This window comes from Electrophorus electricus, chromosome 10, assembly GCF_041902795.1.
Source record: "Electrophorus electricus isolate QZ-2024a chromosome 10, ASM4190279v1, whole genome shotgun sequence".
NCBI lineage: Eukaryota > Metazoa > Chordata > Actinopteri > Gymnotiformes > Gymnotidae > Electrophorus > Electrophorus electricus.
Genome location: NC_137506.1, coordinates 24,789,718 through 24,850,776, shown reverse-complemented (window position 1 = coordinate 24,850,776; position 61,059 = coordinate 24,789,718). Strand labels below are relative to the sequence as shown.

The following is a 61,059-nucleotide window of genomic DNA, read 5'->3' as shown; positions in this document are numbered from 1 at the left end:
CAATTAATTGCATTCTCTTAAAGAGGCAGGTTGTCTGACAAGAATGCCACACCAATCCCGTTTTTAATGTGGCTGTTTATAGCTCCCAGGTCCTAGGTTAGGAACTACAGGTGCTTGCCAGGTGGTTCTCCTCTTCATTCTTGCTCAGCTCATTCCTGAATTTATAAATGGCCCTGTAATGAAGTATGAGCTCAGAATCATGTTTAATTTATTTAACATCATTTCCACCATCATCACCATGAAGACATTGCATTGAAGATTCTATTTAGTGAGCTGGTTCACAATTTGTGGTCTTTCAGTTGAAAGTTCAAATTGCCAATATCTCACATTAAGGTTATGTGAATCATGGAATTTACCACAGGAGAATCGTTGTCCATTAAATGCATGTTCCTCATATTTACTGTCATTTCCTTCAGGCATAAGTGATGGTGACACGAATTCAGTGAAGTGCCTCATATAGCTGCGCCAGCCTTATTAAAACTTTGTTAAGACCTTGTTGAGCACACGTCACTGTCTATACCTCATGTCAGTATCTCTCTCGTTCTTACTGAAATTTCAATGTCTTCTCCTTTGCTTATGTCTGCCTTTTTTGCCTGTTTGTTTGTTTCTTTCTTTGTTTCTTTCCTCTCGTCATGTTTTTCAATCCCATCGGTCGCAGTCAACGTGAGGGAGCGGGGTAAATACATGGTTTGGATTCTACTCGTATGGCATTGCCGCCCCTCTCTTGCCCCTGTCTTGTCCACCTTCTTTGTCTCTGTCTGTCTGTGCTGAATGCAGTGATCGATTGCTCTGGTCTTCAGGGAAACATGCATGCCTCATAGGACAGACAGTATTGATCTGAAGACTCCTGACTGATGCTACCCCCCTTGTTTCTCTTTCTGTCTCTCTGCCTCTCTTTCCCTCCTTATCTGTCTTTCTCTCTACTTTCTCCTACATTAACAAATGCTTGTTATCTCATCTGTGACTCAACACACTAACATTTTGAAAGAATGACTAACTGGTGACAGGAGTGTCAAGTGCCCTGCTTCACCTGTGTGCCTGACAAGAGCGATTAGTGCAAACAAAGCTTCACAGTGTAGATTGAATCCTTGTCTTCTGGTGTGTTCAATGGTAAGTGGACTATGGTGATGTGTGTGAGAATGTGTCAAAACATCACCTACCCAACAGTGGCTAGGGTAGAGGCCTGCAGGCTAGATGGCAGCTTTGTGGGAACATGAACACAGTGTCTTGCGAGCAGCTCTCTATCTCTTGTGTCACACCAAAGAGATGACAATTGGTATTGTGTTATTTTTCCCCCTCTATGAAGGTTCCAAGGTGCTCCAGAATGATGAGTTCACTAAAGACCTTTTCAGGTTCTTGCAGCTACTCTGCGAGGGCCACAACAATGGTAAGATTTACTAATAAACAGCCAACCTAAGGTCATGATGGTGTGCTGGCCAAGACCAGCAAAATCGAAAGAACAAGCCTAAACATGCCTTTGATTCCTTTATGAAACTACTGTCTTAAGAACAAGGTTTGCAAACTACAGTCACCTAGTCAGTAATACATTTGAAGACATTACCCTGACAAATTGTGTGTCAGTCACATTTATTTCTCTCTCAGACTTCCAGAACTTTCTGAGAACTCAGACTGGAAACACAACTACTGTTAATATTATTATAAGCACAGTGGACTATCTTCTTCGACTACAGGTAATTTAGACACAGTCACACATATAAACACACACTTACTACCTAATTATGTCCTCTGATGTCTTTGGCTTGTCATTGTAGGAGTCCATCAGTGATTTTTACTGGTATTATTCGGGCAAAGATGTCATGGATGAGGCTGGACAGCATAATTTCTCCAAGGCCTTGGCTGTAGCCAAGCAGATCTTTAATTCCCTCACTGAATATATCCAGGTAAATGACAACAGCATTGCTTAACAATAATTTATAATTTACAATAATTAATGCTTTACAATAATTAACATTTTACGAATGCTCTTAGTCCTTTATAACATTTCATGATGGAGCTTACAGGTTGTGGATTCTGTCATTTAAATATAAAAAACACAATTTGCTTCATGTAGAACTATACCAACACAGCAGTGATAGCAATGATAAAAAAATCATTTTATTGAAAAATGGTAGAACCATTTATTGAAGCTTCTTTTTAGAGCATCTAACAATTGTTTGCAATATTTATCAAATTTAATACATTATCAAAAAGTCATTCCATGTTCATTTCCTGTTCATTCCATGATCATTCATGGAATGTGTTCATTCCCAGTAAAAGTAAAATTTCATAGTATAATTCTTATTTTTTTAATGCCTGATTACAATCTATTACCTGCTCACCCACTCTAATAATGCATTGGTTCATTTATATGCAGTGGTGCTTGAAAGTTTGTGAACCCTTTTGAAGTTTCTATATTTCTGCATAAATTTGACCTAAAACATCATCAGAATGTCACAGATGTCCTAAAAGTAGATAAAGAGTGCAAAATCAAACAAATGAGACCAACATATTAGACTCTGTCATTTGTTAATTGAGGAAAATTATCTAATATTGCCTATCTGTGAGTGGCAAAAGTATGAACCTTTGCCTTCAGTGTTTGGTTTGACCCCCTTGTGCAGCACTAACTGTATCCAAACATTTCCAGTAAATGTTGTTTAGTCCTTCACATCGGATTGGAGGATTTTTAGCCCATTCCTCTGTACAAAACAGCTTCAACTATTGGTGGGTTTCCGCCAATTAATTGCTTGCTCCAGGTCCTTCCACATTTCTTTTGGATTAAGGTCAGGAGTTTGACTTGGCCATTGTAAAACCTTAATTCTTCTTTAACCAGTCCTTAGTAGAACAATCTGATGAAGTTTTAGATAAAAATTTTGCAGAAATGTAGAAATGTCTAAAGGGTTCATAAACTTTCAAGCACTTCTTTAGCTGTAGAGTTTATTTAATATTCTTTAAAATTGTGAACTCAAGGTCAGTCAATTCTTCACAAATGAGCAAGGCCGTCTTCAGCTCCCTGCTTCTCTTTCACCTCAGGGTCCATGTGTCGGCAACCAGCAGAGTCTGGCCCACAGCAGGTTATGGGATGCAGTGGTAGGATTTCTGCACGTCTTTGCCAACATGCAGATGAAACTGTCACAGGTAAGTCCAAGAAAGGAATAATTCAAACACACATTAGTGCAAGCTTGGGTTTGTGGGGCATAATGGGTAAGGTTTACGAAGACCTTGCATTATCAGTTTTTCTTTTCTTAAGACAAGTGACTTTTATATGAGACTTAAAAGTCAAAATAGAACTCATGTAGATCAGACTGATCAGTTAATGTTAAAATAATGAAGATTAATATCAACTGCTTTTTGGGAAATGTAAAAGTAAATCCCACATACTTATTCATTTATGAAAAGAAGACTTCTATGGCAGCTTGGAAAGGCCAAAACAGAATGTTCCCGAAAGTAAGCTGTTAAGACCATGTCACTCATGAGGATCTGTATCAAGAGTGTTTCCATATATGAAAAGTTTATCCTAGATAAAAAATGTTATACAGATGTGGTAATTATTCATTACATGTTCATTATTTTTATTGACTGATCTCCCCATTTATACATAATGGAAGCAGTATAGTGTTCTGTGTTCAGAGTTCTCTGTTTATATATTAACCTCATAGTGACCACTAGATGTCTCTCCTGACACATTAGTGTAAATTAAATCCACCAGCTATCCAGGCCCTGTCCTAGAGCAAAGCCTTCAAGCAAAGTATGCCTGTAACGAACAGAAGCTAGGTTGCTAGCTTACCAGGCTAAGAAGGATGGAGAAATGGGAGTCTCAGCCCTGCCAGGTGGAGGTAGGAGTGGGGCGGTGAGGTGTTTGGACAAATAGGCCAATTGGATTTACCTAATCGGAGCTCCATCTTAGAGTATTCACCTACTGTGAGCACACCTGAGCTGGCACTAAAAAATTAGTGAATACTTTGATGCCATCTGCTCCTGATGCAGATGCAATGACATTAGCTACTTTGGTGATAGATAGCGCTGCCCCCATTGGGTTCTTGAAGGGGGTGGCAAAGGCATTGATCTCCCCAGTGGCTATAAATTATATTAGAGATCATCTGCTCACTTACACCCAGAGACGAGAAGCTTGATCTTTGATGCTATGCTTGGAGAGAAAACAGGGAGAGAAGAAATGTCCCTTCATATTGATTATATGTATTGTCTTTCTTCTTTCAGGACTCCAGCCAGATTGAGTTACTGAAGGAGCTGCTGGATCTGCAGAAGGACATGATAGTCATGTTGCTTTCCCTTCTGGAAGGTTCTCTTACACAACCTTGCTTAATAATAAGACAGAATGTGTCACTTGCCTGCTGTTCACTGTAGCTGTTATTTGGGCAATCAGCAAGTCAGATTGCGGGTGATATTTCCTTTTGTATTCGGTATAACTCATCACCATATTTAAAGAGCCATGTGTCAGTTAACAAGCCACTATTCGAGCGCTGGTATAGTTCAGTACAATTCCAAAATAAATTCAGTTGTGTTTGCTTCAGTTGTTCTTGCTTCAGTTGTCCAATCAGTTGACATTGGACTAAAAGAAAAAATGCAGAATAATTTTTTTGTATATTACCATGGTAATGAACAAAGCAACAACCATAGATCTTTTGGAGAAGTTCTTTGAGAGGGTAATAGATAGTAAGGGCAACTGTTCAATGTCAGTGTATGTTTGGTGCACTGTCACAGACAGCACATTGCCTAAACATGGAAAGCCAAGCTTTAAATGTGCATACTGAAATAGCCAATTGGGTTTTGGACATTTAGTACATATATTTATGACTTATTAAAAGATAAATATTGAATCAAATAAAAAGCAGCACAATGTTTTATATAATTTACAGTCACCTCCTAATTCTTTGCACCTAAGCCAACCTTTTAACAAGATAGATCTTGTGTGGTCAGGAAAATAACAGCAAGATGTAGCACTGCGCTTAAGGCTTATCAACCATCTTTGTTCATTCAGGAAAGTAATGCCACAATCAAAAGCACAGTGTTTAAGGTAATTGAATAGTAATCAGACAGTTGCCAGTTCAAGTCCCACCACTGCCAATTTGCCACTGTTGGGCCCCTGAGCAAGGCCCTTAACCCTCAAAAGGTTGTGTTCAATCACAATTGTAAGTTGCTTTGGAGAAAAACATTAGCTAAATATGAAAATGTATTAGTACTTCTACTATATTATAGCATGATTCTAACACTTGTGAAGGCACATTTTATTAATTGACTCTGTGTTTCTCCAGGTAATGTTGTAAATGGAACCATCGGCAAACAGATGGTGGACACCTTGGTGGAGTCCTCCAGCAATGTGGAGATGATCCTCAAATTTTTCGATATGTTTCTCAAACTCAAGGACCTCACCTCTTCTGACAGTTTCAAAGAGCATGACTCTGAAAGCAAGGGAGTCATTTCCAAAAGAGAATTCCAGAAGTCAATGGAAAACCAGAAGCAGTACTCTCAGTCTGAGATTGAGTTCCTGCTTTCTTGTGCTGAAGCAGATGAGAATGACATGTTCAACTATGTGGAGTTTGTGAAGCGTTTCCATGAGCCAGCCAAGGACATTGGTTTCAATGTAGCCGTATTGCTCACCAACCTGTCCGAACACATGCCCCACGATTCCCGTCTGGCCACCTTCCTGAACCTGGCTGAGAGTGTCCTTAATTATTTTGAGTCATTCCTAGGCCGCATTGAGATCATGGGTGGTGCCAAGCGAATTGAGAGGGTCTACTTCGAGATCAGCGAGTCCAGCAGGACCCAGTGGGAGAAGCCACAAGTCAAGGAGTCCAAGCGGCAATTCATATTCGATGTAGTCAATGAAGGCGGTGAGTCAGAGAAGATGGAGCTCTTTGTCAACTTCTGCGAGGACACCATTTTCGAGATGCAGCTGGCCTCACTCATCTCTGAGCCAGACGCCACCGAGCGGGCAGAGGAGGACGAGGATTACTGGCAGAGTGTGGGTGAAGAGCCTGAGGAGGAGGAGGAGGAGTGCACACGGGAGTCCTCCTCAGCATTTGCTGCAGCCTGTGTCTCAGCCAGGAGGAGTCTCTGTGGCCTGCAGAAGCTGCTCACCCTGCGGAGCATGCGAAGGCAATACAAGAAGTTCCGGAAGATGAGCATGAGGGAGACAGTACGTGGGTTCTTCTCCTTTTTCTGGATGATCTTCACGGGGCTGCTCCACTTCCTTCGCAACCTCGTGTGGGGCTTCTTCCACATACTGTGGTCCACCATGTTTGGCGGGGGCCTGGTGGAAGGCGCAAAGAACATGAAGGTGACAGATATCCTCGGCAACATGCCTGACCCCACGCAGTTCGGCATCCATGGGGACGTCCTGGAGACAGAGAAGCTGGAGGCGAGTGAGGCTTCCTTGGTGGCAGAGATCGGCCAAATGGTGCAGGGCGAGCAGGGCGACATGGACCTCATGTCGGAGCTGCTGATCATCCAGCCCAAGAAAGAGGGGGGAAAGCATGGGACTGAGCCTGGCCTGGGAGATGTCTCTGAAGTGGTTGGGGCAGACTCTCCATCCCTAGTTGCTGCTGTGCGGCAGAAAAAGGCCCAGGTGGAGTGCCAGACTACACAGTTCTGGACTGTTATTGCTTTAACTTAAGTTTTAATTATCCAGTTTTAGCTGTATGTGTTTTAAGTTAGTCCTACTGATTAAACTGTATGTTGCTAGTTTAAATATTCTGTATCCTGTTGCTATGGTTAGATCAGCATGAATCACTGTTCCTCTGTGTGCAGGAAGCTGCAAGCAAGAAGGCAGTAGACACTGAATCAAAAACAGAATCTGAAAAAGCAGAGTGAGTGTGCTTTGAGAAAGTAAAGTTCTGAAATTAGAAATTAACCATTGCTTGTTGGGTAATTGTAGCGTTATTTGTAACTGTTAGTTATTTGTTTGTTATTTGAAATTTTTCAAATTTTCTACATGTAAGATATAATGCATCTGATTAGCATGTGTGACTGTATTTTATTATCCTATCAAAAAATGAGCAATCTATTATGGTTGGCCATAGTCTTTGTAGAACTGTGCCAAATTAATCTTGCTTTTAAGAAGAAAAAAATGTTTACTTAATCAGCACAGAGGATGGCGAGAAGAAAGACCAAGACAAAGGCAAGGAAGAGTCTACCATCGAACTCCCATCAGATGAAGAGAAGAGGCCAACTAAGAGGAGACATGGACAGAAGAAGGAACAGCCAGAGGCCTTCATGGCCAGCTTTTTTGCTGGCCTGGACATCTACCAGACCAAGATTTTAGTGAGCAATAAAACAATAAGATACAATAAAACCTTATTGTAAAATCAGGTGCACTACTTTATAAAATATTTTTTATTGTGACATTGAATGACTAATGAAAGCTGTGGCATCTTTGATTGACAACTGTATGCTGTGGCATCTTTGAGTGACTACTAAAAGCTGTGGCATCTTCGAGTGACTACTATAGACTGTGGCATCTTTGACTCTGTTATTGTAATATTTGTAATGTAATATTTGTAAGGCTATAAACTGATTATTGCCAGTCAGTAGGAATAGGCTTCACTCTGAATGTAACAATAATGGCTTCAGAGTTGTTGTCTTTAGAGTGCTATGTTAATCTTACATTTTGAGCTCAAAAAGTCTCAAAACATCTAAATGAACATGAAAAATAACCGTGTATTTGCAGAATTACCTGGCACGAAACTTCTACAACCTACGATTCCTGGCCCTGTTTGTGGCATTTGCCATCAACTTCATCCTGCTTTTCTATAAGGTGACTTTGGTAATGTGTCTTGATAAATATTGTCATTACTTTCTCTATATTTTCTGTCATTTGTGTGCCTTTACAATTAATATAGCTATGATTGTACGTCGTTGTGTTTATCTGAATAATAACATTCAGAACACTTTACCAAAAGCTCCCAAAATAAACAAAACAAGCAAACAAACCGAAGAGCCCAGCTTAGTCTCATAGGGAGCTCTAACTGAGAAACTTTTTAAATTTTGTTTTGTTTTTATTGTGTGCTTTGTTGCCATTTGGCAATCTGGTTACTTTATTGATTAGGAACTAGTACAGTTGCAAACACAATGCTCAAAAAAGGTGTTTTTGTGTGTGTGTGTGTGTGTGTGTGTGTGTTTGCTTGTGCGCACACATGCAGGTCACTGGTGAGGAGTCTGAGGAGGTGGACCCTTGGACCAGGAGAGGTGATGAGGAAGAGGAAGGTGTTGTGGAGTATTTTGTGCTACAGGAGAGCACTGGCTATATGGCACCTACGTTACGCTTTCTAGCTGTACTACACACTATCATCTCCTGCCTCTGTGTGCTGGGGTACTACTATCTGAAGGTGCTTCCCCACATACACATTCCATTTACATATGCAAATTTGATAAGCTGTTTAGAAATTTCAGTTATAAATGCGTGATGAAAATACCATTGTCTGAGTTGCTGTCTGTTGTTAACATGTCAAAAGCAACATTTAGTTTTTCCCCCACAATATATTTTCAAAAGTCACAGTGTTATCACATAAGCCACTGATATTTTAACATTTACTTGTTCTGAGTAGGTGCCCCTGGTGGTATTTAAGCGGGAGAAGGAAATTGCCAGAAAACTTGAATTTGATGGTCTTTATATCACTGAGCAGCCTTCTGATGATGACATCAAAGGGCAATGGGACAGACTTGTGATTAATACGCCGTAAGTTGGACAGGAAATTCTTTCCTTCTTTTGTTGCTTATGTGAGAAAATATCCCCGTGCACACCATGTTATAAAGAGTTAATGAACATACAGTACACTCACTCATTTAACATTGAGTGCATTCTTAGTCAATAATCTTTAGAAAACAAAAACAGGATTATTTATCTGAATTTGTCTGTGGTTTATTTAAATAATGAATGGATTCTTCCCTGCCATTTTGTGCTGTACAGATCCTTCCCAAATAACTACTGGGATAAGTTCATCAAACGCAAGGCAAGTAGAATTTCTAAGGGTTAACATTTATGTATTTTCATCTCTGATGTGATTATATACAGTATCTTTACAATGACTAGTGACTGACTATTAGATGAACTGTGGTCTCAAACACCTGTGTTGCAGTTTGGCTGTAAAACCTGCTGCCGTTTCACTTTAGAAAACTGGTTTGAAAAGAGCCCCAGTGTCTGGCAATCAGCAGTCTTGGAAACCTTTGTCCATGCCTCCATCATTACTCCTAAATCAGGATGGAAGATTTGCAGGGAGAAGGTTGCACAAGATAGCCAGGGAGTGAAACTTGAGACAAGTAATTTCACTTATTTATTGTTTACTGGATTTTTTGCACTTAGGTGATCAATAAATATGGTGACTTGTATGGGGCGGAGCGGATTGCTGAGCTGCTCGGTCTGGACAAGAGTGCTCTGGACTTCAACCCCACTGAGGAGACTGTAAGCAAAGCGGCCTCCTTGGCATCCTGGTGAGGAAAGCAAACAAGAGAATGTTGAATATCATTTATAGGTAAAATTACAGGAAAGTAAATCGATCACAGTGCTACATGCACACCACTTACCTCTACTGGTCCTGTTTGTTTTTGTTTCTACCATAGCTGTCTGTAGCACTTTATGTAATGCTTTGCATTGGCATTCTTGGAGTTTGTCTAATTGTCTGTCTATTACGTGGGCACTCTAGGTTTGTGAAAATACAGTGATCAGCATAAATTTGCATGATCGTACTCCAAATACAGAACATAAAGCTTGGTGTATTTGTTGATTTTCTATATTCCACTAATGCAGTCACATTAGTTTGTATTCTTTAAATAATTATGAATCATATCAAAAATAATTAAATGGAATCATGGAGCAGTTTGAGGTTTCATGAGGCCCAGAATAATTTCCTAAAGAAGTGTAATCAAATTGAATCACTACAAGATCAGAGATCTTAGAGATCTATATTCAGTGTTTTCTGCAATAGGACCAACATTTTGGGGGGAAACAGTAAAGAACTCTCTCTGTCTGTTTCTTTTGTCTAAAAGGTTAAGTTCTATCGACACCAAATATCATATCTGGAAAATGGGCGTGGTGTTCACAGACAATGTGAGTTCACTGTGCAATGTCTGATGGGATTTGTAGTGTAATTTTTATAGGACTCCTTGTTCTTGGGGAGAGCCATACTCATGCACCACCTCTTCTCTCCACCAAGTCTTTCCTGTATTTAGTGTGGTACACCACCATGTCCGTCCTCGGCCACTACAACAACTTCTTCTTTGCTGCTCACCTGCTGGACATCGCCATGGGCTTCAAGACACTGAGGACCATCCTCTCCTCAGTCACCCACAATGGCAAACAGGTTTTCGATCTGACAAAGACCCAAACACCAAGGAGTGCTGTTGGGTTTCAAATGAGTCTACTGATGAATGTTTCATATATATTTGTTTTCTTCTGCTCTCGTAGCTGGTACTAACTGTAGGACTGCTGGCTGTAGTAGTCTATCTTTACACTGTAGTGGCCTTCAACTTCTTCCGAAAGTTCTACAACAAGAGTGAAGACGAGGACGAGCCAGACATGAAATGTGACGATATGATGACCGTACGTTGCAAACACTTGGCTTATTTTGTAGGTCAGGCAGGGACTCACGTAGACCAAACTACGTGATTCACAGAGAGAGAATAAAAAGCTATGGTTTGTTCAGAGAAAAAAACACTAAGCACAGGAACTTCCCATTTTCTTATTGACTTCTTAAACTAACACTAATACTGACACCATTTGTAGAACTTCATAGCATATTTTAATTGTTTGTAATCTGTCTTTGTATGTCTCTTTTTCCTCTATTTTCTGTGCTTTTGTCTATCAGTGTTATCTGTTCCACATGTATGTGGGTGTGCGTGCCGGTGGTGGAATAGGGGATGAGATCGAGGACCCAGCTGGAGACCCCTACGAACTTTACCGCATCCTCTTCGACATCACATTCTTCTTCTTTGTCATCGTCATCCTCCTGGCCATCATACAGGGTACAGTGTGACACAATGGGCACATCTTGCCTTTAAAGCCTCGTTGGACAGCCTCGTGACAGAGTCATGCATGTAGGGTAAAAAGCACCCCAGGACCCAGGATTACATAAAGGTGAAAAAAAATCATGTGGAGAAGTTCACCTCAATCATCACCAGGGTATGGTGACAAGAAACAAATCATTAGTCCAGACCATACAATCACACGCAAGGTAAACTTTCAAATGCATTTCACTGCATATGGGCTCTCCCTTAAAGCTAAGCAAATATTTGGGCATATCACCCCCTGAATCAAGTCAGCGCTTCCTGTGTACAGTATGACCCAAGCAGCTCAAGTGGAGAGGTAAAGGAGGGCTTTGGCTCAGTGGGTTAAAGTCACTCCGACTGTGTGTGTAGAGCTGTGAAGGCTCAGAGTGACACATGCAGGGAGAGGGGATTAGAGTCATGCTGCGTGATGGAGAGCGAGACCGAGAATGAGTGAGAAAGGAAGTGGGGAGGAAAAACGAAGGAACTGTGCACATGCATGCAAGCTCACGGGTCACTCTTGGGTTGCACGTGCTACATCTCGCTAAACAGTGCCTTCATGTTGAGCCATGCTCAGCTAGGAATAGATTTGGAATTTTGAACATTTGTAAATGTTCAGAACTCCTGTGGTTTTAATCATAATATTTAGCAGAGGAATTCAGTTAGAAAAGAGCTGCCTGACCTCTCACAGTTAAAACTAACATGCTGCAAAGAACCAATTAGAAGACAGAAATCTCTCACCATTTATCCTGCAATAACATTGTACTTCCAGTTAAAAACACCTTTTTTAACTAAAAAATGACTTGTTTTAAGAAGAACTTTGCTTGCATAGATGATGAAGGTTCTCTGCCCAAATTGTTAGAACATGTCACATAGCTCTAGATGTGAGAACCAGCTGTCAGCAACACAAAAGAACAGGTTAGAGCTCTAATGGCATTGTTCGCAATGTCTATGCACATGGGCCTATATAATAAAACCACTGTAAACAGAATGGCTGTAAGCAAACACTGTGGCATTAAGCTTTTGCTTGCTCATGCAGAAGACATGTTGTTTATTTATTTACATTATTCAATGTCAAGAGGTGTTACACAATGCTCATCAAAATTCTGTAGATGTCTCAGCAGACCTATAACATCAACTCTGATCAGAGGGGTTTTTCTCATAGTGTCTTTCGGTATGCAGTTCTTATGGGCTAATTAAATGGGCATGTGCCATGTATGGTTATATAAACAGAACAGAAAAAAAACTTATAAGAACAAAATAGTTACCAAAAAATTGCAGGGATAATGTGGTGTCCATGCCGCTGTGTTCGGGTCTGCTGTAGGGTCATTCAGTAATGTGTGTGTGTCGACAGGTTTGATAATTGATGCATTTGGAGAATTGAGAGACCAGCAGGAGCAGGTCAAAGAAGACATGGAGGTGGGTGCAGTAGAGAAGAATAGCACTGTCACTAAATCATGAGGTGTGCGCTACCTTGGCCTTTACTCCAGCATCATAGCTGCTTGATCATAAATGCCTTATTTCAGTCTTACCCTGACATATAGGCTAATGTTCCCCTGACATCTACTCTAATGTTACCCCAACATCGACAGTATTATTGCATGCTATCTAGAAGAGTCTTTTTTATCTCATACTATGTATTATCACTGTCACATATAGACCAAATGCTTCATCTGTGGCATTGGAAATGACTACTTTGACACCACTCCACATGGCTTTGAGACACACACTTTACAAGAGCACAACTTGGCCAACTACCTGTGAGTAGCACATCTCCAGCTCACTCACACACCTGTTTCTATACCTTTTGCAGAAGGAAATTAAATGTTAAGGAATAAAAAAGAGTAAAAGTCCAGTTTTTTCATATGCTGTTAAATGATATGTAAATTCTCTCATGCAGTGTTGATACCCAACTCATTTTTCAGTTAAATTCCTCTATATGGAGTTGGCAGTCTCTTCCCTCAGTACACTACGTGACAAGTCAGTACATTACTGTGTGGTTTCTCTCAAATCATGGCACTGGACCAGAACTGCTTTAGTGCATCTCCATATCAAGCCAAGACAAAGTCAGCATGCCCCCAGCCAAGATGAACCTGCTGTTCTGGTGATGTGCTGACTTGGTGTTTTACTGTTTGCTGTGTTTGATCCCTCAGGTTCTTTCTCATGTATCTCATCAACAAGGATGAGACTGAGCACACAGGCCAGGTAGGTTTGTTCCTACAGCATGTGAATGTGTTGCTTTTTCTACCATTAAAAAACATGAGGTTTCTTTATTCAACTGACTTTTTCTCTCACAGAAAAGGCTCAGAAGCAGCCATTCTGAGATGCTTTGTCTGTTGTAGCTTCTCAGTAATTGCCAGTACAGGATGGGCTTACCTGCAGCTCTAGACTCAGGCCTCCTCACCAGGCCTTATGTGCTTGCCTTCCAAAAGCCCGCTGTGTGTCTTTGCCCCTAGGAGTCCTACGTGTGGAAGATGTACCAGGAGCGGTGCTGGGACTTCTTCCCGGCTGGAGACTGCTTCCGCAAGCAGTACGAAGACCAGCTGGGCTAGAGCCTTCAGCCGTCTCCACCAAGCCAGCAGCCATGCACAAACTGCTCTGCTCGCATTTGGATTCTGACCACTGACACCCCTCCAACCACCTAACAAATTGGCCTTTGCGGTTGCATACCAACTTGTGGGAGGAGCTGAGATGCCAGTATTTGTTTTAGTATGACATAATATGATATGTCGGCATCAGAAGTCCCAGTTGTTACCTCTGTTGACAGTGCCAATGTGAAGGAGACTCGTCTTGTGATTCTCAAACCCTTATCTTGAAATTTGGGAGGGTTTTTTTCCCCTTTTTTTCTTGGAAAGACAAGCAAGTAAAAAATAACATGTTGCCTTTCTTGCGCATAACCCTGGAAACATTGCACAATGTTTTTACGTCTTTTGAGAGCTGCAGGGTTGTGTTGGGTTATTAAACAACATGTGAGTCTGTTTCCTGATATGCACAAGAATACTATTTCAGTTTTTGGAGAGAATGGAGATTAAATAGATGCCAAAAGTGAGGGAGAATTATGTGAAGAGTACATGCATTTATGAGATGTGTTCAGATTTCATTAACCTGCTTGCTTAGATGAGAAAAAAGAAAAAAAAGGTCATGCAGTGAATTGCGTCCTGTAAGTCTGGATGAAGTGCCTTACATTCAAGACAACTGAAGCTATGCAAAGTCAAGCCTTTTTCTTTACTGTATCTTTGTCCTCCAGGTTTTCTGAAATAATCATTAACAGACCCTGAGTTATTTTTCAGTTTGAAGAGAAACAAAATAATTTTAAGTCTTGCCAACAAGTGGTGGCATAACAAGAAACAGAATGCTCACAAAGCAACAAAAATGAAGTCCAGAATTCTAGAGAACAACCTAAATTAAAACAAATATTGAAAATGCTATTGTATGGCTATTTATATGTAGTAGCTTTGCTGAATTGTGCATTTCTTTTAAAGGGAAAATAAAAAAAAGTGATGCAATAAAGTATGTTTAGTTATGTGTGTATTTCTTGACAGTTTGTCAAACTGTCACAATTGGCTAATCAGTTAAAGTAACCCCCATTATTCATATTTTCATTGTGATAATTGTGCATCATAGTTTTGCTTTGTTTGCCTTATCAAATCTCAAAGTATTATAATGAAAGATGCATAACGGGGGCTGACCTGGTTAGGGCCTGGTCTCTGGTCTATGGCTAAATAATGATGTGCTCTATTATTCTCATTTGTCTGATGATAATCTTCTGGACAAAAGAGGAAAAGAAATGCCTCCGCTGCTGATTTAGACATCATGCCCTGGCATTTACATTAGTGGTGAGATACTGTCATGGTTGAACATATCTGAAACCACTCCGTCGCCCTCCATCTGTGACTCTATTCAAAAGCTTTATGGTTCATCTACAGATCAACGCTAAGGGATAGTTTTTTTCCAGGTTGGGATACAAACGTTTGTTTTCTAGAAAGGGCCAAACACGTTTGTTTTCTGACCTCGTGTTGGGCTAGTCACGTGATGGAAGACACACAGACTTGTGGTTGTAATCTCTTAACTCATCTACTCTGTGCTCCACTTCAGGGACCACTATCCTTTCTACCCTTCCGCCATGTTTCCGCCATGTTTCCTGATCAGTGTGGCATGCACAGAGCCCTGGTGCGGGTGCCGAGTGGCCGGTTGCCATTAATCCTTTAGAGCGCGGTGACCTTTTGCCATGCCAGATTTAGCAGTGACAACGTGATTATTATCAGCACAGGGTAGAGAGGTCGTCAGCCAGCAGGAGGAGATGTGTGCTAGCCAGAGAAGAGGTGGTAGCAGGAGAGATTTGAAAGCTTCCTGCCCCATATAGCCCCCCTGCCTTAAGTGAAGTGGGTGTGTGTGGGTGTGTATAGGTGTGCGTGTGTGTGAGAGTGAGAGTAAGATAGAGATTTAGGCTGAGAGCATGTGTTCTTGACCATCCTTTCCTTCTGGTCATTGCTAATTTAGAGTCGGTGGTCAAGAACACCAATAAACATATCAGAGAGTTGAGACATTGTGACAATGCAGGTATCACTCTGTGTGGAAGACACCTTCATAACCATTGAAGGTGGTCACCCATAACCATTTATGTTATTTCATCAAAATAAGGGATTTGTTTGGGATATAAATTTGCTAGATTACCAATAATAGGCAACATACAAATGCCCAATTCACTCAGTACTAACCTGTATGTACTGTATATAACAGTGTTCTACATCTCTCCAGACCTTAATCATATGTCCTCTTTGTATCCCTTCATTTTAAAATGGCTCTATTTTATTTGATCTTGAATTAGTTGATTCCTTGTTCTACATATCTTCACATAATGCATTGTGTCAGTCGATTTGATAATACAGGTGTACTCTTAGGAGCAATATACCTGGAAAATAAACCTGATTTTGATTCTGATTCTACCACCAGTCCTTGAGGCTTTCTAAAGGTGGGGCTCCAGGCTCCACTGAGAGCACATAGCTGTGGGGGTGGGGAAGAAGGCTGTGTCATCATTTACAGCAGGGTGCCCAATAAACAAGCCTGGCATGAGGAGGGATCCCTAATGAGGTCACGTTCCACCCCTCCGCTGTAGGGCAGCCTCACGGCCTCCTGACTCAATGCTCATTCAGACAGCAGGCCAGTTCACAAAAAGGAAAAAATTTAGCAAAACACTTGCTAAATACATACATACATATATACATACAGACCTATATACATACAGATAGATAGATTGATAGATTTTCAAAATTGTAGTGAATAATTGTATATATATAATAATTGCATAATTGTAGTGAAGATTAAAAATACCAACTAGACAAAATAGATTGTAAAATTGTGAAAAGTTAACACCAAACTTGTCCCAGTATTGACAGGGGAACTTGGTGCTGTGACCCCTAAACTGGAGTGGCTCCAACAGATACCAGGAATGAGAACATTCATCTCAGTCATGAAGAGCACAATCCTAGGAACATGTGAAAATGCTGCATCACATCCAACTCCCTGGCCTCTGGTAGAAGGTCAGAATGTGAGGGGAATAAAATATGATCACTGTCAGTTTCCCCAGTCATCATGGTTCCCATGGCACCATGTGGTTTTGTTTGCTTTGGTTTTCATTTTGTCTCTGCCTTGCTTCTTGTTTTAGATATCCCAGCCTTTATTGGTTTTACCTGTGTCTTATTTCTCGTTTTCCTGTCATGATTGTCGATTATTATTGTCATTAACTTCTGTGTTTCATGTTGGTACTTAGTGTTTATATTTAATCCTTAATGTTTCTCTCAGTTCCTCTTTCTCTTGTTCCTCTTGGTTTTTTTTTTTTATTTTAAAACATTTTTTTTAAATATATTTTCAGCAATGCCACTGTAGTGGCATGACTGCCATTGAGGAGGAATGGCAAAATGTGTTTCGTTGTATAAGGATAGGGCTTAATTTCTAAGCAAATCAAAACTAGAGGATTTTGGCAGTCATAACTGTTATGGCCCCATGTTAGACTATAAATGGAATCACTCTGCTTATGTCTCTGTAGTTAAGACCTCTGGCTCTCAAAGGTGCCTAAGCTCTTACCTCTTGAGTGGGTTAATTGAGGCTTAAATCTGGTATTTGTCAATCTGTCACATACACCTCAAGAGAGGTCCTAGGAACTGTTTGATTACATTTCTAGTATAAATGGAAGTTAAACTGATAAAGACTGCCACAATTTAAGATCTTAATTAAGAATTTAATGGCTGTTTCCCTTGTGCGTGTGCCTAAGATCCACACCTGTATGTGATTTAATTCAAAAGAATGATTGTACCACTTGCTAATTATCACAAATCCATGAGGGTACATGGAAAGGATACAATTCATTCAGTATTGACAAAGAGATAACTAAATAATACTTACCTAGATGTATTAATGATTGGGTTTGCTTAATGCACTATATCACTGTATCATTAAATTATTTCAGATGGTATAATCATTTGGGTTCATGATATAACTAAAATAAAGAGTTTGTGTAGCTAAACCCTATTCTTAAACTATTCCTAAAAATGCATCTATGTTATTTTATTCTGTCCTATTTAAATCAAAATAGTGTAAAAAGTAGTGTGCTCTTTTAATAATTATTAAAAATGACAAATGTTAAATACAACATTTAATGCATTATGGGGTTTAGGGCACACATAAACAGATCACCAAAAATTGTTATAAAATTGGAATGATCAAAATCTCTGCATGTAAATGTAGCCAGTGATAGGCAGAGCACATGACATCCGGTTGTGGAACATCTGCTTCCACTGGTTTGGCACATTCTTCTGTGACACCAACTCCTTAGTGAACAGACAGAGTGTGTGTGTGTGTGTGTGTGTGTGTGTGTGTGTGTGTGTGTGTGTGTGTGTTTGTGTGTGTATGTGTGTGTGTGTGTGTGTGAGCGTACGCATGCGTGCATGAGTATGTGTCTCCAAGAAGAAGAAATTAAGACAGATCAAAGAGAAACTATGTACCTATGTACACAGAGACTGAACACATGGTACTGACAGCATAAATGCAAAAAATATTTTTTTTGAATTCCCTCACTGTTATTCCTAATCCCTATTTGCTCGAATCACAGTGCTCTCCGGTCCTTATTCCATGGCCACTGCATTGCAAACACTAGGACAGATGCCATTCGTTGACCTAGAAATTGGAGTAATTATGCAAGAGCTCAGCGGAATTGCACTAATCCCCAAATCCACCGGGATCACTGACCTAGCCCCTGGAGTTGTGCTTGGATTTAGTGCCATCCTTTTTTTCATCGTCCTCTAAATTCATTTTGCACCCCTGAGAGTGGCACATAAAAGGCCTGATCAGTTGTCCTGTCTGATCTCAAGACTTTCTGACCCCACAGAGATCAGTGAAGACCTCCAGTGTCTGTTGCTGCTCACTTAATTCTACAAAAGGCCTGGTTTTGCCGTATGCCTTTGGAGATTGTGGCACTTCAATTATGATAAATTGTCCAGGGAGGTGGGGGGGGTGGTGCATTGCTGGCAAGAGAAGGTGAGTCCTTGGTGGAGGTTATGGCTTTGAAGACAAAGATTAATTTGGTTCACTGGGGTTGATCCTCTGTACAAGAGCATATTAAAGCAATGCTCTACACTACAAATTTAGCATAATTTGTCACTCACCTGGTACAACAGCTGGTGTAATTTACTTTGTCATATATATATAATATCCTAAAACTTCTGTACATTCATATGATACATGAATGAAGAAGGAATGTCCCTTTAAGTAGCTGGCACCCACTCTAATTTTCATACACACTACATTACAAACTCCAGAGCCGGCAGTCGTAGCATCACCAGATATCCTGATAACTTGCTGTCAGTATCTTGCTACGTATTAGTATAATCAGCAGGTGATTCACCATGGGGCAAAACAGCACATCAATAACTGCTAATCTAGGTCCCCTCTGTCCAGCAGCCCTAGCTATGTCTCTCTGGTGTAACCTTGGTAACCTGCCTTTGCAGACAAGAGCAACGGCAGGCAAGAGGGTAGAAGAGGGGAAATAAGCAAGAAAGAATGACAGACAGAAAACAGGCAGTGTGCTGAATGCTGAGTGAAAGGGGTTTGCAGGTTGCTTGGACAGAAGAGTGCAGGGCAGGGCTGAACTGAATGGAGGAATCCCATTCTAGTGGTGTACTATTGCACTGATCTGGCACCTGGCAACTTGCTGCCAGCGATGTCCTGACAGTCAACTGGAGCAATAACAGCAAAGACAGGGGACAGGCTAAGGATGTTGTTGAGCATTGCAATAAAAATCACTGTTGTTAGCATATAAACCCCATGATCGCATATTTAAAACTTTGTTTGGGTTTGAAAGAAGGGCTGGAACAAGGGTGTAGCATTGAAGCAAAGGCATGGGGTTGACAGAAGGGTTGGATTCCTTCAGAGGGTGGGTATGGTGGAAAAATGGTGTGTGAACAACAGTTATGTTGGCTTTAAGGACTGGTTGTGCTAAGATAGCTTGAGTTTGATGCCAAAATCTGGCATCCATGTTAAGAGAAATCCCTCAAGAGTCACTGATGAGATGTGTGAAGACTATTTTAGTGATCCTTTTTTGTACCCTTTTTTTGAAGCACTGACAATAATGAGCATCTGCTCTACAAAGTCAGCTCTGCCACCATTATTGGCAGTTTTAAACTCTATCCATTGTTAAGAAAGAGATGCAGGAAACAGAGCCAAATGCTTGTTCATTGCTGAACAAGCAACACAGCAGTGTCTGTCTTTCAACAAAGAATAGTTATGAATGTCATGGCAATCAAATTGGACAATTGGATAGCACATGTATAACCTCACACATGCACTGCAAACCTTGAACTGAGCTGCAGTTATTACACATCAAACCAATTTCTAAGCAAACATATCTGTCTTTTGATCTTTACCAGCTGATAAAAAGGCTGCAGGAATTCCATTCTGTTTTAGCTGACTGTGAAGAAGCTGAAGCTCTGGAACACTGGCTTCAGCCTCCACAAGGTTAGAAAATTTGTTAGAAAACTCTCATATGTGTTTTCTAATTTGGTGTAAAAAAAATTGGGGCTTGCTTATTTTGAAAAGTGGAACCTTTTTTTGTAGTGAGATTTGCAGTTTCTTTTTGAGTATGTCAAGCATATGGCCACAGTCTAAATTAATATTTAGTAATTTTTCTGAAGTACTTTAATTTTACAAGGACCATTTTAAACAAATACCAGTGCAAACATTCAGCCATGAATGGCTGAATGGTTTCAGTCCAATCTGGAGGGGTGGTCCTATCAGGTAACATGGAGAAAATCCACATCCAGTCCATATAGATTCTCCACTGGTGTTCCCCAGGGCTCAGTATCAGGCTCTCTTCTCTTTGCATACTCATTCTCTTGGTGAGGTAATATATCCTCATGGTTTCTCCTACCACTGCTATGCTGACAACAACCAATTTCTTCTTTCTTTCCCATGCTCTAAAAAGGTTTCCAGATGAAGACCCATCTATTTGTGGAATATTTACATGACCACTGATCCTGCTCCTATATTGACTAACTGAAACTCTAGTACTTTTTGTAGGGTATTGTTTATTGCACTGATTGTTGATGATTGTTATATGTTTTGCACGTCTAGGCATCAGCAATTGGACTCTAACCTTCTGTACTGGCTAGAATGCATTCTATGAGTAAATGACAAAGCGCTTTTGTAAGTTGCTCTGGATAGGAGTGTCTGCTAAATGCTGTAGATGTAAATGTAAATGTACAACTATCACTTGTAAATGCCTGGTGTTTATGTTAATTTTCACGTCTTCCACGTGGACACAGACCAACACAAACTACACTACCCACAAGTCCCTAGTTTGATCCAGATCACCTGTCTACTAACTGCACCTGTGCCTAGTTATCCCTTATGTGTTCTATGTGTTCTAACTATATATATATATATATATATATATATATATATATATATATATATATATATATATATATATATATAAAATCCAGTCTGTCATTGTGAAATTTCATCTGCCTGCCTTACGATTCTGTAGATTTACTCTTTTGCCTGCTCCTTGTTGTATTTGTTTGCTCATTGCCTGTTCTCTGGCTATTACCTCTGCTTTTGTTTTTGACTACACCTTTGGATTGCCTCTCTTCATTAAATCTATTTGCAAGCATTCAACTTCATCTCTGCTCGCAAAACCTGACTATGAGATTCAAAAGTTACATGCAATTGGAAATGCACTTAAAATTACCCTATGACATGATTCAATGCTTTTAAGCTCACTAAAAAATTAGATGGAAACATGCTCAACCTTTGGTTGTTTTGATGGGATAGTTCAAGTCGCATGTTCCTCTCTCTCTCTCTCTCTCTCTCTCTCTCTCTCTCTCTCTATATATATATATATATATATATATATATATATATATATATATATATATATATAGCTAGCTTGAAGAAAGGAGGCTTCTAGCTTTCAGTCTGTGTTCAAGTGATTAGAAATGTAAATATACATTTATTTTTTTGGTTAGTGGTAGTTTAGCTCTTACTGGCAATAGTAACAACATGTAGCTACCTATTATCCCTCATGATCTGTTCTTGATACACGCCTGTTTCAAGCAAATGGTAATATACTTCGTTTATCTTTAAAAATTCATACTGAGCTGACATTTCCAATATCCCTGTAACTGCTACCATTGACTGCATGCACATATTTAACCAAAAAGCATGCCATATTTCAGCCTCCAGATGATGACAATGTTAGAGGACTTTAGAGGACTTTAGGAAGTGACTAAGGAGACTACAGATTTTCAGTATTTCCCTGTAATGAATAATTGGAGGTAAGAATTGAAAACATATTAGAATGACACAGTAAAAAAATTTTTTGAAGCCTTTGCATATTGACCATGAACAAAAGACAGTAAACAAGAGTTTGTAATTCAAGCAAAGGTTCAAACTACACACTTTGTTCAGCAACTTTCCCTCATTTCTAAAAAAAAACAGAAATTGGTCATCAGCATCATTACTTAGCATTTATCTAAAAAAAAAAAATCAATAAAAAAATCAAGAGTAGTCCAATTCCATATAAAATAAATGATTTGTCTTGTGCTTGTAATATCTTTGATGCTAGCATAAACATGAAGTATTCAAAACTGTGCTGAGAGTGGATACAGAAGCAATACTGACATGTTTAAATGGCAGAGAGTGTGCCCAGGGGCTGAAGAATGCTGAGGTTAAATAACAGAAGTGGGTGTTGAAGAGTCTAAAAGATGGGGGGGGGGGGGGGGGGGTATTGGAAATGCTTCTGTGGTATTTGACCTTGGACTGTTTGTTCATATTCCCTCTTATCTGCCCCATATGTTTTGGTAACTCTCTCTATGGGTACTGACATTTGCCTGGCTATCAAATACAGCTTTGGTTAGACCCCTTTATAATAAAACCAGTGTGTTCGCTCGATTCTGCTGGCATCTTGAATTTTGTCTGCAGCATTGCAATCAACAAATTCTGTGCTTCACAATCTATTATTGCTTCATAGTGTTTTCAATATGTTCATTAATTTAGTTGTTGCTATTTTTGAAAATAGTATTTTATTACTTAAGAAATGTAAGAGCAACAAAAAGGAATTATTAAGATGACATTGTCTATTATTTTTAAAATGCCTTCACAACGTAATAAATAAATTATACATTCATAATGTTAGATGCCTAGTTAAAGATTTACCTCAAACCCATCATCTTGTGTAAAATTTTCATATGAAGGACCAGAAGAATTCACCTTACTTTGAGTGGTCTGGAAATAACTCCATTGAATATGCCTGGCCATGTAGGTATGTGGAGGTCATACAGAGATTTTCCTGTTTCATCCCACGCTGGTCTCTCAGACATACAAAATGCCACTAGACCTTCTCTTGGTAAAAAAGCTTTTCCATATGTTATACTTTTAATGGCTTTTTTTTTAAAAATTGCAATGAAATTAAAATATTTCTTGCTTAAAGTTCTGGTTAAAGCAGTGGTCAAGTGAATGCAAATGTAGAGTCTTTCCTGAGTACAAATATATCCACATCACCCAGGCCAAAGTAACATGGTTATATAGGAGACAGATGCACATTTTAAAACATACCGTCATTTGGCTCTTTTCATGGTTTAATCCAACCTTACAATACCATGTGCTTTACAACAACATCACAGTCCATCAGAACATATTTTGATAGTTTACTCAACCGGATATAATACTAGCAAGATTATGGGCAGGATGAATCCTGGTCCTGCTCTATGTGTGTGATGCAGATGGAGAAGAATTGACTCATGATCTTTGCCAAATGTTTTGTGTTGTGTATTGGGTCACGAAGTCAGGCTGATGTTAATATAATCCTTTATTAGATGTGTGATGATTCATTTTCAGGCCAGTGAACACTACTCCATTCATTTTTGCTCTCTAACTCACTTCACTTCTTCTTACCCTTTTCCCTCCTTCTCTAAAGTGGCAGCAGCACCAAACGTGGGACTTTGCCAGGCTTCAGACGCTCTTATCCTACACTCTCCCTTCTGTTCGGTTCCCTCTCCATCTATTTATTTCTAATAAATGCACGGGTACTCGAGGGTTTTTTTCCCACCCTCGCTCTCTCTCTCTTTCTCCCACGCACCCCCCACTCACATTCATGAAACATGCAGTCTGCTTCCGCGTATCTGTGACCCCACCGAGCAGCTGGAACGGTGCCTGTCAAAGCTCATCTCATCGCAAAGCTGAGAGCACATGCATGCATGCACATACAAATAAATTATTTTTTCATAGTCATTCTGTGGTTTTAAGCATCACAGAATATCAATGAAGGAATATCTCAAAAATGCACAAATTCAACATCTTCTTAACCAAGAGACCGAACACTGGTCAGACTTTAGATCTCAGTCTGTTTTAAGGCAGTATTGGAATTCAGTTCTAGGACCCCAGATCATTTTAGATATTGGTTTTATTGTTATATTATCACATTATTACTGCATCACAATATTAGATCTTGCTTCCTTATCTGTCTTTCAGTGAACTGGAAGAAACAAATACACTAAAGATTCACAGTGTCCAAAATAAAATGTGCCCAGAGTTATTCCTATAACTAGAGTAAAAGTTCTTTTCATAGCCTGTTGATATTCAACATGTATGTGTGAGCCGTAAAAGAAACACGCATATGCAGTTCGATGTCTGTAGCTCGTGTGCGCGTGAATCACTGGCCCAATGAAAAGTAAAAACTCATTACTTTGTTATGAGGCAAGTTTCCTGCAGCAAGGTATGATTAGGACACACACACACACATGCATGCATGCATGCATACACGCCATTCTAAAACACCAGCTCCTGGGAGGGATGTGGCTTCTGAGCTGTCCTCTACATAATGGACATAATGGTAGAGCCGCACTGACCTCATTTACTGTGTTTGAGAGCATGCACATCAAAACAAACTTTTCTGATGCCTGTTAACTGTTTTCCAAATGGGAATAAGAAGGTTTTTATGTGTTAGGTTGTCATTAATAGAATGAGTTGTGTAGATGTGCACAAGCACCCATTGTGCCATTCAATTAGATACTCCCTGCTCCACTTTGCTGTGGAGCCATTGAAGACTGGTGGAACACATTAAAGTGGGTTGATCTAGTGGCTAGAACAAAGACAATGCATAATAACTCCATAACATGCACATATACATGCACACATAAAGTGAGAATTCAGCTGTACACATAAATTGAGTAAGGACAGGCTTAAATGAAGATTTGTTGGCAACATGTACTACATTTCTTTAGTTGAACACCACCATTAACAGTATGGTAAACATGCTGCAACATTCAAGATGTTTTTTTTCTTTTTGGTTAGATTTTGTTTTGGCATACAAATGGACATTATTTACTGGTTTACAACCTTGCAATAGGATATTTATAGCACTTCGACCACAGGGCTCAACCAACAAGTGAATTTGACCTGCCTGCACTTCACTAAGGAGAAGTCAATTAGGCATCTACCTGAGTAATGGCATCTTGATCTCTTGTTTCAGTTGTAAACTTGTAGCCTTGCAGGAGTCTTTTGACATAGAGTGATTTGGTCATGAACACACTGTTTCAAAGTGCAGTGCTCTGCCCTTTTGAAGGTCATGTATTATTAACACAGGGGATGTTGAACAAATATCAGCCTAATGGAGTCATTTCCCAACTTTGCTTTTAAATGTCAAGACGTGTAGATTATATTGAAATGGACGAAATAAATACTGTTCAAATGGTAAACAGGTGTCATGTTAGGTGGATTTTTGAGTGATGTCACCCAGCATTCTGTAGTACTGTCACATATGACTTGTTTTCTAGGATCAGACCAATGTAGAGTAAGCCAGGGTTGGGAAGGCTACTTTCTAAATGTAGTCCATTTTGTTTCACTAATTAGCTCATTAAATTTGAATTAGTTGTCCATTAAAAGGCCAAACTTTAACGAATTGTTTCTTGTGTATGTAGTTTCATTTCATAAAGTGAATAAACTGTTCTATTTTGTTGTATTCTAATCTGTTCTATTATGTTCTATTCTAATCTGTTCAATTTTGTTCTATTCTAATCTGTTCTGTTATATCTCATTCTAATCTGATCTACTCTGTTCTTTCAGTGTGGCAGTCTAAAGGGACTATTTGCAGCAGAAGATTCAACTTTCAAGAATACATTTCCAGCAGTGTGAATTGTTGATAAACCTGTATAACTAGCAGCACATAATTTATTTTATTGCTTAGATTATATTTGTTATTTATATTTTGTTTAGTTATTTATTTAACCAAGTTAGGTAGGAAAGTTGGAGGATATAAGGATTAACTCCATTTGGGGCATTTTAATTTGTGTAATGTCTAATTTTGATGTAAAAATGAGCTGGTCCCTTTTTTATATATAATCTTTTCAGTTCAAGGTATTTATAATCATATGTACAGTCATGGCCAAAGGTTTTGAGACTGACAAAAATTTTGGTTTTCACAAAGTTTACTGCCTCAGTTTTTTTTTAGATGCTTTTTCCAAATGTTTATATGGTATAGTGAAGTACAATGACCACATTGCTCCTGGACCATTGGGGCACCAAATTGCTCCTGGACCATTGGGAGAAGTTGCTCTTGGAGGATATTTATATACCATTCCTTATTCATGGCAGTGTTCTTAGGCAAAATGTTGAGCAAACCCATGCCCTTGGATGAGAGCTTGCTCAGGAATGGCAGAAGCCAGGTGTAAGTGCATCTGCTAGCACAGTGAGGTGAAGGCTTTTGGAGGATTGCTTGGTGTCAAGAAGGGCAGCAAAGAAGCCACTTCTCTCCAAGAAAAACTTCAAGGACAGACTGACATTCTGCAGCAAGTGTAGGGATGGACTGCAGAGGACTGGAGTAAAGCTATTTTCCCTTCAGTGTGTTTGGGACTTCTGGAAAAATAATTGTCCGGAGAAGAAAAGGTGAGCACTACCTTGAGTCCTGTGTTGTGCCAACAGTGAGGCATCTTGAGACCATTCATGTGTGGGGTTGCTTTTCATCCAAGGGAGTGGGTTTGCTCAAATTTTGGCCTAAGAACACTGCTATGAATAAAGAAGGTTATCGAAGCATCCTCCAAGAGCTTCTCCCAACTGCTCCCAACAATCTAGGAGCAGTTTGATGATGAACAATGCTTTTTCAGCATGACGGCGCACCATGTCACAAGGCCACAAAGGGATAACCAAGTGGCTTGGTGAACACAACATTGAAATTTTGTGTCCATGGCCAGGCAACCCCATTGAGAACCTGTGGTCAATTCTCAAAAAGAGGATGGACAAACAAAAACACAGAAACTGTGATCAACTCCAAGCACTGATTAGGCAAGAATGGGTTGCCATCAGCCAAGATTTTGCCCTGAAGCTGATATCCAGCATGTTAAGTTGAATTGCAGTAGTCTTAAAAAAGAAGGGTCAACACTATAAATATTATTTCTTTGCTTAAACTGGATGTTTGTCAATAAAAAGTTTTTTAAAACAAACTTTTCAAATGATTATAATTGTACTTCACTATACCATATAAACATCTGACAAAAAAACTGAGGCAGTAAACTTTGTGAAAACAAAAATTTGTGTCAGTCTCAAAACCTTTGGCCACAACTGTATTATAAATTTTTTTTTGGAATAAGAGGTCAGTTAGACTGCATCCTGTATGAACCAAGCCATTGTAAAGAGACAGCATAAACCAAGCTCTAAAGCTTTTTTTTCTTTATTGAGTTCCTCTTCCTAGCAGTTGACCATAGATGGAGTACAGAACTTTCAAAATTATCCTTATCTTTGCATTAGCTTCATGCAAACCCACTCCTTCATCATTGCTGCATTCTAGAGTTTTTTTTCCTCCAACAACACATGGCATATTGCTGTTCTCCTAGGCTGAATGCTGGTTGATGCTTTTTGCACAATAATGAGTCACTATTCTGGTGATTCATCTGGGTATGTGGACAACCCATGCCATGGTGATGATCCAGACACCAGTGTGGTAAAAGCAATTTTTCAAAATGACTTAGTGTAATCAGGGGCTAAATTGACGTATGCACATGCACATTGTAGGCAAAGTGCAACAACATATTAGTCATAACATTGTTGGTATCTTCATATTTGGTGGCCATTTATCTCTACAGCTGTGCAATAAAATCGTATAATCTACAACACATTGTGAATTAGCCCTTTGCTTGTACTATTGTCCATAGCTCTGCTTGAGTGCCTTAGGTCTTAGACAGAGGGATGTCATCCAATTAAATGAAATTCAAGTTTATGATCAATGTACATATACACCAGTGTACAGTATACTGATTCATTCACGTTATATATATTAGGTGCATGAATACAGCATTCCCAAAGATCCTCCTTCCAGATCTCTGACCTTTAGTAAATACTGAGACTCTCTGAGCTTGCATCAATTACACTCTGAAACACTCTCATCATTCCCATTTTCCATGTGATGAGTGCTTCTAGGCTGATGTGTTGTGCTCTAGAAGTAGGCAACTAAGTGACAGGCCATGAATCTTTGATTTTCATTATAATTAATGTGCACTGCTGCAATGGTGAGAGTCTATATCTCAAAGATATATCAGAGCTACTCATTTGTTGAAGTTGATTTAAGCACTAAGGATTTACGTGATGAAGGCAGAACATTCACCAGAGATAGAAAGAGCCCCCAAGTGCTACTATGCAAATGAATTAGCAAAGCTATAGAGCATTTTTCATCTTTTCATTTGAGATTAGTAGTGTAATTTTCTATGGATTTTAAACCATGGGATGCTATTGTGTTCACTGTGCTTTTCTTCTCATAGGATAGCTTTTTGCATCTTTGACAGTTAATATAGTGCTCAACACTAAGAGTGGTGAACACCATTTTTAGATTGTCCTTTTGAATAAGTTTGAGACTGAAGCAAAGGATTTTACCAAATTGTATCTCACTATAGCTTCTGCAGTGTGTGCTTCAAGTGATGTGATATTTCTGTCAGTGTCAATTTTAATTCTTTAATCTGACAATCAATAAATCTTTGTAATGAGGGTGAGGTGGATAGCAAACACACATAGAAAGTAACTGCGCCTTGGACTCGAGAACAAACAGAATCCAAAACAGGGGAAGACATGAAAATGATAAACAGGACAATGTAGATAAATAACTAATTTAATAAACACCAGGAACAAACAAAAAGGATGAGGCCTATTCAGTGTGCTTATAGATCAGGAAAGAAACATACGAGAGTACTGAGATAACAGAGCAGACAGGAGAGCAGAAACAATGAACAGGAACTGGGAGGGCGATACAGACAAAGAAGGCAACATCAACTATAACACCAGTAGAAATCATGTAGGACTAAACAAGAGATATATCTAAGCAACAAGAAAATGACAATAATAAATGGAGAGAGTAACTTGGAACACAGAGAACAAGTACAGCGTAACCAAAAGCGAGGCAGAGTCAGAACATCAAAAATACATAGACCTAGAAATGGAAATGACCAACAAACCTGAGATGCAGTAACACGGTTTAAATACACAAAGCTAACAAGATTATAAACAAGGGGCAGCTGAAAACAATGACGGGCGTGGAAAACAAACGAGAGGTGGAGAAAATTAAACTAAGGACTGGAACACATGGAAGAGATCATGAAGCCAGGGAAACAGAAGAAGCTCCGGTCCGCGAATATGACAATTTTTAATTAAGCATAGATGATGTCAGTCTATAAAATCTACCCATCCTAGAATAAATTTTATATGCTGAGGTTATTGGAAAGTAAAAATTTGATGGAATAACTTTAAACATGGCAATTTTAACTGTGCATGTTTATTTCATGTTTAAAAACAGTCATGGCAGTATTTGTTGTGATAATGCTCCCGTAAGCCATCTCAGCTCAATCTTGTGGTTCAGGTCTTCGTGGCTCACTCTTTCCTCTGGGTCTCACTGGTGGAGAACATGAGCACTGATGTCTGGCTTGCGGGCTGGTCTGCCTGATGGGAGCTGAGTGACTCCCAGAGTCATGCTTCATCACCAACATGAGTGCAGAAATTAGGATGTAGTTTTGCTTGCATTTTTTAATCATTTCAAATAAAATCAGAAAAAATAATTTGCTTTAAAAAGCCAAGGAAAACTATGGTAGGGAGTAATGTGGGGCAGCTACTGTTCTGCTGTGGGTTGATGGAGATGCTGTTGTGGTGCATGACCCCTCCCCTAGCTGACCCCTTGCATACCTGACCTGACTAAGCTCCTCTTTCTCTCCCTCCTTCTCTGCTTCATACTCTACTGGAATGGAATGCTCTATTCTTGAGTGCTCTACTCTGCTGAAATTCTATATCCTCCAGGTTTCCCCTGACCTACATCTATTCCCAAGCCCAGGCGCTTCTCTTTTGGTCATAGGCTAGGTTTGTATGGGTGGGGAGGTTTGCCAGAGGAACCTGAGCCTGTAATGGCTTGTCTTGGGCAGAATGATTGCCACAGCACCCTCAGGTGCTCCAGATAGCACCAGAGCTGACAGCAATGCTGGGTGGTGCCACCAGTGTTGATACCACCACTATCTGCTCTGGACAGCACTCCCAAGAGCCACCAATGCCAACAGCCACTGAACACTCTAGGTAACATGAATGAGCCATTGCTAGCCTTGACAGTGCTGTCAGGTGCTCTGGAAAACTTGCCCCTGCCACCAGTGGCCACAATACCACCTGGTTCCTAACACATCTTTCCCCACATCACCTGCTTGGGTCCAATCATCAGACCTTGCCTGACCCACAACAATGGTATTTGGTAACAAATGGTAACAATTTGTATGATTTCTTCTTCCTGTTGTGATAATAACAACATAATTTTGGGAACAATGTTTTATGTACAATACAATAATATTCTACATTATTTGTTTATTACATTGCCATAAAACTCATTCTCCTGAGTTTTACCAAGGAATCAACTGATCAGGAAGTTTTGACATGAAGCAAAGTTCAAGGCAAATTATTTTAAACTAAAGAATTCAAGAGTGGATAGCCTTAAATGAAAAGTTTAAGCACCCAGTGAAATAATAAACACTAAAGTCTATTTATATATAATAACTAAAAAACTATTATTGCCACTTCTCATGCCACAATGCAAAAGTTACCTTTCAGCATTGCCGTTTGTGCTTTTAAACTTGCTTTATCTCCTCGATTAATGTCATAAACCACATCTGTTACACAACATGTGCTAAACTGGCAGTGGACAAACCCTCATCACTTTACCTTTACTGTCCTGTATAATTAGAGCAACAGAGGCATATGCTGACTGAGGACTTTACTGCTTCATCCACACAACAAACAACAAAAGTGAAAAGTTTTGTGGCCTGTTGTTTCCCTTAGACCACAGCACAGATTTAGTAACTTCGCTGTGCAAGCTGACAGAAAATGGGACATGGGGGCAAACACTTGTTCACAGCACGGTTCTCTAAAACTCTTGAAACACGAGCCTGTGCTCCTTTGCGCTTCACACCCGCCCCCACAGTGTCCCAACTCTACCAGATTTAGCCGAGCAGTGGGCGGCCAAATAAGAGAGACCAATTACCCAGACACACTTGTTGTAAGGATGTGCTGTTGAAGCTCTCTTGCCATCAACCTCTCTTGCCATTATCAATATTTCAGTACCTTCTGCTATCACCCACTAGGCTTAGTCCCAGGTCAGTGGACCAGTCATCTTAGGGTGGGTGTGGATGGGTATGTGCATTCATTCTCTGATAACATTCCCAAGGTCATTAATGCAAAGGTCTCGCTCAAAATGTTGATATTCAATGTTGAACACATCAATCAGTCTGGGGCAGAAGGAGTACAGAATAGCACTTTTTATCTCACAGTAGCAAATGTAATGCAGATAGGAATAAGCATATTATTTTACTTCCAGATGCTGCATCTGATGATGATAATGCAAGTTAAGCTATATATCTTCAGGTTCTAGTACACTGAGAGGTTGTTGACATCAAGTTGCATTTTAGATATGATAGTGAACCATCTAAATAGCTTACCCACCCACCTAGATTCAATGCTCTGGAATGTCAATTAGCAAGGCAGAGGATAAGGTTTTTATTGAAATGAAAATAGAGTGAAGTGCAATGATAATGAAGAGCTTTTCCAAGCCTAACAGATCTATTGCCAGTCTTTGTTAGTCTTTGCTAGGTTTGCCACATAATGTTATCTTGATATGGTCACAGAGCTGATGCTGGATTGCAAGGAGAAGGGAGATCCTGGTTGCCTGAGTTAAAGGCAAATAGCACTGGCTCTCAAAGCCATCTCAGCCACTGATCTAAAAACACTGATCCAGTGTCTTTGGTGGAAGGATAATGAAAGTTTCATTAGATGGGAGAGGAATGGTATGATATTGGGTCAATAGCCATCTCAGACGGACAAAAAACTGTTTCATAAACACAGTCCAACCCACTAGCATGAGCTAGCCAAACCCATCAACCTGTTCTTCTGACCACTTTTGCAATCAAACCCAACACAAAATCTATCATCCACTGGGACTATCAGCCCTGCTATGGAGGTTCCAGATGCCTGCCATCATGCTGATTTCCATAGGCTGAACAAGAACTCTGTCTTTGATAGCTGTTTACTGCTCCAAGATCTCATCAACAGTGTTAGAATTAAAGAGAGGCTACAGGGAGGTTGCTGTTATACCAGAGAATTGACCAATATAGCTTTCACCATATAGAGTGGTTGGATTGCACAGAGCACCCAACACTTTCCAGTAACTCATGGAGGCAGTACTGTGGCCCTAATAAATGTATGCAGGAGCCCATCTTAGTAATATTATAATTTACAAGTCTGTGGCATTTATTTCTCTGTAAGATCCAGAAGACTCTATGCATGTTTAACTCCCCTGAAAACATCCAAGCAAGTCATTTATGCCTTGTGTTAATGCAATGCCTGTTGGCCATGGACATGCTTCAGCCACAGGAGAAAAAAATAACTACCATCTTAAACATCCCTCATAACATATGAACATATGAAAAATCAACCATGAATACCCATATATTCCATTATAGGGTTGGTAGGGTATTACAAGTGTTTCATCCATTGTTTCTGCTTAATAGTGTCCTCCCTCACCGAATTGCTCAGAAACATTAAAGACGTAGTATCATAGACTGAGGAAGCTCAGCCTTTATCTGGCTCTTTCTAATATGGACCAATGGCTCTGACACCACCTCTAGCTGCCCTTTGAGCAAGTGTGCAGGCTTTCTGGATTGTCTCTAAGTAGAAGGACTGTGTAAGCAGGTCATGGAGAAAGAGCATCTCTGTAGGGCAGCCAGCCACTCTAGGGTGCTGAAACCACAAGCTCCAGTACCCTTGCTGTGCAGCCAGCAGCCAGAAACAGTCCCTGGTTGACTCTTCATCAGCCATTCACCACATTTTTTATGTATTATGTTATGAAAGCATGAATGCTTGCAACATCCGAAGAACAAATGATTTCCATTCTAGAGTGTATAAAGAATTTGCCATTGTGCTTATTTAGTATGGGCACGCATAGACACGCATATAAGAAATCACTCTAGAGCTTTCCAGTTCAAAATTCCAATTCAAGATTTTTTTTGTTGTTGTTGAAAGACATCAAAACACTTCCTTAGCATGTCTTTGTGATTTATGAACTGCAGAAACAACTGTGAATCTGATGATTGGACCCAAAAAAGTTTTTATTTTTCTTCTGGCAGCATGGACAACAACAAACTTTTAAATTCAGTGGACTGAAAAAAGTTATTGATTAATCAATATGCGTGCTGTGTACAGCAGAAAATGAGAGGAAAGAATGGGGGCTTTTCTAAAATGGACTAAATTATGTTGAAGTGGACAGTCGTGCTTTACAGAGAGCAGAAAAATACTATAAACATCAAAAGAACAGATGGCCATATTTTAAAAGTTCCTAAATCACAGTTAAAATGCTGTTAAAACAAGTTTGTATTACACTGTAATTATAGCATAATAATAACTGCTATAAAAGACAAATGTTGATGTAATAAGTAAGGGATTATAAATTAAATCATGAGAATGTGTTTGCAAGTGATATTGCTAAGTAAGAAATCTGGTAAGGTTTTTGGATGCGCAATTAGGTCAAGCAATTCATGTGTCCTATAGTCAGCTGTTGGGTGTGTGTGCATGCGTGTGCATGTGCGTGTGTGTGTTTGAGTCTGCATGTTTGTGTGTTCAGATCAAGCTTCATTACTAATGCATATTAGAGGACAGACAGAAACAGCAGGAGAAAAAGTGAAAGTGAATAATACAAATAAATATAAATACAAATACAAATACAAATACAAATAAAGCAAGCAAGAGAGAGAATGAAGGAGAGAGCCTTACTTTTATTATTTTATTTCACATGTATGTCAGTTCTTCATTAGGCTACTCCTCTGATTCGTTTGGCATATGAACTAAGGAGCACAATGATGGTGTGAATGGTGTGTTTTCAGCATAAATCAAGTCCATGCCTCCAGATCCTCTTGATGTATCTGGAGGAACTGTTGTCATAAATCTGAGCTGCTGGGCAAATAGCTGAAGCCAATCATAAGATCAAGAAGCATAATCAAAAAACATTTTAACTGAAAAAAAGGTGAGAACATGTCAATGCAAGGCAAGGAAAGTTTATTTATATAGCACTTTCCAATACACAGCTGCAATTCAAAGTGCTTCACATAAAAGACTTGCTACATAAATAAATAAAACAGTTGATTTAAACAGATTTTCCAATAGAGACCTAAATAACTAAAAACTAAGTAACTAAAACAAATGTTAAAGTGCTTAAAGAGTTCAAGATAATCATGTAAAGTTTTAAAAGATGAAAATTAAAAAAAATAAAAGTGCACTGTAGGGCTGAATATGACAAGTTAAAAGAGTCCTACAGGATTTAAGAGAACATCTTAAACTGAGCTGATAGCCTGTGTGTCACAAAGATTTGTTTACTGTAATTGGCATATTCTTATAGTGTTGTTGATTTTGAATTTGGTAGAGTCACTGTCAGTTTGCACAGCAAATGTTTTTAAATAACTGCATCCTTGCTCAAGATTCCATGCTCACTGGTACCAGCCATATTTTTTTCAAGCATTTTTTTCAGGATGATTTTCATTCTGGGCCCTTTCTAATTTAAATGGCAATTTGAAGACTTTTTTATGCTGCAAGTGTTAAAAACCTTCGCTTTGTCAGTGTTGTGAATACACCCTCTGATCTGCATTTCCTCACAGCCCCTGAAGCATTTGGTGTTCAGGTTCTTCACCCTCAAGATTTGTTCTTGTCTAGTGATGGTCTAAAAGGGTTTTGGAGGTGAAGTGATGTAATAATTTGGGTTAAAGTACTTTTGAGCAATACTGATGTGTGTATGCATGCATGCATACTTGCAGAAGTAGGCACATCATGTGTGCATACATGCGTGTGAGTGTGTGTGCATTTGTGCATGCGTGTGTGAATATGTACACATATTCTGTTGATTTTTCTATTATACCATGAGAATAACATACCATCAAGACTTCTCTCTTAGTTGTGTTTAATTAACAAAATCTTTTTCTAATCTTTCTAATTTAATCATTTTTCTCATGTGAGACCAGTCCTTGGGTCATTGCACAAATTTTCATAATTAAGAATGAGGGAGACTTTTCCTTAATATTTTCATAACTTCATAACTTTATCATAAGTTCCAGTAAGGACTGGACAGCAGTCACTCAGTAGTGTGCATCTAAACAAAAAAATAAAAAAACAAAATTGGCATAAGACTCATAATAGCATGTTTATTAAGCTTTTGTCTGACTACTGCCTAAAAAAAATCTCTTCTAGTAGAATTACTTTTCAGGACAGGGATTAACCCTCAAGAGGCATTTCTGATGGAGGAGTGTCATTCACAGAGGATCTTATCACATGATCAGTGTTACTATCATATGTTTGACAAAGCAACTAATTCCACCACCACCCCCGGCCCCCATCATGATCCATGAGTCTCCTATTCATAATCACAATTGTTCCTTTGTCATGTTTTACTGTTCCGTTGCGACAGCCTTTATGGGATATACTCTGTGATCTCGTCCTCCGACCAATTGATGGGATTGCACAACTAAGGAGATTAGTTTGCTAGTGATTTGGCCTTTTCCATCTTATTTACCAGCAGACTGTCATTCACAAAACATGTCTTGAAAGGATATCATTAAAAAAAAAAAACAACCACTATTTTTGTTATGTTTTTCATGAATTTCATGAATGAAATCTGTGCAGTATAAACCAATGGGAAATGATTAATAATTACTGGAAATTAGTAATAAAACAGATGTAGAGGGACTAAAGCAGGTACAACACGGGTCTGTAGGTCACTCTCTTAAGCCTGGCTGTTTCCATGGAGCTTGGTTTAGGTGAGGAACAAAAGCTTTAGCCCAAGAACAACTAACTGATATTAGCTGACTAATGACAGCTCTGAAGCAACTCATTGTTGCACCTGTCTTTTTCTCTGCTGCCGCTCTCTCTCTCTCTCTCTCTCTTGCTCTCTCTCCCGCTCTCTCACTCGCTCTTTCTCACTCACTTTCTTTCTTTCTCTCTCTCTCTCTCTCTCTCTCGCGCTCTCTCTTTCTCTCTCATTCACGCTATCATCCACATGCTTTTACTTTTTTCCTCTCTCCCTTTCAGAACCACCCCCTCCACTCTCCATTCTCTCGCTTCTCCACACCCCCCACACACTCTTGCACTCCCTCCCTCCCTCTTTCCCTCCCTCTCTCCCTCTCTCTCTCTTTTTTCCTTCGTACACTCTCTTGTTCCGTGGTTGCATGCTCATTGTCCCGAAACATGATGAGGCATCCAGCCTGGTGGGAATTCCTGCTGGCTGCAAGTGTCGGCCACATCTGCATGCCCCACAGAGGAGAGCCAGGTCATCAACAGCAGCGGTAGCCACAGCAGCAGCGGGGGGGAAGATTGTAGGAGCACGCGACCCCTCGCTCCTCCTCTCGACCCTTTAGCTGCAGTCCCTGAGGCCCACCTCGGAGGACAACGGACCACGTTCTGACACACAGGGAGGAAAGTTGCACATTCCACTCCATCAGAACCTGTTGGTGAGCAAATCTATCTGTGGGAGACCACCAGTTATCTGCCAATGCTTGATTGTTTGTCAGTGGTGATGTTTGAGCTTTGGATCGATGCTAGATGTTCGCATTGCACCTGAAAGAAATCTGATCTGTTTTTCCTAAGAAGCTTCTCATGAGCTAGCTCTCATCTCTTTATCTCTTTGCATTGGTTCTATCTTTCTCCATTCTGAGAGCTCAGATCTGAAGGTTGCTGTACTTCAACAAAATGTTTAATGTTTTTTTGCAACATGCTGTATGCCTAATTAAGAGGCTGGAAGACAGATTTTCAAAAACAAACAAAGGATGGGTCTGAAACACTCACCACTTCTGAAGAGATTTATGTGTAAGTATACATACTTGCAAAAAGAAGTTCATTCTATTAGCAGAAGTACATGCTGTTCTGTCACCAGTTCTCAGCAATGGGATAAGGGGTAAGGTAGGGTATACAGTGTAAGAAAGTCATCTTCTACATCGATTGTTCAGTTCTGTTTGGGCAATTGTAGGGACAATACTAACAACCGCGCAATATATACAAGCATGTACTCAATATAAAAGACACCGAATACCCATGTGCAATGTAGATGCCTACATCTAAGAGGGCTGAGCATGTATTTTTAATGTTTTCTTTCTGCCTAATGAAAACATGCCTGCAGATAACATATCAGCCTTGAGGTTTAAAAGAGCTAAGGACTATAGTCTTACTGCTGGATCTCAAGGCCCTGAACTGGAACGAATGATGCAAATACATTGCTGGTTTTCTAAGACAGGAAAAGTCAATGGGTTGTAAACAAGTGAATTCATTAATGAATAGTATTCATTCAATCAATCAATTAGTCAGTCAGTTAGTGAATTAATCAATCTGGATTTTTACTGGAACATGAAAGAGTCAGGGCAGAAGACAACCACTTGTCTCTTTTTGGTTTGTGACATATTCAGATTTGGTTTTGCCGTCACCCAATGGAAAAGGCAACATATGGACTGCAGAGTGAAATGCTCAAAACAAATTTGCCTTTCTTCATTACATTGCTTGGCTTGTGGCATTACATTGCTTGACATCATTTGCCTCTTCTTTTGTTGAAATGATCATTCAGTATTTTAACATGATTTACTGAAGCTGAAAATATTGAATTAAAGTATAGCTGGATCAAAGAACAGATCAGAAAAATATTAGGGAAAAAATATATGATTTAACTACTTTTCTGCCCTGACACTATAAGTATCTGTAAGAGTTTATACCTGCAGTGCAGTTGAGACCATGAACACAGTAACAAATCCATTAGAACATAGAGGTAATTACAGCTGTAATTGTACTGTTATGTTGCTATTATAGTGAAATAATGTATGTATCCATTATATATAGAGAGAGATTCCATGCTACAATATAGCGAACCGCTTTAAAGTAACAGCATCTTGCTACATCAGTTTACTTAAGACCGAAGGTAATCTGATTAGGTAATAATTAGCGATGAGTTTCGCGAAATGACGCGCTCTGCGTTTACTTTACATTGGCTGCGGTTGTTATAGTGGTCTACCAAAATTAAAGTCTTCCGACATTCTCTTCTGCCTCACGTTCTATGTAACTCTTTGGACTGCATAAGAATCGGCGTATTTCTTGTTTCTCTTTGCTGATAAGCTCAGAAAATGACTAGTTTGCAACTTTTGTTCTGCGTATCTGCTTGCTAAACTGGGGAGACCGATCAAAAGTCACATGATCGCCGAATTTATAACCGATATGAAGAAGCAGCTACATAAAAAATAACTTGATAATAAGGTTTCTGTTGACATGCCGCACGTGGAAGGATATGGCTTTTGTACTTGCTTAATATATCTGTTCCCACTGATATCGCTGGTTTACAAAAGCGTCAACGTTCTTCTGTATTTGACGCAGCCGCTTGTTTTCTCTAGAAAACAAACAATCACTTCACTGGTTCCTCCTATGCTGCGCATATAGTGTCCCAACTTTTCTCCGTTACCGAATCACGACAGCACCGAATCTCGCTTTTTTTCTGTATTCTGGCTTTTTTCCTTTATCTGCCCTACTCTGTTCGCCATCATTCTACTATATTTGATCATTTCTGCATTTCCCTTGTTGCACCCCGTAAAATAACCTTGTCATTGGTGAGCAAAATAATGCACTGTACGTTAAAGCTAAATAAGCCAGTAACTACGTAGGCTACTGTGTTATTTTAACCTTTCATATTTAAAGCATGTTCAAATATGACGAATTTTGATGGAGCGCAAATCTCTTCACTAAATCTAAATTCAGTACCTTTTTAAACGTTTACTGTGCTGCGCCATAGCACAACCCGAGATGTATGGTTTAGGAATAGTATTTGTGTATTTGGTACCTAGATAAAATGCATTTGGGAATTTTTTAATGACATGAAGATCTTTTTCTGATATATTTATGTTAATTAGTTACTGATAACATGGTAGGTGAAAGATAGTTACTCATCAGTAGAAGTTGGATTAAATATAATTAAAAATTATTATTAAAAATAATTAAAAATAATATAGTTACAGCTAAAAATATTTACTTTTTGCTGTTAACTAGTGAAGAACTGCTATTCAAGAATTGGCATTATACATTGACATATACAGAGCTAACACAGAACTTGGACTTGCTTTAAATTGCACATTAACATATTAATATTAATATTAAAATGTTAATATGTTCAATCTTGAGCATTCAATTAAAGAAATTTTGCTTTTATTTAAATAATTCTTCTTTACTTTTATTGAAGCAAATGATTTTTTAAAAAATCCCCATTCAGCCTCCCATGCCCACAGTAACATTAGATCCACATCAATTTCTTTGAATATTTATGGAATAGCAGACCAACTGTAAGCCCACTTAGATTGCCTTTGTCAGTATGAGACTAAATGGTCTCTCATTTAAATAATCTTAACCTACCTAAAGATCTCATAATCTCTATGTTGCTATGTTGCTATATATGATTATATGATTGAACATTGAGCATTTTTTATATGTAGATCATAAATGTAATAACATTAGACAATCTGTTGGAGAAATGAATCAAGATAGTATGTTTTGGATTCAAGAAATTTTGAAATGTTTTACCTTAATATGATTAATCATGTCGATAGATATTAATGTAGGAACAAATCTTAGATTCTTGATGAATAATTTATAAATATGATTTATGTAGAACAGCAAAGACAATGAAGTTAATGCCACTCCTAGCTTCCACTAGCTTTAGTAACACCTATCCTAGCTCTGCCTCCCCACCCTTTATGCCCTCTGGCACTCTCTACTCCCACTTGTTGTTAATTTTGCACTTGTCAATATGGACTAAAAAATGCTTCCTGTTCTCTAGATATTCTTTGTGAGGTTTTGTTATTTCATCCATGTGCACTTCTGAGTCATTTCTCCAGCTATTTGTCATGTATTGTTCATGGTTGTTTTCATTGATAATGTGATCTTTATGGTTTACTGGATTTACCTCATTGGACAATTTTTGGATTTGGTTGTGCAGACTTTTGGATTTGGTGGTGCAGTTTTTGTGCTGTTTCTTGAGTTACTCTAATGGCTTTCTGCATTTTGTGTAGTTTTTTCTTTTTTATTAAAACACACTCTGCTTTTACACTCATCTTGCTTAGTCCCTGTAGCCTGTTTTGGGGACATTGCTAGTCACTGACTTCATCATCAGAATTTCAGTGTTACAGTGAGTGCTGTGTAGATTGGACATCAACATAGTGCCGGAAAAATAGCATTAGTGTCCAGTGCCTCTTCAGTATATCCAGAGTTACTCACAGGAAGGTCTGGTTTATTAAGAATAAACTTCCATTTGTTATCATCTCTTTGTTCCTTTACAGGGACAAAGTAAAACTGATTTGTTTGTGGTTATCCATAGAGTAAAGAAGGCATATGAATTCATGCCTATGCTCCACCTCAGATCAACATTCTTAGGATCTTAGGTAGGGTTCTCTACAATTACATCAGGTATGCTTACTCTTGCTTGCTAGCTCTCATCTGGATGATAAAATACCACTCAGCCTTTTCCTTCCAGGGTCATCAAACTGCTTCCTTCATCTGCTTCACAATGGCCCCACTGCTATTTATAAAAAATAAATACATAACTAAAAAGGCTGACTATCCAAGTATGGTTTTGGCTCGCTTAACAATTCATACTGATCAAATGGCTTTTTGAGTACTTCAGATTAGCATTGTAGTTCATGAGACTGAATGAACGGTCTTGGGCTTCTTATTCAGACTATCTGAGCATGTGCATCCCTGGACAAAAAATTATTTTTAAATGAATGTCCTGGTTAGTGTTATATTAATAGTTATATTAATTAAAAATAAAGGCTTTAACTTTATACATTTTAAAAACTGCTTAGCAAATGCTGTTATAGCTATCTAAATTGAATATTATCAATAACGTTAGATAAGTGTGATTTATTGCTATAGGCTAGGAATGCATCAGAGTATATCTTCAACTAACCACACATCTGACAAATTAATATGCTTAAGCAGAATACATTTTACAGTGCCTATAGAAAATCTTCGTACCCCTTTGAAATATTTCACTATTTTGTCTTACAGCCTGAAATCCAAGCTCACAAAATATCTTTCTCCAGCTTCATTTACACATTTATCCTTATAACAAAAGTGAACAGTACCCTGACTTAATACTTTCTAGAGCCACCTTTTGCTTCAGTCTATTTGTATTTGTCTCTAACAGCTTTGCACACCTAGATTGAGTATTTGGAAATATTTGCTTATATTTCTTTATAGAATTCTTAGAGTTCAGTCACATTTTGTGGTAACTGACAATACACTGCCAGAGGTCAGGGCTCTGACTTGGTCACTGAAGAACATTCACCTTCCTCTCCTTAAGCCAATGCTTTGTTTTTTGGGCAGTGTGTTTAGGGTTGTAGTCGTGCTGGAAGGTGAACCTCCTGCACATCTTCAGATATCTAGCAGAAGGCTACGTGTTTTCCTCGAGAATTTGGATGTACTTGGCAGCATCCATTTGCGCTTCCATCCTAACCAGCTGCCCAGTTCCAGCTGAAGAGACACATCCTTATAACATAATGTTGTCACTTCTGTGCTTCATGGTAGATATGGTGTATCTTTGGTGGTGTGCTGTGTTTTTGCCAAACATACTGCTTGGATTTCAGTTCAGTAAGATCAGTCTCGGTCTCATCTGATCATAAAACCTTTTGCTACTTGACATTAGAATCTTCCAAGTGTTTTTTGGCAAAGTGTAAATGACACTCAACATGGCATGTTTTCAGGAGTGGCTTTTTTCTTGCAACCCTGCCATATAGGCCAGCTTTGTGTACATGTTGTGAGATTGTTGTCATGCACAGATTGACCAATATTAGCCATACAGATGTGTAGGTCCTTCAAAGTTGCCAACGGTCACTTGGTAGCTTTCATGATTATCCTCCTGGCTTGGTCATCCAGTTTGGAGGGACAGCCTGATCTTGGTAAGGTGCGTTTGGTGCCATACACTTTACACTTCTTGATAATGCTCTCAGAGAGATAGTTAAAGTTGCTGAAATCTTTTTGCATCATCTATTAATTTGTGCCTGTCCACAACCTTAACAAGCAGCTTTCCAACCATGGTGAATTTATGACACATACAAAAGTATGGTCCAATTGTCATTATTTTAAAAAAACAAACAGCAAAGCGGATGAACCATTACTCTCATGAACATCTGTTTATGACAAATAAGGAAGCCTTCTTTGTCACTAGAGGGTGCTGTGACGGAGGACATGGAGAAGTAACGGAGTAAAATATAGATTTGGCTTTACTTTTCTTCACATAAAGAACAGCCTGCTCTGAGGAAACCCACTTATGTCTTCTGTCTGCTTTTCCTAATTCTACAGCTTCAGGTCTATAATACACTGTTATAGTGCACAATCCCTGAGACCTGTAACGCATGCATTACTAGTAGTGGAAACCTACTGGTCTAACAGCTGGTCTAATTCTGACATAATCAAAACCACTATAACTGATGTCGGGTGTGTGCCAATTAGCCTGGTGTGCGATGTAGAAGGTGATTAATTGTACCTGAGAGAGTGTATAATGATTGCTCCAGGTGGCTGGTTACTTATACAAACCAGGAATTTTACTAATTAAATCACAATAATTTATCAGAATTTTTAAAAGTTACATTTTCACTTTGATGACGAGTGTGATACTATATAAACACAGCTGGAAAAAGTTTTACTTATTTATTTTCATTTTCATGGTATAATGTGACAAAAGCCAAGGATTTGTCTCTGTCTTGTCTTTGCCACGCCCACTCCCAATCCAGGAAACAATGTAAAACAATGGGGACCATTTCATGGGCAAACAAATGCTTGTTATCAGTGAGCAGCAACCCACTGGGCTGGTGTGCTTCTGTTTGAATAAGAAATGATGCTTTTCAAGGGCTAAACGCATCACTCAACAATGTGACGTAAATGCATTTGCATTTGACAGTCTCTGCGCCATGGGTGATTTAAGATTAGTTAAGGGTTTTTTTTAATGGAAAAACTGTTATGCAATTTTTAAAATATTTATACTTTAATTTCTTCAATTCACATGTGCAGATAATGCAGCTGAGTCAAAAAGGGCTTTTATTTAGCAAACATCCAGCCAATGAGGGAGCTGATGAGTGAGGAGTGTGTAGGTGTGCTGGCCAGGGAAAGGGGTTTGAGATGAGCGGATTGCTCAAGGATCACCAGCAATCAGTATTAGTCATTAAATAGCAGTCACTAGGCAACATTTGATGGCTGCAGCCAAACTGCCGCAGGCACACTGACCAGATGGTCAAGGACAGGCATGCTGACTCAAGCTGGCCATTCGCGCTCGTACTTACAACAGCAGTGGCAGGCTCTCTATCAAACACCTGCCTAGTTTCACGATGTGTGGAGCTTTTGAGGCAATGTCTTAACAGGCTTTAATCCATTTTAAGAGTACATGCGGCAGCACTATGATGCCTTGGTGGACAACGTTTACTTTCCTATAGACTTTCGGGTTTATTTTTGGGAAGCAAAAGCACTCGCTTGTATCCTGGTCACAGAATGGTTTAAATTAAGCTTGCAGTAAACTGGAGCATCCACGCTGGAGCCAGAGAGTCACTGAGTGAGAGTAATACTGAAAGCGCCTTCACTTATGTGTTAGTGAATACCTCATCACTAATTAATCTGATCTTTCAGAACAGAGCCCAGGCTATTTTTAAGGCAGAATGGTCCTAAGAACTGAGGTTAGCCTGTGAAAACATCACCCAGGATAGGCAATCTTATGCACAAAGGGCCAGTGTAGCTACAGCATACCCAATGTATCTAATCAACAGTTTGAATGACACAAGCTGAATAAAGAATTCGAATCAGTGTACTTCTGCTTGCTTTGATCAAAAACTGCAGTCACACAGGCCCTTTGTGGATAAGCTCACATGCTCCTGATCTATTGCACTGTCACCAGAACTGTTATCAGTGTAGTATAACATTGCACCTCAAAGTATTCATAGGGCTAATAATAAATAAATGCGAGAGGCACATTTCCATCAGGAAATCAGGATGCTAACTGATCCCCACAGCTTTTTTCTTGTAGCCATATTGACAATGTGTGTGATTTAACATTTGTGGGTAAAGAACTCCTTTAATGTTAGGTCAAAATCTCTCTTCAGATGAACTACCTTACCAAATATTTCAAATGCTTGCTTCTTACAGCTTATCAATAAGTATAAAATATTCTCTCATTCAGATTTCCAGTGTAGTGACATGTCTGGACAGTACCATCTGTCCAAGGCAAGAGGACCATGAAACGAATGAAGCATCTCCTCAAACTACCAGCTTCTGTCAAGGGCCCAAGCATGCTCCGAACGGGCTGGTGGCACAATTCTAGAGTTCTAGTTGGAGGGTGATTCTCTCCACTGCACTGGATATACCCTTTGGGAAGGAGGTCAGTTCTCTTTAGGGAAGATCTAAAAATAGACATCATAAAGACATGAAGATGTATCTTGTATTAAGACTAGAAAGGTCACCTTCTAGTGAATTTCTCTTTACTGGAAGCTTTTGACAGTGCTATTCAAATCACAACCATAGAATTTTGACAAGAGAAATAACATTACTCTAATGTAGATGACGTGAAGGGACACAATAAAGATAGAATGATGACTGATAAGTAAGGAATTTGTTGACTATCAGGTATGAATATGCTGTTATTTTTCTAAGTGGTCCATGGAAAAACTATTTCGTGGAGACATTTTAGGAAACTGAACTAATATCTATTGAATTATTGAATACATTATTTACTAAAATTCATGATTTCCTCAAGTGCAGAAATATAATTGCTGTATATACATTCTTTAGCTTTCGATTAATTTCCGCTGATAGTAGTTTCCCCTCCCTTCCAGCTGACTATGCTGTTATCAGGGGCAAGTATAGATTGCACTGTGACCATGGGCTCAGCACAAGACCAGATGTTCCATTATGAAATGTTTGTGAAATATTGTGAAATCAAAACAAAAATGTGAAATAAAAACAAGAATGACATCAGGTTACTCCAAGGGACTTTACTGTATTGATACTATTCTACTGAAACTATATAAATCACTATTATGCAGCACAAGTAGCATAGCTGAATTTAATATGGAATTACTTTGTGAATTATTATGCATCAGTCCTTAACCAATACACCTAAATAGTGATAAAAAAAAATCCATAATTTCAACAGAAGCATACAAATAATTTTTCAGCACTATTCAGAATTCACTACTGTTATGCTGGTTTCTTTTCAGTTTTGGTTTATTTTTTATATCTGGCCTATTTCTGTTCAAAAATAACACTGCTTCCACTGGTTCATATTAATCACTATATCCATTATATATGTAATTTTAATCTAGCTGACTGGAAGTGTTGGCTAATTAAACTTCAGTTTGAGGTGGTCAGGGCTCAGACATACAACTCTGTTGATTATACACTTTATTTTCGATAGCGCAGTCAAACTCAACACTTTTAATACCATTGTAACTTAACCCTAGATGATAACTTAACCCTAGCAAGAAAAATAAGGGTTTGAATATGAACTTTACATGTGTTAATGGCAGTTAATAGCAGTGCTGTATTGGCAAACTCTTGATAATCTAGCCAATAACCTATGAATAAGAGATTTCATTTATTCATGGTAAAAACAAAATTAATGTAAAGTTATTTTGTAATCTTCACTATTTTTGCTATCCAATTGTGTCTACGTATAGTTATACACTGGTCTGTTAAAAGGCCTCTATTATGGAAAACTGAATTTCCCTTGCTTTATTGCAGTAAAATGTTCATTTCCAAAGTCTATACAGTCCACACATGGAATCTAAAAACAGCCCATTTTGAAATGACAGTTTCTCTGAGAGTTCTGGTGGGGCAATTTGATTTTACACGTTGCAGGCCGGTCCTGGTGAGTGAAATCATAGTTATATTTTTTTACAGTGGTTTTGCTCAAAGTTTGTGTCATATAGTGAATTTGGTATTTAAAAGATACAGACCTCCAAGCCCAATGGTAGGGCCTAGGCACACCACAGGTTGTTCTGCTCCTGATTAATGTGCTTAACCCCTAATGACCCCAAGGGAATTGCTTTAATTCCTCCTAGTGCACCTTGAAAAAAGTATCCTGTAATGGATACATGGCACAAAAGTCAAAACCAAGTTCAAAAATGACCATGAACCCATCTGACTGCATAACCACATTGCACATTCATTCTAAAGAAAACAACTGCTCTTGCTTGGTGTTTGCAATGTTTCAGGGTGCTTGCTTTTCTACAACATCACGAGACAGTCACGCCACTGCAGTCTGATGTGGTCTCACCACAGAAAGGTTGACCCCTGGTCTGCTCTGGAACTAACGGCCAGCTAGTAGCAAATATAGCTGCCTGAGAGGCCATTCAAGCTAACAGGGGAGATGACATGCTTGTCATTTTTGGGGGGGAGGGGGAGTGGGGGAGGTGTGTTTGTTTTGCCCTCCAGCGGGCCCCAGAGCACATCCACTGCACCTGAAATCATGTTAGCTCTTGTCTTTCAAAAGCAATCGGTCGCCCGTCTCCCTGGAAACAAAAAGCCACGGTGACGGATGGGCTGTTCCTCAAGCTTTAGACACAGCACTTAAAGTGTGTTCTGTATGATGTGATGAGAACAACACATCACTGTATAAAGCTGAAAAAGCCTGCTTTATCTGAGACCAACCAAGTGGGCAGATTCTGGTAGCTTTCTCTAAGAAAAGCTTGTGTCATTTTCAATTCAATGATCATCTTTCCCGTTCTTGTTCTGACAGTGGCTCTGCCTTTGCGCTTGCAAGCGAACCTACCTGGGCTCAGTGTGGAATAAACAATCCAAGAGATACAAGCTTAACTTTTATTATTGCTGAAAACAACTATTAAAAAATCTGTACACATTCTCTGTACACGAAATCTAAGACCTTTGAGTTTAAAAATACCTGTAAATCCAAGAAATTGTAAATGTCTCCCCCTACTGTAGCGAACAGTTCTCACACGCCCCAACTATGAAATGTTTTATTGCATCTAAAATCACCTAATGCTTTATTTATTTTAGTTAATTTCTCTACAAAATAGGCTTGACTCATAAATACATGAACTTAGATTACATATATACTTATTATTTATTACTATTTATTCTTATACTTTGTATATATGGCTTGGTATGTTTTCTTATAGTACTTATTGTACATGGTTGATGATAAAAAGATGAGTTTTATATAAATTGAATAAGGTGCATATTTGGGGGAAAAAAATGAAATACTAAAAAACATTACGTTCAAGTCAGGGCTATCTGAGTAGGCTGCATGATTTCTTTTGTATCTAGTGACTCACAAATTCATGTGCATTATTCAAAACTAGCTGATGGACACTGTAATAGAATGTTGTCAAACATTTCAATTATGTCTCGGTGAGACAGGCCTTACCAAATTCCACCTCATTTGATTCCAAATTGAGGTGTTCAGACCTTGTTGCAGGAGACATAGTGGCTGGAATCATGATTCACAGGAAGACCTCACAGGAAGGGGTCATGGAAATTAAATCAATCTGGGCTCCATCTGCCTCCATTATTATAAGGGTGAATCATTTTAAACTGACCTAGTTATAGAAACTGGCAATTCATATGCTGTGAAAAAGCACTATCAAAAGTATCTCTTGCCCCCACCTCCCACCTAAACCCCCATCCCTACCAAGCTGTTCTGGGTCATTAGGCAGTGACTCATAAAATGCACTTACTGCTTTTGGTGCAATTTCACTTTGATACAAGTTTACTGCACTTAATAATAAGTGAGCTAAAAGAAAAAGAGACAAAAGTCAAATGTGCAGTATATATTCCTTTTAAAAGGTCTTTGCCCATCATTTCCCAATTATATATTTAGGTTTTGTCTGTATCATGTCATTTTTAAATATGTATTTATTATTATACATTAATATGCATTCTTTAAAGCGGATTTCTTTAAGGTGACTAAAAAGCTAAAAACATCTGTCACCATTTTGTGAGTCTGTAAATCAGGGTTGGTGTGTACTACAGGGTTGGTGTGCAATACTGAGAGTGTAAACAACACAAATTTCACATCTGGAGCTCTGTCCAATTTGAGAGAGACTAGATTTTCACCCCACCAGCATCATCTACTTTGTTACTGTTAAATCACCAGCTGACAAAATTGCAAAAGTAGCATCAAAGTAGATAAACATTTGATAATCTACTGAATTATCAAAGCTAGTTAGAGACTTCATCACATCTTCACTGCCAGCCTCCACGGACCCACTGCAGTTTGCATACCGCCACAACCGCTCCACTGACGATGCGATTGCACATCTGCTCCACACTACACTGACTCACCTGGACGAAGGGAGGGGAAATTATGTTAAAATGCTATTTGTCGACTACAGTTCAGCATTTAACACTATCATTCCCTCCCTACTCACTACTAAGTTGGGAGATCTAGGACTGCATACATCCCTGTGCGACTGGATCTCCAACTTCCTAACAGACAGACCACAATCAGTACGGGTGGGCAACTGCGCCTCATCCACCCTCACCCTCAGCACTGGAGCTCCTCAGGGTTGTGTCCTAAGCCCCCTGCTCTACTCACTGTACACCTACGACTGCACAGCCACTTCCAGCTCTAACACCATTGTCAAGTTTGCTGATGACACCGTTGTCGTGGGTCTGATCTCGGACAACGACGAGAGGGCCTACCTGGAGGAGATTAAACACCTGGAAAACTGGTGCCAGGAAAATAATCTCCTCCTAAACGTCAGTAAGACAAAGGAGCTGATCGTGGATTGCAGCAAGAAGCAGGAGCGGCACTACCAAGCTGTGAGGATCAGTGGAACCGCGGTGGAGAGAGTAGATAGTTTCAGGTACCTTGGTGTTCACATCTCGCAGGACCTGTCCTGGTCCCGCCATACCAGCTCCCTGGCAAAGAAGGCTCGTCAGCGTCTTTACCACCTCAGACGCCTAAGGGACTTCAGACTGCCCTCCAAGGTACTGCGGAACTTCTACACCTGCACTATCGAGAGCATCCTCACGGGGAACATCACAGTCTGGTTTGGAAATAGCACCAAGCAGGACAGACAAGCACTCCAAAGGGTAGTGCGTTCAGCAGAGCGCATCACTCACTCGGAACTTCCTGACCTGCAGACCACCTACTACAAGCGGTGCCAAACCAAGGCCAGGAAAATTGTGAAGGACCCCACCCATCCCAACAATAGACTGTTCTCTCTGTTGAGGTCAGGGAGGCGCTTCCGCTCCTGAAGGCCAAGACAGAGAGGCTGAAGAGGAGCTTCTTCCCACAGGCCATTCGGGCCCTGAATCAGGGAAACTGATAAACTGTGGGGACCACCACCACCACCACGTAACATGACTGTTACGTAACATGACTGTATATCTGTATATCTGTATATCTGTACCACCACGTAACATGACTGTATATCTGTACATCTGTATATATAGATTTAGATTTATACTCAATTAACCTGTTACAACAACTGTAGATATGGTACTATACAATGGATCTGTACATTCTGTAGATTGTGTACATATATACTCAACCATATACATTGTACATTGTGTATATAATCATAATATACATATATTGTACATACATTGTTAATATATTTTTGTACATACATAGAATATATATTTATCTGTATATATTTTTTTTTTCTCTATGCACCCCTGGTTCTCTTCCTCAGTTTGGACAGAGCACTCTCCACCATTTCACTGCGTGTTGTACTGTGTATGACTATGTATGTGACAAATAAACCAAACTTGAAACTTGAAACTTGAAGCTCCAGCCAAAGAATGGTTCACATATTTTTAAAGTCAGTGGTCATTGTCATTATCTGTACAGGGTGTGCTATGACACTGTGAGTTTTCTAATAACCTTACAATTTGACACTTCAGATGTCATTGTTTTCTTTTTCCTGCAGGACGACGAGTCGCCATGGAGTGCTGTCTGTTCCAAGCACTGTACATGATCTGTGGGTAAGAGCAGGGAAAAAAGGTGAACCATGGATGGACACCAGGCTGGAAACTCCACCCTCAGTGCCAACACATCAGATGCCCACCTGGTTACGCACAGCCTCTGGGAGGTCATCACCATAGCAACTGTGTCGGCCATAGTGAGCCTGATCACAATCACTGGGAATGTACTTGTTATGCTGTCCTTCAAAGTCAACAGTCAGCTGAAGACTGTCAATAACTACTACCTGCTGAGCTTGGCTTTTGCTGATCTCATCATTGGTGTGTTTTCAATGAATTTATATACTTCCTACATACTAATGGGCTACTGGTCACTAGGCAGCATAGCATGTGACCTGTGGTTGGCTCTGGACTATGTGGCTAGCAATGCCTCTGTAATGAACCTGCTGGTGATCAGCTTTGACCGCTACTTCTCCATTACAAGACCCTTGACCTACAGAGCCAAGCGCACGCCCAAACGTGCTGGCATCATGATAGGCCTGGCTTGGCTTGTGTCCTTCATCCTGTGGGCACCTCCAATTCTTTGCTGGCAGTACTTCGTGGGCAAGAGGACAGTACCTGAGAGGCAGTGTCAAATTCAGTTCTTCTCAGAGCCTATAATAACCTTCGGGACAGCCATTGCTGCATTCTACATTCCTGTCTCAGTCATGACCATCTTATACTGTCGGATATATAAAGAGACGGAGAAACGCACTAAAGACCTGGCAGAGCTCCAGGGTGCTAACCCTTCTACAGATGCTGATAATAAAGCCCAGCCTCAGAGGGGCATCATCAGGTCCTGCTTTAGTGACACCTCTAGAGAGCAGAACCAGGTGTCCTGGTCATCGTGCAGCCGTGGCGGTGCCAGCAACCCCTCATCCATCTCCACTGGTATCTGGTCCAAGGCTGAGCAGCCCGGCACACTCACCAGCTACGCATCCTCTGACGAGGAGGAGGAACGGCCACCGTCACCCAGCCATGTGCCAGCATACAGGAACCACATAGGTGGTGGGAGCAAGACACCACCATCCGATGACGGAGAGCGGCTGAGCACGCGTGAAGGTGAGACCTTCTTCCCTTCGCCGGCCAAGGCTGGATCACACAAGGGCAGGAAGGGTGTCTCTTACAAGTTCCGGGCTGTGGCAAAGGAAGGTGACACACTACAGACCAGGAACGGTGAGCCCGGCACCGGTGGCTCATCCTTCTCCTCTGCTGAGTCCATGAGCACACCATCAGCAGCCTCATCGGCTAAGCCCGCCGATGCAGCACTTAAGAGTCAGATCACCAAGCGCAAGAGGATGGTCCTGATCAAAGAAAGGAAGGCGGCCCAAACCCTCAGCGCCATCTTGCTGGCCTTCATCCTCACCTGGACTCCTTACAACATCATGGTTCTTGTCTCCACATTCTGCTCTGACTGTATCCCGCTGTCCTTGTGGCACCTGGGCTACTGGCTGTGCTACGTCAACAGCACAGTCAACCCAATGTGCTACGCGCTTTGCAACAAAACCTTCCAAAAGACCTTCAGGATGCTTCTCCTCTGCCATTGGAAGAAGAAGAGGGTGGAAGAGAAGCTTTACTGGCATGGGCAAAACCCTGCCGTAGGCAGTAAGTTAACATAAGTGCATCTGAACAAAATGAAGCATTCATTTGTTATATTGTTTCTCTCTCTCAAATATAGAGATGGGACTTGTTTACATCCAGACATTTTAAGTCACCACTACTGGCATTATGAATGAATATGAGAATACAACCATAATATGACCACATGCTTTCCAGTGTTGTTTTCAAGCATATGAAGGTTTCATGGTTTCCCACATTCCATGTCCCACTGGTAAACTAATGAAATTCAAAAGTGATAAATTGGAATTTTTTTTATTGTTGCAGGTGAGGTGAATCTGTGCATTAGTAAAAGAACAAATATGTAAGCATAACTCGTGGTCAATAATTTGTAATTGTCATGCTGATATTTATGTTTGCTGCAATGTTAGTCTTAAGGGCTATTATTGTTTTTGCTATTATAATTTCAGTTGAATATATAAAAAATGGTTCATCAAGATTGTTTGTATCCATCAAATGCCTTCACTGCTTTTTACATTTATAAGGCAAGAAAACAAGAAATAAGACCTACAAGCTCAGAAAAGGCAAAAAATATTGACTTTTTATAGTGGACAAGGGTTGTTTTGTAATCCCATCTTCTAGGGCAGTTTAAAAATCATAGGTTGTACTCTTTTAACTCACATGTTAATGTAACTAACCAGGACAACATTCATAATAATAAACATACCATGAAAGACCATAATATAAATTATGTGATGATACAGGTGACACTGGAGGTGCAGAAACTTCCATGGCCAACAATTTTATGTACAGAAGATCTTATTTGCTGTTTTGTTTATGTGTAATTTGTGATTGTAACTCTGTATGTCATTATTTAAAAAATATAGATTTGTTTAACAAACCTTTGTGAAACTTTGTGACTACCTAAACATAACAGCAATGTGTCCTTCATAAAATAATCTCATGAGCGACCCTCTAAATCATTGATCAGGAAATATTTTTATTTTAAATTCCAAAATACCTTAGGTCTCCCCATTATTTGATTCTTTATCAGTTCTTAACTTTGCCAAAAACTGATTCCAAATGTCTTGAATGACTACCTCTGGTAATGTAATAAGATCAGAGTTCATCTCTTTTGCAGTCTGAATGGACCACCTTAACCATGTCTGAGGGCTTCACCATCATCCAGGCATACTTGCACAGATGTTCCTTGTTGCAATCCTTCTGCCAGTAGATGACATTGCGGCGGTTCAGGTTAGCACCCGCACAGGCGTCGTACCACCACCCGCCACCTGCAACGCCCTGAAACTCCAGCCTGGCACAATTCTGGAAGTAGTTATCATTGTCATGGTCCTTGGTGGTAAAGCGCTGGTTGTCGTGCAGGTAGCTCTCTGGCTCCAGGGTAAGCGCATCCACGGCTGTGCCGTGGTACAGACCCAGGCGCAAGCGATACTGGGCATCCTCTCCCTCCACCAGCACCGGGTCATACTCACCCATCTTGGTCACAGCATCCTCGTCCACCAGCTTGATGCCCAGCTTGTAGCGCACAGAGCCGCTCGTAAGTTGGTGGATGTACTCATTACCCAGCCAGTGGTTGCCAGTCAGGCTTCCAAAGCCCACCTTGTACTCATCCCACAGTCGGTCGAAGTCCACGCTTCCGTTGACTGTGATGTGCTGGATCACGGTCCAGCCCCCTTCCTGCATGGCGCAGTAGGCTGCGATGAGGGCGTCAGCAGGCCGGATCAGGTAAACGCCATTCGGCGCTTTGCCTGCAGAGCTCTCCCACAGCTCGTGGCAGTCCCTGGGCACCTCTGGTGGGTAGAGGCAGGTAAGAATTTCACCAGGACTCTACACATACAATATAACCCTACAGAAACACAGTCGCTGTGTTAATCACAATTTTGATCCAGAGAAGCATTTAGCTGTTTTCTACATCAAAACCTTTTGTTTGGGGACAATGAGTGTGCTTGCATTTAACTGCTTGATTACTAGGAGAGACTGTGTTAAGTGTCTTGTTATCTTTATTTGTGTTTCTATGGACTCCGATATCCTGTATATTTACATACATACAAACAAAGTCTAATATTCTGAGTATTTGCACCAAAATGGAGAGGTAAGAAGAGATACAAAAATACATTCTGTGTGCCAATAGTCCCTATACGTGAGTATTGTGAGAAAGAGGACTCATATCCTACCCCATACTTACATGCTGCAGGGAAGGAACTGTGACCTCTGTTCTCATATGTCAAAAGTCAGTAGTGTCATGCTGTGTAATTTGAACCAGGTGTGGTGCCATAAATCCACTCAAAACAAATTTGTATATCTATTAGACCCTCTTCATAACATTTACAAGCATAATAATAAACAGCCCTCATTCATTATTAATTTTTTCTAGTTGTCTTATAATTTATGTTGTATTTTGGAAGGCATTGTCTGTGTCGTGCTGCTTTTAAGGTATCACAGACAAATACCCTGACTTGTACCTTTATGTCCAAGGTTTAGGATGAATTTGTGTTCTCCTGTAGCAAGCAGATGGATGTTTTTAGCAGGAGGCTGTACAGCTAGCATCGCACTTGAAATGAGCATGCTGAAGACCACCAGCCTGGCCCCCAAGTTCTCCATCCTTTTGTAGTATACCCATTTAACAAGTAGAGGAAAAGTGTAAGAGAGGCAAAATTACAAGCAAAACACAGCAATCCAGTTAAGTACAGCTCATTGTGAGATTCTGATCCAGTTGAGTGCAAGAAATGTCAGCAGTATCCTGAATTTAAAGTCCAGCACATGAATTATTAAAAACATCTTTTCATTTGTAATGGGAACAAAGCTATTATGCAGCTGGATCTGAAAGGTTGTTCAGTAAACCTGGATTTTTCAAAGTCAGTAAAATGGACATACTCACCTTCAGTGTATCGTGGCTTGTATATTTGTGTGATGTAGGGTACTTGTGACAGATATGACACGCTTTACTCTGAATAAGGGAGGAAGAGAGGGAGACAATGAGAGAGAGATCCACGTAGCCAACTTCAATATCAGAGTCCACACAGAGGCTGCCACTTCTATATACTACACAGGGCCTATCAGCACTGGACTTCAGACCCATTTACACTCGTGTCACACAGGAACACACCAAGGGTTAAAGCTTTTTATCTGTGACAGGACTGTGTTGGATAGCTCAGACAGAGCTATTCCACATGCGCTGTAACCACACTGCAGAATGTATCCAAATCTAACATTAAAAAACAAACAAACATCAAATTCCTTCATTCTGTTGTTGTAAAATCGTTACCAATGAGGTTCACTCACATTTATGAATAAGGCAGTTATCATCAGCTTCAAACTGCTTTGCAGTTAATTAGTCTTTTAACTGTTTTCTTGGCTGAATTATGAAAATTGATTACATCATCTGATATGAGATGGGCGCCTGTGAGCAATTCAGATCACAAAAAAAGAATGGAAAATTTGAGTGGGTCTCCTCATCATCTTTAAGGCAACCATTCAAACCACTAAACTAAAATTAATAAATGATTCTTAACTGACATGAAATGGTTGTTGTGTTAAACATATCTTATTACCTTTTTCACCAGTATTTCACCAGCCCATCAATATGGATTGAAATTCTGCAATTGCTGCAAGTTGCTCAAATGCAGAATTTCAATCCATATTGATGGGCTGGTGAAATACTTCATAATTTGATTGTTGGCTAAATACTGCCTGACACACAGCATGCATATGTGTAATGTATATGATGTACTTTTAATATACATTTAATAATACATTGTGGATTATATATTTGATTGTGCATGAAAGTTATAATCTAGTAAACATTCATAAAAAAAAAGTGAAACAGTAAATTATTTGCTGAGATGTTGAGATGAGTGCATATATTTACAGAAACATCAATGAACTGGAGCTATTTTGGAAGGAGGAATAATCTAAATGCTTGATCTGCAGTCAGTTATGGTGGCTCTGAAGGGCAAAGAAATCTTTAAACAAAAATTCAGTTTAAAAAAAAATTGACAGCTTTAAATAAAAGTTTATCTTTTTTAAACAAAAAAAAGAAAGCTTTTTAGCAAACCTGTCAGTTTAAAAAGACTGATGGCTTTACATAGAGAACTGCTCCTCTTTTCCACCCCAAAAAATCCAAACAACAAAATAAAAAGGTGCTGCAAATTTTCAAAAGCTCCCAAGCTAAATGCTAAAACTAGCTTGGAAAGCATTATGGAAGGCAGACTTTTTTTAGACTGATTTTAACCTTTTACTCTGACAGTGGTAGCTCAGTAGCTAGGGTACTTCATTAGTAATCAGAAGGATGCCAGTTCATGCCCCAAAGCTGCCAAGTTGCCACTGTTGGGCAAGGCCCTTAACCCTCAATTGCTCAAATTGTATTCAGTCATAATTGTAAGTTGCATTGTAAAAAACTGTCAGCTAAATGCTGTAAATGTACTCCTGATGAAAGTATGGCTACTACTGAATATTTATTTTCATACTGTTTGCCAGAACTTAGATTATGGAAAGCTTGTAATGAGTGCTGACTGTTACATTTATTGGTTGCTTGCCAGAAAGCTAATGGCTACTTTGGTTTTGGTTTTCTTTAATAGCATCTTCACTTGCCATTGTGCTACACCATTGCTTGCTACAGTGAGCATTTATCTTGTATGCTGGTTGTTTTTAGGACTTCATGCTGACCTATATATTTATGTCATTTATTAAGTATTAAATATCAAGATAATGATGTTCAACTACATGGCAAGGTAATCCAAGCTGTTCAGTCTTACACAGTACAATGTGTAGTTAAATGCTTGTACGGGTTTCTGTTGCCTGGTAAAAACAGAACATACAAAAAGAATAAAATATGTTGTAAAAATGGTGTTGTGTAGCTATGGTGTTACTGTGTTGTAGCTATGGTGTTACTGTGTTGTGTAGCTATGGTGTTACTGTGTTGTACTAGAGCTGGTTTATGAGGAACCTGTCCACTTCTTATACCTACCGTTATATCAAAAAATGACAGCAAAATGCCAGAGGGCGTCCATGAGGCACCCAAGAGAGTCAAATGAACATGGGGTGAATGGAACTAAGCTAAAAATGGAAAAAAAAATAAATAAAATTAAATAGTTTCTTACCACTCGGCCAGGACCTTCCTTTACATTTGGAAAGAGGAAGTGTGCATTACACTCAAAATAGCAGAGAAAGCTTACCTGTGTGTTTCCTTTTTCTACAGAAAGCAGGTTTTGGGCAGTAGACTGCTAGCATTTCTGCTACTCCAGCATCAGCTCACTAACCAATCAGTAGTCAGTAGCAGAAATGCTAGAAAGTCAGAATCTAAGGGGTTCACAAACATATTTTTGCAATTGTACGTCAAAACATTGCTATGTATATTTTAAATATTCTTTAGCGTTTTAAGTTTATAGTAACAAAGTACAAAGGCAAAATGAAAATAAGCACAAAAAAACATGTACCTTCACCAGCAGTCTGTTTATTGTAAAATTTCAGAATTCTTTTGGAATACATGCAGGTATGTCTCTCTGCTGTTACAGATACCTGCACTCAGAAGCTGTTCTTTTCCTTTATGGGATTGGCCCTCATAGTCCCACTGCTGCATCCCCCTTCCCCCACAACCTTTGACAACTCTCACTAGGGCTATACTTAGCTTGCGTTCCTTCAACTTCCATGACGGTGGAGCCAAAGCTGTTGCCATTTAAAATACCCACAAGGTATACTGTCCAATAATACTGTCCTTCACTCTATGGATAACCTCAGTTCTTGTACTGAGAAAAGTAAAAGCACAACAAAGTAACAGGATAAATGGCTTTACAAAAGTAAAAACTTTATCCTCCGTTTAATCAACAAGACTAAAAGCTTTGAATTAAAACTTTACAATTTTAACATTTAACAATTTCATTTCATTTCCTGAGTCGGTAAATAAATTAGTCAATAAATAATGCCATGGTTTTAGAAATTTGCAAATTTATATGTAAAAAACATATAAATAAAATCATGACAGCAGTCCAGGCAAAACTCACACAGTCAGTGCCAAAACAAAGTGCACTTGAAACCCAGGACCACCAAACCAAGTAAGGTGTTGACGTAAAGCACTGTAACTGACAATGGCATCAAACAGCGTTTTTTTTTCTCAAATGTCAAAGGCTGATCAGGTTTGTGGCAAATAACATGAAACAATTGTTCAACAAAGACCTGAAGTGGGCAAATTGTGTTCAAACAACAGCCTGAGTAACATGTCTCCGACTCAGATGAAGATTACCTCCTCCTTGGGCCACCGCCCCTGTGACCGTGACCCCGAGCCCCGCCCCCTGGCCTACCGCGGCTTTTGGGTGGAGCAAAGAACTTGGTCATAAGCTCGGACACATCTGGAAGCTCTGGGTTGGGATTGAGTATGTTCAATGACTGTTCCATTTCCTAAATAAGCAAATACAAGACACATGCCACATAGTAGCAGATAATTAATATGTACCAAACATGCAGCTGAGGTTCTGGCACCGTATTCACTAATGAAACTGAATGTTGCATGTAATAAAGAACTAGTCATTGGTAAATGATGAAGAACATGGTCTAAGTTATGATGGATGGCACTGGGTGTGGGTGGATACACATACCCTTCTCACCCCTGGATCGTCGGTGTTAATGACCTTCGGCAGGAGAAGGATGATCATAAGAGGGAGCAGCATCATTAGAACCTGAAGTGAAAGGAGAGCAAAACTGAAGCAATTTCATCTTTTGCTGATGGGTTACATTTTGAGGAGTCCAAGCTGGTACTGGATGTCAACATACTGATGCTGGATCTGAGGGGTACAGACACAAGAACACCAAGCCTACCATGGGGTTCATAAAGAAATCAGACCAGCCCCAAGTCTCTTGCTTTATAAAGTAGGAGTGAAGTCCTATACATCTCATCTGAAGCGGATAAGGCAGTTGCACAACTTCAGATATCTTGATGTAATTGACTCTGCGTGCACTGCAAATGAATATACATAAAGGTTAATAAAGAAAAGTAAATGTAATGCTCTAAGCAATTATAATATTTACATTATTCAAACAAACTAAACCTTCATTGAGACTGAACTAAAGTAAATAATTTCAAAATCTATTTATATAAAAGTATATTTTATAAAATGTATTTAAAAATACAATTTATAAAATTTATTTTATACACATGCAGTCAATAAATTACTCAAAGATTGTTCATTCTATTATTACTATTATGCGCCTAAAATACAATGAGACAGGAAACAGACAACTGAGAGTGTTTAACAGTATTTGTATGCAGGCTTCCTATGCATTCTCCAAAGATCCTTTCTCCTATATCCACACTCCTCTGACCATAAACAACTGAAACAACTATTTCCTGCTGCAAATCTATTTTTTTCAGGCAACACAATCAGCTGTACGCTGATTTTCTAGGTCTTATTTTTGGATTTTAACCCATTTGTCTTTTTGCTATACCACTCCATCAGTTTCTGCACTAATATTGCACATTCTCTAACATCTAACAGCTACTTGTTCCATTAGTGAATGACATTATGGTATTTAAGCTGTTATTTTTGCTATAATTGCATGAGTAAGGTTAACTTTAACCCTAGCTCGTACCTTGTGGCACAAGCGGCACGCGTTATATGAACTGCTTGCAATGACAGCGAAGACGTTGGACCAATGAATTTAGCAACTTACCGCATTTTCCCCTTGGTGGTAATATCAACTCTGACAGGTTCGAATCTGTAAGTCGGGGAAGCAACGTGGACCACATATGAACCAGATGGTACATCATTTATGGTAAAGCTTCCATCAACTCTGGTTAGGATCAAACAAACAAAACAAACAAACAAACAAAAAATAGCCGTGTAACAATATACATATTTTTTGACTCCGTGGGTGTTTATCTAGCTAATTGTATAACGTTCAACTGCACATTATAGAGAAAACCTGATAAAGCCGACGTGCTCCTCTCCATCAACTAACACGACAGCGTTAGAAACCCAGTCCTCTGTCCTTACTCCATATAGAATCGCACGGCCTTCGATCTTGAATTTATCGTCACCTGCCGTTACTTGCAAAGTCTCTCCTTTGGGCCCAGTACGATAGCACATGCATAATCCAAACAAAACTGCGAGTATTAAAGTGTTAGGGGCAAATAAGTTTTTTAAAGGCATCTTAGCACAATTCTTTCACTAGAACTTCCTAAATATTTCATTTAGAATCTGCCAAGTCTGCAAACAAAAGTAATTTTGTTGAATTCGACGGCCAAGATAGTTTGACAGCTCAGTCCAGACGCCGAATAATGACGTCAGGAACGCTACACAGCCCAAAGTTTAAAACATCCCAAAGTGTTTGATTAACGCAGACATGACTGCACATATTCACTTTTTTTCTGTCTTTTTCCTTGTAAATACCTCTTATAGGCTACAAGAGTTTTCAGTGACAGGACCTGCGAATTTTTCTTCTAGTGAAAAAAAGCACTATTTATTATGTTACATAATTTATATATAATATAAATATACTTTATATTTCACATTTTATCTTTCATTATTGTTGCTTGTTATGAATAGCCCTTTAAAAAAAGGTTTTATTTTCTATTTATATAGTTTATATTTTAGTTATATTATTTTTATATTTTAATATTATGCTTTTTTTTTACTATTAATAAAATGTAATGAATGAATTATATTGTTTAAATAATTTGTTTTGGTTTGCAACATTTTGAATTACTTTTTACAACAGAGTGAAACGATTCACACAAACCAAAAGGAAACATGAATTGATCTATCCTGAAGGCAAAGATGACCAAAAGGAAATACACATAGGTTGTGCATCCCATTTCAATTCTTAAATCATAACACATGTGAAGATAATATATAGGCTAATAATAAAGAGATTCAACTTAACAATCCTGAAAAAAAAAATATGAGTAAGTTCATATTTCTACTTTATAAGAAAGTACACAGTTCTCTTATGTTATGTTGGTTTAATGCTATAATGCTACCTACATAAAGAAACTTGTTGTTTGTTTTCATTGGCATGTAAATTCCAGAAGAAAGGCAGTTATTGCATTATGTAGCAGAAGGCTTATATAAAACTTACAACTGAATTTAGACTTAGTTCTGTGTCTCTGTGTATTGTTTTGGCACATACCCCTAAAAAGGATTCAGAGTATCGGACACTTGTGTACTTCACTTTATGGCCCTGAAACACTGGGAGGGAATTTGTAGTGACTCATACATAATTACTGGTGTTGCTGCCTGTTTGGGCTCATTGATGAACATATTTAACATCTTGACTCATATTGTTGCCCTACTGTATGCTCCAAAATCTATAGTCAGGTGACACTTTTTTCTCTTACAGGACAGGTGTTCACCTGACAGCATCAACTGGCTGACTGTCTTTTGAGTTGTTTGTTTCCATCATCATTATTGATGCTGTGAAATGTGTTTTCTAAGTCAGAAAACATTCATACATGACATTTTCATTAAATAT

The 61,059-nt window shown here is 39.4% G+C and overlaps 4 protein-coding genes across 16 annotated transcripts in view; 2 read left to right on the top strand and 2 right to left on the bottom strand.

Moving 5' to 3' along the window:
* The window catches only part of LOC113571324 (ryanodine receptor 3), a 145,761-nt gene extending 131,670 nt beyond the window's left edge, over positions 1-14,091 (top strand). For 8 of the 9 annotated variants that reach the window (XM_081722275.1, XM_081722269.1, XM_081722273.1 and 5 more), the window contains 22 exons: positions 659-676; positions 1,307-1,387; positions 1,603-1,691; positions 1,773-1,901; positions 3,031-3,135; positions 4,216-4,297; positions 5,271-6,583; positions 6,766-6,824; positions 7,101-7,278; positions 7,685-7,771; positions 8,157-8,342; positions 8,562-8,692; positions 8,924-8,966; positions 9,317-9,444; positions 10,000-10,060; positions 10,167-10,313; positions 10,418-10,552; positions 10,818-10,974; positions 12,350-12,414; positions 12,655-12,755; positions 13,149-13,200; positions 13,452-14,091. In XM_081722275.1, coding sequence (XP_081578401.1) covers positions 659-676; positions 1,307-1,387; positions 1,603-1,691; positions 1,773-1,901; positions 3,031-3,135; positions 4,216-4,297; positions 5,271-6,583; positions 6,766-6,824; positions 7,101-7,278; positions 7,685-7,771; positions 8,157-8,342; positions 8,562-8,692; positions 8,924-8,966; positions 9,317-9,444; positions 10,000-10,060; positions 10,167-10,313; positions 10,418-10,552; positions 10,818-10,974; positions 12,350-12,414; positions 12,655-12,755; positions 13,149-13,200; positions 13,452-13,547 — 3,443 coding nt within the window. In that variant the 3' untranslated portion in view covers positions 13,548-14,091. The remainder of the gene's footprint in view (positions 1-658; positions 677-1,306; positions 1,388-1,602; positions 1,692-1,772; positions 1,902-3,030; positions 3,136-4,215; positions 4,298-5,270; positions 6,584-6,765; positions 6,825-7,100; positions 7,279-7,684; positions 7,772-8,156; positions 8,343-8,561; positions 8,693-8,923; positions 8,967-9,316; positions 9,445-9,999; positions 10,061-10,166; positions 10,314-10,417; positions 10,553-10,817; positions 10,975-12,349; positions 12,415-12,654; positions 12,756-13,148; positions 13,201-13,451) is intronic. The other variant, XM_081722274.1, reaches the window with a different exon arrangement.
* A 22,104-nt stretch (positions 14,092-36,195) lies between these two features.
* chrm5a (cholinergic receptor, muscarinic 5a) lies at positions 36,196-52,849 on the top strand. Of its 3 annotated transcripts, none has more exons than XM_035533069.2 (3): positions 36,196-36,536; positions 49,989-51,624; positions 52,718-52,849. In XM_035533069.2, exons 2-3 carry the CDS (start codon positions 50,070-50,072, stop codon positions 52,720-52,722), a joined length of 1,560 nt encoding a protein of 519 aa, XP_035388962.1. In that variant the 5' UTR covers positions 36,196-36,536; positions 49,989-50,069; the 3' UTR covers positions 52,723-52,849. The 3 variants fall into 3 exon arrangements, with proteins under 3 accessions (XP_035388962.1, XP_081578113.1, XP_026855994.2); XM_081721987.1 differs by lacking the exon at positions 52,718-52,849 and adding an exon at positions 36,817-36,891 and having other exon boundaries at positions 49,989-51,638; XM_027000193.3 differs by lacking the exon at positions 52,718-52,849 and having other exon boundaries at positions 49,989-51,638.
* On the bottom strand, positions 52,681-57,933 carry LOC145643240 (fibrinogen-like protein 1-like protein). 3 transcript variants are annotated; one of them, XM_081721988.1, is made up of 7 exons: positions 57,033-57,155; positions 56,772-56,895; positions 56,564-56,652; positions 54,880-54,997; positions 54,476-54,544; positions 54,060-54,199; positions 52,681-53,387 (listed from the first exon to the last, which is right to left on the bottom strand). In XM_081721988.1, exons 6-7 carry the CDS (start codon positions 54,196-54,198, stop codon positions 52,696-52,698), a joined length of 831 nt encoding a protein of 276 aa, XP_081578114.1. In that variant the 5' UTR covers position 54,199; positions 54,476-54,544; positions 54,880-54,997; positions 56,564-56,652; positions 56,772-56,895; positions 57,033-57,155; the 3' UTR covers positions 52,681-52,695. The 3 variants fall into 3 exon arrangements, with proteins under 3 accessions (XP_081578114.1, XP_026855990.2, XP_026855991.2); XM_027000189.3 differs by lacking the exons at positions 54,880-54,997; positions 57,033-57,155 and having other exon boundaries at positions 56,772-56,911; XM_027000190.3 differs by lacking the exons at positions 54,880-54,997; positions 56,564-56,652; positions 56,772-56,895; positions 57,033-57,155 and adding an exon at positions 57,894-57,933.
* On the bottom strand, positions 57,024-59,862 carry emc7a (ER membrane protein complex subunit 7a). The gene is made up of 6 exons (XM_081721989.1): positions 59,512-59,862; positions 59,260-59,379; positions 58,408-58,546; positions 58,188-58,268; positions 57,836-57,990; positions 57,024-57,341 (listed from the first exon to the last, which is right to left on the bottom strand). The coding sequence occupies exons 1-6, from the start codon at positions 59,736-59,738 to the stop codon at positions 57,272-57,274; spliced, it is 792 nt and encodes a 263-aa protein (XP_081578115.1). The 5' UTR covers positions 59,739-59,862; the 3' UTR covers positions 57,024-57,271.
* Between the last annotated feature and the right edge of the window lie 1,197 nt (positions 59,863-61,059).

Bases quoted from the DNA above. Each gene is read 5' to 3' on its own strand.
- chrm5a (XM_027000193.3), top strand. From the start codon at position 50,070: ATGGATGGACACCAGGCTGGAAACTCCACCCTCAGTGCCAACACATCA.
- LOC145643240 (XM_027000190.3), bottom strand. From the start codon at position 54,198: ATGGAGAACTTGGGGGCCAGGCTGGTGGTCTTCAGCATGCTCATTTCA. The intron at 53,388-54,059 runs GTACAAGTCAGG...TCTACCCACCAG, and splicing joins CCTAAACCTTGGACATAAAG to AGGTGCCCAGGGACTGCCAC.
- emc7a (XM_081721989.1), bottom strand. From the start codon at position 59,738: ATGCCTTTAAAAAACTTATTTGCCCCTAACACTTTAATACTCGCAGTT. The intron at 59,380-59,511 runs GTTTTCTCTATA...GATCCTAACCAG, and splicing joins GAGCACGTCGGCTTTATCAG to AGTTGATGGAAGCTTTACCA. The intron at 57,342-57,835 runs GTAATCTTCATC...TACTTTTCTCAG, and splicing joins GGCGGTGGCCCAAGGAGGAG to TACAAGAACTGAGGTTATCC.